The sequence below is a fragment of the Garra rufa genome, chromosome 6 (genome assembly GCF_049309525.1).
Source record: "Garra rufa chromosome 6, GarRuf1.0, whole genome shotgun sequence".
In the NCBI taxonomy this organism is placed as follows: Eukaryota; Metazoa; Chordata; class Actinopteri; order Cypriniformes; family Cyprinidae; genus Garra; species Garra rufa.
In genome coordinates, this window is record NC_133366.1 from 13,620,346 (window position 1) to 13,692,434 (window position 72,089).

The window sequence follows — 72,089 nt, forward strand, 5'->3', positions numbered from 1 at the left end:
ATTGCTCAAAAAGGGGGTGTGACAGAAAGTTTAATAACTTTGGAGGACAGATGATCAAAACAGGCAAGCCACTGATCATTAGATGCACAAATATTCTTCATAACATAGTTTTGAATCATTTTAGCAACATGTTTATGTTCATGTAAACGATAATGCGTAATACTAGCCTTTTCACAAATTATGATCATGTTATTATGCAATTACCTGCAGACATGTTCTTATTATGAATTAATTTGGCAAATTAAGTAAATACTATTGAATAGGCATATGCATGTTTATTATTTTCTGTACTTTATTTGTTGTGGTTGTTTATCTTAAACGGGCGTCTTTGCATGTCTGTTATTCACCGATAAGCATAAAGCAACTCTGACTCATCTCAGCTAATGATAAAGACCATACTTTTTATAGGACAACGCGGAATCGGTTCAAAACCTATTTGTGTTCACAACGCAGCAATGTTCTTTAGCATGATCCAGATGCGTCTTTCTGTATCTCAGCATCAGGTTCGAGAAGGACGCAAGGTGAATAGGTAGCCAACTCACGTAATGTTTGGATGGATTCCTCCTCTTCTCCACATCCACGACTTTTACATCCAAAACTGTCCGAAACTGCATTGTGAAAACCGAGGCTTCGGAAGCACGGCTAGTAGAAATAAATGGACAGTCACGAAGACGTTTGCACAAATAATCTCGATGTTCTTCTCCTCAATGAATGCAAACGCTGCCCCCCGGCCCGTCCGCTTAATCAGACCGTTTATTCTATTCCTCCTTGACGTAATGTAGAAATGAAGATCGAGTAATAAATGATGGCAAACTTATATCCGTCTGCAGGAAACGCACATTCCCGTATCCATTTCTCTCAGAACGCAGAGCGGATTCTCGAACCGCCGCGGTCCAGCTGAATTCGAATCGAGACACGTTCTACAGTGTCATTCTCGAATCCGGATCGACGCGTCATAAAGGAACGAGCGCGTCCTTTGTGTGGACTACAGTAGTGAAGCTGAAGTCTGGGGGTTCTCCTCAAACGTGAGCGGCGCGCGTCATAAAGGCCGGGGCGCATTCAACGCGAAGTCCATTCGGCAGGAAGCGCGCACACACACTGGGATATTTGGGCAATGGGGCTGGGCTTCTTGACAGGCTCTGTTGCAGTTTAAGAGCCTCTACAGGGGGAGAAACACGAGTGTTGTGTTGATATCATTGTCCTCCTTCACAAAATGAACAATAACTGGATTTTACAGACCAGGCTTTGTTTGTTTTGTTTTTGGCCAATTTTGAGAGAAATGAATGCAGTAGCGTATCTGGATTGTAATACAATCATGGCACACACCAGATATGAACTGTCATTTGCAAAACGTTCTATAAATATGAATGCAACATTTGCATAGTTTATATAGGCATACAGACGATTCTGTATTCTGTTCTATAGTCTATTGCGCATCTATTCCATAATCTAAGAATATCACAGACGTGATTTCCGTTACTCATATTGCCACCGATCATAAACCTGGACGCGCACAGATACAGATGTGCTCATGGACAGTGACGTATCTATTTGCTCACAGTGACCTCCTCAGGCCATTGGGTGTAACTACAGTTTTAAACAACCCATTTAGTTCACCCAATATTAAACTCCTGGACAGTTATCACATCCGTAGTGCTAGACAACGATTAATCGCATCCGAAATAAGTTTTGTGTACATATGTGTACTGTGTATAATTATTATGTATATATATAGTAGTTCACTTTAGTATAGTAGTTCACTTTCAGAACAAAAATTTACAGATAATGTACTCACCCCCTTGTCATTCAAGATGTTCATGTCTTTCTTTCTTCAGTCGTAATGAAATGGTGTTTTTTGAGGAAAACATTTCAGGATTTCTCTCCATATAATGGATTTCAATTGTGCCCCGAACTTCCAAAATGCAGTTTAAATAGAGCTTCAAAGGGCTCTAAATGATCTCAGCCGAGGAAGAAGGGTCTTATCTAGCGAAATGATCAGTTATTTTCTAAAAAAAAAAAAAAACATTTACTTATATACTTTTTAATCTCAAACGCTCGTCTTGCCGAGCTAGACAAGACGAGCATTTGAGGGTAAAAACTATATAAATTGCGTTTCTTTTTTTTTGTTTGTTTGTTTTTTAATAACCCATCGTTTTACTAGATAAGACCCTTTTTCCTTGGCTTGGATCGTTTAGAGCCCTTTGAAGCTGCATTTAAACTGCATTTTGGAAGTTCAAACTCGGGGGCACCATAGAAGTCCATTACATGGAGAGAAATCCAGAAATGTTTTACTCAAAAAACATAATTTCTTTAGAAAACATGAACATCTTGGATGACAAGAAGGTGAGTACAATATCTATAAATTTTTGTTCTGAAAGTGAACTACTCCTTTAAATATATTTAACATATTATAAACATATTTTTCTTAAATAAATACATGCATGTATGTATTTATATATACATAATAAATATACACAGTACACACACATATTATGTACATAAAAACGTTTATTTCGCATGTGATTAATCATGATTGTTTGCCCAGCACTAAATGGAAATGAAAAGGTATAACATTTGGGTTAAACCGTATAAATACTCAGTTCTCAAATGTTTATCTTTAGACATAATTCTGGCATTAAACAAGTTTAAAAAAATTTTTTTTTGATAATTTACTCACCCCCTTGTCATTTAAGATGTTCATGTCTTTCTTTCTTCAGTCGTAAAGAAATGGTGTTTTTTGAGGAAAACATTTCAGGATTTCTCTCCATATAATGGACTTCTATGGTGTCCGCGAGTTTGAACTCCTAAAATGCAGTTTAAATGCAGCTCTAAAGGGCTCTAAACGATCCCAGCTGAGGAAGAAGGGTCTTATCTAGTGAAACAATCAGTTATTTTCCCCCAAAAATATCATATATATATATATACTTTTTAACCTAAAATGCTTGTCTTGTCTAGCTCTGCGTGTGCTATGTGTATTCCGATTCAAAACAGTTAGGGTATGTCGAAAAACCCATCTCATTTTCTCCTCCAACTTCAAAATCAACCTACATTGCTGTTTTACCTTTTTAAGTAAACGTTTGATCTTGAAAGGCGTTTGATCTTCTTTGCATGTTTCCTTTGTAAACACTGGGTCGGTACTGGGTCTGCAGCGATGTAGGATGATTTTGAAGTTGGGGAAGAAAATGAGATGGGAGTTTTTCGACATACCCTAACTGTCTTAAACAGGAATACATGGAGTTATTTAGAAGTATAGAAGTCCACTATATGGACTATGAAATATGAAATGTTTTCCTCCAAAAACATAATTTCTTTACGACTTGGATGACAAGGGGGTGAGTAAATTATCTGTAAATATTTGTTCTAGAAGTGAACTTCTCCTTTAAGAATAAGGTTTAGGTAAATACTGTTTGCATGTATACTCTTCTTATGCTGGGAAGAGGGGAAAAATAACTAAATAAATAAAAACAATAAGTGTATGAAATTGATTTTAATGATTGTGCAACTTGTTAACATTATTTCTGCATGATTGTTTAAACACTTTGTTGATATTTTATAGAATTATTTTAAAAATGATGCTACAAAACAGTGTAGTGTGCTTCTGTTGTGCTTATTATATCACTATTGCATTCTAAGAATGTCAAGGCAACCTCCAGCACCTCTCGACTCAGATTTTGGCTGTAGCGCTGCCTCACGCTGGACAATATATGCAGGACATGGCATCCTTTCTCAGCATCTGCCAAAAAAACATCAGCAAATGAGGAAAGTCCTCTATTCAAATACCTGGGTAGGGGTATACAGTCAAAACAAAATTTATTCAGACACCTTCAACATTTTTCACATCACAGTTTAAAAAATGTTACTAAAATTTGACAAGAACACAGAGTTAAACTGTGTCAGAACAAATTCATCTTGACGATGTCAGATAACTTTGATAGAAAGGTATGTAATGCATTACAATCAACCAAAAAATATTCAGACAACTGTTAGCATGACAATATTTACACAATTATCAATACTTTGTTGATCAATTACCAAGCAATGCTTCATTTTGTTCAGTCTGTAGTGTAAAAAGGTCGCATTAGCAATTAAAGAAAAAGCACTTAAGCAAAACATGGTCAGGTCAAAGTGTCCCAAATTTTTAGTCGTAGTCCACTGTATGAATTTTTGGGTATAATATGTCACAGTTTACTTTATTTTGCTATCCTCACTTATATAAATGAACTAGTATTCTGCACCCACTAGTAAAAAAATATCAAAAATTATATCTGGTGTATGAATAATTGTTGTTTTGACTATATTATCTCACTAATTATGCTAATTATAAAATACAATAAAACAAAATGTACAAATTGAAACTATTATGTGAAATAAAAAACATCAATTATATAGTTTTTTTAGAGTGTAATAATAGTAATATCATTATGTGAAACTAGTATCCAAAAAAAAAAAAAAAACTCACATTTTTCCAGTTTGGTATCCTCTCGTAAAACATCCTTGATCGCTGTGTGAAGATCTTTGTCTTGCTCTGTTACCTAAAGCAGCCAAGGTAATGAAAATATAATTATATTTCAAACTAGTTTTAGACATTACATGTTATATAACATCTCTGTTGTGATTAAACCACATTAAATATAATTTTAAAATCCTAGTGGTACAATCCTGAAACGTGTAGGAAGCAAATATCAGACATTATTCCTTTAAGTTTGTTAAGAGTATCTTGAGGTAACATTAACAATTAGTACTTGCTGAAAGGGCTTGTGTAACATCACACATACATTGTAGACTTCATCCGCAGTCCGTATTTTACGAAATATTTGTCCTTCATCCTGGAGAACGATCAGAGTCTCTTTCAAAAGTTTTCGTATCTGTGTGGCAAATGACGTCCCGGGCTGATCTGACTCCTTCAGACAAAAAAAAAAATGCATTATGAAGTATGAGTCACGCATCATTCAAAATTGCCAATCGGCCTCCCAAAAAACTTCTAACAAATACAGAACATTCAAATAAAATGCATTCCATGTAAGTTCTCATCTGATCATTAAGGAAGATATCGTTAGGCTTCTCATTACTATACTTCTCATCACCATATGCTGCTGTCCTTGAATTTCCAGACTAGCAGCATCTCATAAAAGTGCTACAAACGATCACTCCCTGCTGCCATCAAACAGCACAACACATCCTCCCTGCCGTGCTCACCATAAGTTATTCCTGGCTCTTATATTCTGTTATACTCCAGCCAAGAGTAGTGACATTGACCAAGGACAGTTTTTAGAAGCGTTTCATCTATCATACGCATTCATCTATCTATCTATCTGAGTATAATGGAGGTCAAGGTCAGATCTAGTACCTGTTCTGTTGAAGAACTCTGGATCAGCGGATGTAAGAGGAACTCAACATCATAAGGACGAAACCTGGACACTTCTTTCTCTAAGAGAAACTCCTTAAGGGCAAGAACTGACCGAGACAGCAAATGGTGGAAATGTGAAGAACCTCCTGCTCTGTAAATAACATTTAGGAGCACAGAAAGCATGTTTTATTAAGATTTAAGTGTGTGTTAAATTTGAGGTCTACATCAATTCTACATAATTATTTTTTGTAATTATTATTATACATTTGTGATGCGATCTGGGAAAACCTGATGAATGTCAAATGTCAAATTTTTGTAAAAATTAGGTTTTCATTAAATTATCATTCGATAATATCTTGTCTATCATCTCTGAAAATATCAAAAATTCACTTGTTTAGTGCAGAAAAATAGTGATTTATTGCAGCAAGCAGAAATGACTGTTTTTCTCGTAAGAACGTGCTGCGGAGGTGCTTTCTTTGAACACCACAAAACCTAAGCTAACCTATCAAAATAAACCACGTAACATATTTTGGGGTCATCGGATGCAAAACTCACTTCTGCATGTAGTTTGAACATTAATGTGTGCTGACAGATTGTGTACACAACCACCCAAGAATGAGAAAAATCCACCCAGTGGTATTTTTTTATCTTTAAAAGTAATATCCCTTTTAAAATCAGGTCATTCTCAGCTTCTTGTTGGTGTAGACTGCTCCTACGATAGTTGATTGACATGAGCGCCTTACGTTACACCCGCCCTCACCGAGCTGAAACAGTCCAACTCTGATCGCCATTGTGTTGAAACAGGGGAAGCAGGGGAAGACAATAATGTCTCAAATTGAGCGATTGAGGTGTTCTGTTGTTGGATGTAATAATGAACATAGCAGTCGTCATTTACTTCCGACATCTGAGGCGCTGAAGACGCAAAGGATTAACATTACTTTCGTTTTTGAAAGGAAAGCGCCAATCCTGATCTACATATGTGTCTATGTTCATGCAAATCATTCGTGATGCAGCTTCACCCACAGCAAGTGAGTATAAGGTTTTTTTATGCATCTTTGGAAATGGCCTTTCTTAATAATGTGTTGGTTAGCAAGTTTCGCAGCTAAACACAGCTAAATGCAGCTAAACGCAGCTAAACGTGGCTAAAGTAAACATTACGGCTCATCATCCCACGGCAGCAAAGGGGCGGGGCGAGCAGAGCTCATTAGCATTTAAAGGAACATGCAACAGAATAGTTTGCTCTAAAAAGGGCTGATTTTGACAAGGTAAAAAGAGTGTTTTTTACACTACCATTGAGAAATTTTAACCAAAGTATGTTATAGATTTTTTATTAAAACCCTAAAGAATCATATCAACTTGTGGAAAATGGGCATCTGATGACCCCTTTAATAAAGGTGTATCAATGCACATTCCCCACCAGTCCAGTGTAATCTACAGCACTCAAAGTTTTATTTATTTATTTATTAATATTGTGAGATGGCAGAGAGCAACAACGCAGTCTGAAGTGCTGTCGCTGCTCACTGGATCTTACTCATTTCATTCTGCTCAAGCTTGGTTATGTCAGTGCTCTAAACGATGATATAATTGACGATTTCACATCCAGAGATGAAGGATCTAAATTTACTAAAAAGGAGAAGTCCGATGACAGTCTGTTACATGAAAAGGTGCTTGAACACTACACTTTTCTAAATGTATCCTACAAGGTACACTATTCGTGCTATCTAAACATACAAAAGGTGATCAAAGTTTAGAGACTATGCCAACAACGGAAAACAGACATTAGTCTGTTTGTGTAATGATGCAGTATAGCACTCCAGATTTGACACACAGCTCTCGTTAAACCTGTGAAGTGAAAGTAAAACCAGTCTCACTTTAAACCCGTTTTTCTCAAAATTCCATTCCTGAAAATCATATCAGCCAACTTCAGACAGCCATAACTTTTGTTACATTCAACAAAATAAAAACAGTTTTGGAAATTGCTTGAACCTAGCTTTCATATGGTATCAAAAAAGGTCAAATTTCACCATGTTTTGGGTTTTCCTAGATCGCATCACATTTATATCATTCATATATAATATATGCATGCATTTTCACTTCCTGTAACAGAACTAGGTTAATATAAACAATGCCCTGTGAAATAAAAAATATCTGAATCATTCTGTATGACTCACTCTGTGCCGCCCAGGTCATCTTTCGGCATCTGGAACGGCTGGTCATAGCACTTTCTATACAGCTGAGGCATTTCCAGCATACGTGAGATCTGCACTGCCATCACAGGGTCATTCACTTTGTCTACACACAAGAACAGTGATGATTACGGAAAAATACAGAGGTGGCCAAAATTATTAGAACACTAGTATTTTCACCAGCTAAAAATGGTTTGAAGTCAGTTATTTCTATATTTTGATGTAGTGTGTCAGTATCAAATATCAGTTTAATTTCCAAACATTCATTTTGCCATTAATTGTAATAATCCAGTGCTCCACACAAAGATCTGATCTCATCATTATCCAGTCTGTCTGGAATGACATGAAGAAACAGAACAAACTGAGACAGACTTAATCCAGAAAAACTGTGACCCCAAGATGCTACCTGCAAAGCTACCTGAAAAACTATGCGCAAGTGCACCTAGGGTAAAAGCTGCTTTAAACGCAAAGGGTTGTCACACCAAATGTTGATTTGTTTAGTTAATAGAAATCAAATTCTAAAGAGAAAATCTAATTCTGACATTTTTGACAGCATCCTCATTTTACAGCATTTTTACACAAGAGTCTAAAACTTGTAACAGTACTGTAGCTTTGCAGGTAGGTTTCTTAAAGCATCTTGAAGATGTTTCCACAGTTCTTCTAGATTTAGCCTGTCTCAGTTTGTTCTGTTTCTTCATGTCATTGTAGAAAGACTGGACGATGATGAGATCAGATCCCTGTGTGGAGCACGGGCTGTTGTCAGACTTCTTGTGCAAACAAAAATCTCTCTGGATGTTTACAGTTAATGGCAAAATTAATGTTTGTAAATGCAAACTGATATTTCCTACTGACACACTAAAGCAAAAGATAGAAATAACTGACTTAAAACCATTTTTTAACTTGTGAAAATACTATTGTTCTAATAATTTTGTCCACCACTGTAATTTTAAATGAATCCATGTGTTACGAACAAGCTCAGTCTAACTGATTAAACAAACTAATAATGTGTCATAATAGAATCTGAATCCCTGACTATTTCACTCACAGAAGCAGTTGGCCCTGATTTCCCTCGCATCCCTGGAGGTTTTGACAGTTCCTCGTACCCTCAGCAGGTCTCCGATCTCCAACACGGTGCTCTTCCGTTCAGCCTCCTTCAACCGTTTGAGTTCATCTTCAATGTTAAATCCTCTGGAGGATCCGCTAAGATCTCTGCCTACATTAACATTAGCACTGAATTAGTACTTTTAGTGGATTAATGTCCATTAAATTTTCCATCGAATCTTTCTATAGCATTTTTTATATTTACTTGGTGTTACTAATGTAGTGTCAGAGTTTTTATAACTTACATTTAGTTGATTCTCCTTCATCATTCCATTTCTCATTTTTCCAACAAAGACAGTTTATGACACCGGTACTATCATCCACTATGTGTTGAAGGAGAACAGACAAGAAATAATAAGACCAGGTGAAACAAGTGCCTATTTTAAAGATCACTTGGTTCCCAAAACAATACACAATCAAAAGCAAAATTATTAGTCAAGTTTATGGAAGAACCCAACAAAAATTTGCAACAGAACTTGACAGTGACCCCCATGCATTTTCGTTGTGTAGATTTTTTTGCTAAATTAAAATGTTTACACTTTTATGTTAAAATGTCGGTGACCCTGGACAACAAAGCCAGCCTTAAGTAGCAAGGGTATATTTGTAGTAATGGCCAAAAACACATTGTATAGGAAAAAATTATTTCCGCCAAATATCATTAAGATATTAAGATCATGTTCCATGAATATATGTTGTAAATTTCCTACAGTAAATATACCAAAACTTATTTTTTGATTAGAATGCATTACTAAGAACTTCATTAGGACAACTTTAAAAACGATTTTCTTTTTTTGCACCCTCAGATTCTAGATTTTCAAATAGTTGTATCTCGGCCAAATATTGTCCTATCACTAATTTATTCAGCTTTCAGATGATGTATAAATCTCAGTTAAATTTTTAAAAACTGACCCTTATGACAGGTTTTGTGGTCCAGGGTCACATATAAACAAAAAAAGTTTTTCCAGACCTCCATAGCAGTAGAAATCATCTCGCTCCCGCTTGTAAACAACTGTCCCCAGCACATCCACCTGGAAGAGTGGGTGAGTTTTGTAGAAATAAACTCCTACAAAACATCACATGCACATGTCAAATATGAGAGCTTTCTGGCAAAAGTACAAGAACAGTCTTCTTATCTATACTTTTTTTTTTAAACAGCAGCTGACAAACAAGTAGCTGACAAATATTGTGAACTTTTCCTCTTATGCAAAACAATGTTGCATGACTACTAGTGTTTAGAGAAGATTGTTTAGAAAAGTGCTGTAGTATTTTAATTCCCGTGTAGTTAAAGATAAAACCAGTAAACAAAATCAAAGGGGCCAAGGGTTAACGGTTTAATTTTACGTTACCAGGAACTTGTCTGGACTCTTTCATCTGTAGGATATCAGTGATGTATAGTTTGGAGTACGCGGAGAACACAGGGTCCAGACCCCACAGCATAGACGGCAGCTCATCAGCATCAGCATCTCCGAGATTCACTGCCATCGGACATCACTGACAATATAAAGTTAAGCACCGAACTATAAAATACCGAGAAGCATAAACACGAAAGCGAATCTCTACGCTTCTGATGTGATCTCGACTAAACCTAACTTGTTTTACTAAATTACGCAGCAAAAGGAAACAAATAATGCTGGTGCCTGACGAACCACGGAGTCATGTTTGTGTTTTTCCGCTCTCTGCGCAGTTGACTCACTGCGCACATAGGAAGAAGAAGCTACGCTGAGCTCATGAATATTAAGTAGGTTACGCAAAGGCCAGGGAAGTCAAAAGCAGAGCCGTAAAGAGTAGGGGGGGTGGCGCAAGATGGCAACCTGAACGGTAGTGTTGGTTCGAGCTCTGAGGCGTTTTGAGGAGTTTACATCTCTTGGGCGAATTTGTAACTTTTAAAAATAAGGCAGGGAGTGGAAACTCCTTATAAAGAGAAAATGCATTAAGTTTTTTTTTTTTTTTTTTTTTGCATTTTTCAGCCGAAATAGATTGATCTACTGATACCAAGCTTGTACAGACCAGTACACTTGTGAAGTTTGCAAAATGCCGAAGAATAAAAACCGAAAGTTACTCTCTTCATTTTTTGACGCGGCTTCTGGAGAATGTGTTCCACTGCCCGATACACCAACAAACAGCCCTCTCGCAAAAAAAACTTGTCAGGAAGAGGATCCTAAAGTTTCGAATGCCGATATACTTCGTGCTGTCAATGCCCTCAATGATCGCTTTACATCGATGGAACAACAACTCGCCCAAAATTCAGTTACTATTGTTAATCTTTCGAAGACGGTTGACTTCGTGGGCGAGGAGCTGAAATCACTGTCCATAAAGGTCAAGGCGAATGACAACAAGGTATCGCAAATTGAGCAGGTGATCCGGTTGGTTCGAGGCAAATGCGATCAAGCTGAGATCTACAGTAAAAGATGGAATTTGAGGCTCATCAACCTTAAGGAAACAGATGGAGAAGATATCAGAAACAGAGTCCTTGAGATCCTCAAAATTCTGACTCCGGACGAGGCAGATGACATCCGTTTTTATGTCGACGTGATTCACAGAGTGGGGCGTCTCGGAGCAGAGAAGAATCGCTCTAGGCCAGTCATTATTCAGTTCGCTCTCCGAGTTTACAGAGAGAAAGTTTGGAAAGCGGCACGGGATCATCCTGCTCTAAAGGAAAGAGGAATTCGTCTGACAGAGGACCTGACGTTTGCAGAACGACAACAGAGGAGGCTGTTATGGCCAAAGGTAAAAGTGGCAAGAGAAGAGGGAAAGAGAGCTTACTTTCGTGGAGCGGATGCTTTCATAGATGGAGAAAAACTGGCTGTCGAGTTTCAAGAAGAATACTGATTGAAAATAGTATATTGAATGATGGTTGGCCAGTCATTCAGAAACTGTATGCCCAGTCTTCAAATTCCAAAACATTCGTCCGGGTGATGTAACTCTTCTAAGCTAGGAATTGTTCAATACCGATTGCTTTGTGAATTTCTTTGTTTCAGGGTTCTTTACATAATATTGTTCTGACATCCAAATAAGATTTATGTCTGACTTTGTTTTTAGTTGTTTTAAAATTATTTCTCTTAACGTTAGGGGTTTACGTGACAGTATTAAAAGAAAATCTATGTTTATTTTTGTTAGACGTACTAATGCAAATATAATTTTTTTACAAGAGACGCATTCATGTGAAACTGATGTTAAATGGTGGCGTTCTCAGTGGGGAGACCAAATTTTTTGTTGTCATGCTTCTCATCACTCGGCAGGTGTCGCTATTCTTTTGAATAAGTTTAAAGGTAACGTTTTAGAATCGGTCAGTTCAACAGAAGGGAGATGGTTATTCATAGTCGTTAAACTGGATAATTCTGTTTTTGTTTTAGGTAATGTTTATGGTTATAATTCTTCAGTCCAAGCCAAGAATATGTCTACGGAGGTCACTGATTCTATATCTGTGTTGTTGAAAAAATATCAAGGTGCCCTTTTGATAATGGGTGGTGATTTTAATGATGCCCCAGATGATTTCTTAGATCGTTTCCCTCCACATACGTCATACTCCTCTAAATTTAAATTTACTACTTTTTTGACTTCTCATCTGTCTATTGTGGATATTTGGAGGTTCTTGAATTGTAGTGAAAAATGTTACTCTTGGAGTAATTCCTCTCGATCCTTACAATCAAGGATTGACCTATGGTTGGTCAATCCTGATTGTGTCCAATATGTAACAGAGGTTACGTATTCTTATGCACCCCTTTCAGATCATAAAATGGTTGTTTTGGTACTTTCTGGCTGTAAAGTTAAAAATAATAGTCTACGAGGATATTGGAAGCTGAACAATAATCTGCTTAGTAATGAGAAATTTATCAATCAGGTTCGAGAAATAGCACAACAAATTTTTGGAGGTAATCAAATGACATATACTAAGAAGTGGGAGTTCTTTAAGTTTAAAGTTAGGCAGTCAGCAATTTATTTTAGTAAACAAGTTAAAAATAATAGTTTGACTAAGGAACAGGCTCTTATGACAGAATTAGACATTTATTTAAAAAAAGATAATCTTACAGAAGATGAAAAAATTAAATTGGAGGCTATAAAAACTCAAATTGATCAGATATATACTGAAACAGCAAAAGGCGCATTCATTCGCTCAAGAGCTAAGTGGTTAGAAAAAGGAGAAAAAAATACAAGCTATTTTTTTTCACTAGAAAAACGAAATTATAAAAGACAAATGATTTCCTCTCTTGAAATTGATGATGTAATTACCTCAAACCCAGAAGTAATTTTAAATTATGTAGAATCTTTTTACTCTAAGTTGTATAAATCTGTATTTCAAATAGAAAAATGTTCTAATTTTTTTGAGTCAATTGAGTTATCTGTCCCTCCAATTACAACTCAATTTAGAGACCTTTGTGATGAAAATTTAGGAAAACATGAGATGACCACAGCAATTTGTTCAATGAAAAAAAATAAGTCACCAGGTACAGATGGGCTTTCAGTGGAGTTTTATCATTGCTTTTGGGATATAATTGAAAATCCTTTATTTGAAGTGTATAAGGAATGTATTGAATCGAAAGAACTATCCACTACTATGAAACAAGGATTAATAACTCTACTTCCTAAACCTGATAAAAATAACTTGATTTTAGAAAACTGGCGTCCAATAACATTGTTGAATGTAGATTATAAATTGTTATCTCTCATTTATGCAAATCGTTTAAAAAAAGGTCTAAATGAAATTATTAGTGAGTATCAAACGGGATTCATGGCTGGTCGACACATAAGTTGGAACATTAGACTAATTTTGGATTTGTTAGATTATTCTAATTTGGTGGAATCTGAAGCTTTAATGGTTTTTCTTGATTTCCATAAAGCTTTCGATACAATCGAGCATCAATTTATATTTAGGGCTTTAAAAACTTTTGGGTTTGGGGAGAGATTTATTTCTATTATTAAAATGTTTCATAGAGATATTAATAGCTCTATTAATTTATATCCAAATACTTCTAAAAGATTTCCTATTTATAGAGGAGTGCGCCAAGGTTGCCCTATATCCCCTTTTTTGTTTCTTCTAGTAGTAGAGTTTCTTTCCATAAAAATTTTGAACTCTCCAACTGTTCAAGGAATTACCATCTTTAGTAAAGAAATTAGATTATCTCAGCTGGCAGATGATACTGTTATCTTTTTGAGAGACAAAGAACAGTTGCCCGCTGCTTTGCAGTTAGTAAATGCATTTTCTGGTGCCTCTGGATTAATGTTAAATGTAACAAAATGTGAAATAATGTCTCTTTATGAGTCACAAGAAAAAGAGTTATGTAATATCCCAATTAAACAAAAGATAAAATATTTAGGAATAAGTATTACAAAGGATTTGACAGAAAGGCAAGAATTAAATTTTTCCCCTAAACTAAAAAAAGCTCAAAATATCTACAATAATTGGCTTCAAAGGGATTTAACCATTATTGGCAGAGTCCTATTGACTAAAGTTGAAGGGATGTCTAGATTTATTTATCCAGCATTATCTCTTTTTGTTCATGACTCTATTTGTAAAAAAATTAATGATTTGTGTATACAATTTGTTTGGAGGAATAAACATCATTATTTAAGAAAGGAAATTCTTCAAGGGCCAAGAAAGGAAGGTGGATTTGAACTTTTGGATTTTTTTGATTTAAATTATACATTTAAAGTAAAATGGCTCAGAAATTGTCTTCTTAAATCAGACTCGATATGGTTCTTTATACCATATAATATTTTCAAAAAGGTTGGAGGGTTGCGTTTTTTGTTATTATGTGACTACTCTGTTAAGAAATTACCTGTGGCGTTATCTAATTTCCACCAACAAGCTCTTAAGGCTTGGAAGTTGTGCTATGTACACAATTTTTCCCCACACAAAGTATTCCTGTGGAATAATGCGTATATTACAGTTAAGAGGAAATCTCTTTATTTACAAAGTTGGATGGATAAAGGTATTTACTTCTTATCTGATATTTTAGACCAGTCAGCCAATTTGCTTTCTTATGAATCTTTCATGAACAAATGGTCATTTCCAATTAAATATAGAGAATATTGTTATGTAATGAAAGCCATTCCCACAGGTATAATGATGTTGATGAGAAGTCATATGTTGTCATGCAATGTCCATAGAACTGAACCTACACTTTATTTAAATGGAGTAGATATTAATAGTAAAAAGTGTACAAACAAATTTATTAGATCATTATTTTATAAAAGTAGAGCTCTAAAACCTAGAGGGAAATCATTTTGGAATAGTTGTTTCACAGATATTGTGTGGAAAAAAGCTTGGTTGCTCCCGTTTAGATTCTGTATACCTAATAAACTTAAGGAATTACATCTGAAAATTCTACATAATATTTATGTGAGCAATTATACTCTGTCAAAATTTATGGATATTGATGAAAACTGTTCATTTTGTTTAGATCAACCAGAAAATTTGTTACATCTTTTTTATGAATGCTGTCATTCAAAAAAGTTTTGGGAAGAATTATCTTTGTACGTCCAAGAGAAAACTGGTTATACTTGTGATCTGACTTCAAAGGATGTTTTAATATATTTTGAATCTAAAAGTATATCCGTTAATTTTATGTTAAATCTGATTATTTTATTTGGAAAATTTCATATTCATAAAAGTAAAAGAAATAATTCTAAACCTTGTTTAAAGGTTTTTATGATTGATTTTCATTCATATCTAGATTCTCTTCAATGTATTGATAGTAAAAAATGTAAAGATACAATTGTATTTGCTGAAGAGTTAAAGTTGATCGAAGAGTGAATCTTATATATATTGTAGGTGTGTATGTACATGTGTGTATATGTATGTGTATATGGATGTATATTTTTTTGTCAAATTGTATCTTTGCATACTTGCAACTAAATTGTAAAATGTAAACCTCTTTATTTTTATTATTTTTTTATTTTTTACTTTTTACTTTATTTTGTTTGGATGTCTTGTTATATTTGTATATATCTTTGTTGTAGTTTGTTAATAAAAAAAAAAAAAAAAAAAAAAAAAAAAAAAAAAAAAAGCCGTAAAGAGTAGAGAGTCTACAGCTCTGGTCAAAAGTTTACATACACCTTGCAGAATCTGCAAAAATGTTAATTATTTAATTAAGAGGGATCATACAACATGTATGTTATTTTTTATTTAGTACTGACCTGAATAAGATATTTCACATTAAAACGACGTTTAGATATAGTCCACAAAAAAAAAAGTTATTACACATACACTTGATTCTTAATACTGTGTTGTTACCTGAATGATCCACAGCTTTTTTTTTTTTTTTTTTTTTTTTTTTTTTAGTGATGGTTGTTTATGAGTCCTTTGTTTGAACAGTTAAACTGCCTACTGTTCTTCAGAAATATATTTCAGCCCCCTTAAATTCTTAGTTTTTTCATCATTCCATCATCCATCTTTTCACACTAGGACAACTGAGGGACTCATATGCAACTATTTCAGAAGATTCGAACGTTCACTGATGCTTCAGAAGGAAACGATGCATTTAGAGCTGGGGGGTGAAAACTATTTGAAGTTAAAGATCAGGGTAAATTTAACTTACTTAGTCTTCTGGGACACATGTAAGTATCTTTTGTAGCTTCTGAAGGGCAGTACTAAATGAAAAAAAAAATTATATTTAGGCAAAATTGTAAAAATGTACACATCTTCATTCTGTTCAAAAGTTTTCATCCCCTGGCTCTTAATGCATATTTTTTTTTCTTCTGAAGCATCTGTAATAGTTGCATATCAAGAACATAGTCCCTCAGTTGTCCTTACTGTAAAAAAAATAGATCTCAAAATCAGTCATTGTTTGGAAAAACCAAAGAATTTGTGAGACCTGAAGGATTTTTCTAAATAACAGCGGGCAGTTTAACTGTTCAGGACAAACGAGGGACACATTAACAACTATCACTAAACAAAACAAACAAAAAACACAGCTGTGGATCATTCAGGTAACAACACAGTATTAAGAATCAAGTGTATGTAAACTTTTGAACAGGGTAATTTTTTATAAATTCAACTATTATTTTCTCTTATGGATTATAATGTCTTTTATGTGAAATATCTTATTCAGGTCACTACTAAATAACATACATTTTGTATGATCCCTGTGAAAACATTTTGCAGTTTCTGCAAGGTGTATGTAAACTTTTGACGTTAACTGTACTTATTTTGGCTAAATTTAGTGTATATACAAATATAAGTGAAATAAGTAGTTTTTTTATTTTAAAGTTCAACGATATTTAAAAATAGCAGCTGACAAACAAGTGGCTGAAAAATATTGTGAACTTTTGCATGACTACTAGTGTTTAGAGAAAATTGTTTAGAAAAGTGCTGTAGTATTTTAATTCCAGTGTAGTTAAAAATAAAACCAGTAAACAAAATCAAAGGGGTTAATAAGTGAACTAAAAAATAAGTTAAAAAAAAAAAAAAGCATTTTTTTTATTTTAAAGTTCAACGACATTTAAAAATAAATTAGAAAAAGGAGATCTGTAAAATGTATTATAGACAATAAAGCTGACTTTGACTTTGATTATGTGCAAACAGTATACGGGTGACCAGGCGAGGGCGCCATGCATCTAGTGAAAGCAAATGTTCTCGACGGAAGAGCTACAAAGTTTTGACAAGAATCACAATTAGCATTAAGGATCTTATACAGCACAGCGTTTACAAAAAGTTTTCAAAAGACGGCGAGATGTCGTTTCCAGGATGGGTGTCTTGTAAGGAAAAACGTATGTTCCCTGACCGGGAATCGAACCCGGGCCGCGGCGGTGAGAGCGCCGAATCCTAACCACTAGACCACCAGGGAGCGCTGAGGGCAAGGTTCGTCGTCTGCCATTTTAAGGTACTCAAGTCAGGCTGTCCAGAAAGTTTACAAAACATAGCTCTCCAAATTACACGCATTATAGTCTGGACTTTACAAAGCGTTACACTTGGGTTCCGTAAAACACTGTTAAGTAACATTACAGTTTCGTATTGTTTTGCTTTTTACATTCCACAAGAGTCTTGAAATATGGCCTAACGTTAGAGATCTTTCTTTCTTATAAGCTTGCTGGTGTAAACCCATGCCAGTGCCCTAAACACCTTTAAAACCAGCTAAGAGACCGAAGGGGTCAATTTTTCTTACAGTAAATAATTTTTTTCTTATTTCAGTTCTCTAAACCCGTTTATGTGTTTTGAAATGTCCTGAGTCAGACCTGTGAAGCTGAGCGAAGTGCTGACTCATCCTACCTTTGAGATTACTCCGTAAAACTGTCCTATTATTCCTGAGACATAACGACAGTTTTTCCTCCTCGTCTCAGAGCAGAGGTGTCGCAATCTGTGTCAGGTCACTGTAAGGTAATAAACAGTGATAAAAGACTGATATTTGCAATAAGAGTGATAGCTGCATATGATGGGAATAGAGTGCATAGAAATTGGCTATAAATGCAGCTGTCAGATATTGATGTGAACTCACTGACCCAAAAGTCACATTGTGCAATGCTGTTAAAATGATCATCCATCACTGTATGATCTAATAGATTGAATGCAATAACAACTAGTGCTCATAAGTAACACACACACGCACGCACACACACACACACACACACACACACACACACACACACACACACACACACACACACACATAACAGATAAGTTATCATTGAGGAGTATAATATCTCTGTTTTATTACTATTAAGACCACTATGAGCTCTTTAAGAAACAGTAAACCATTTAATACTGATCTGAAACCTATTCACTGTAGCCAAACTTCTGATAAAACTAATAGCTTTCCATACATTTTCAAACCATGTGAAGTAGCCATCACAGTCCATCACGTCTTTTGGACGGAAAAGTTAGGGCAGATTAACAGTCAATACAAAGAAGAGGTCAAAGAGTAACTGATCACATATTGATTACATTGATTGCATTTAGGATTTGCCTGTGTCAAGCTGACCTGTTCTAAATACTGTTCTTGGCAAGATGCTAAAGTTTTTCAGATGCTTTATGAGCAACATTAGTAGGAATAGTTCACAATTTTTATTATTTATTAACCCTCATGGAATTTCAGACCAGTTTAGTTTTATTCCCCAGAACAGAACACCATAAAGGAACTATAAAAGTAGTCTGTGTGACAATATACAATATAAAAAAAGTCTTCCAAAAAAGAGTGAGAAGAGGGTACGAAAATGATGACAGAATGTTCATTTTTTGAGTGAACTATCCCTTTAAGTTTGCTTTACAATTTACGCCTACCTGTATTAATCACAGCTAAACTAAATAGCCAGTGCTTTTTTTTGTTGAGTCACTAAAACATTTCTAAAACCCAACTCTTTTGGGTCAAAGTGTTTTATAGATTTACAAAATCATGAAATTAAGCATCAAATGGAAATCCTGTGACTGATAACTGTCTCTGTTGGAGGTTTGTCCTATCCCAGCAGTACCCGCTGGAGCCTGTCTGGTGGGACGCTGTTCTCGTCCTCTGATTCGGCGTCGCTCTGTGGGTTTGAGCTGCAGGGAGAGGAGCACTGCGGGGAACAGAGGTAATGCATGAGCGGCAGGCGGTACTTCCCACAGAAATCCACAAACTTGATGTGCCTCACACACGAGTCGAAGTAAACACCTAGAGGGCATGATGAGAGAGAGATATAGAGAATGTGAAGAAGTGGACAAATATTCAATACAGCAAAGACAATAGTTTTATCAACCTATGAAGTTTTCAGTTAAGAACTTTATGTCAGAATCAGTCAACAGTAATTGTGGCATAATGTTAAAGGAATAGTTCACCCAAATATTAAAGATCTGTGAATAATTACTCACCCTCATGTAATTCCAAACCTGTAACACCTTCGTTCATTTTTGGAATTCAAATTAAGATATTTTTGATGAAATCTGAGTGTTTTTTGACCCTGCATAGACAGCAACGGAACTGACACAGGGTCTTACGGGTTTGGAACAACATGAGGGTGAGTAATTAATGACAGAATTTTGATTTTATGGTGAACTATCCCTTTGTCTACCACAAAAATGACCTCATTTCTTTGAAAAAAATTGGGAGTGAATTGGGTAAATCTGTAAATGTTAAAATTCTCCTTTTTTTAAGTGGCAAACTTATTTGCTTTAACATGATTTTAGCATGAAAAATCACTTACTTTCCCCCTAAAGGGACCTTTGTAAAAACAATCCACTGACTTTTGCATGTGAACAAGAAAAGAAAAAAATTGCTAGCATGAAAAATGTATTGTGCGCACACAAAAGTTCATAATTGCACAGAAGCTTCTTTTTCTCATTTGTTTGCAAAAGTCTGACTTCTTTATTTTTGCAAAGTTCCCTTTTATAATCTTTTCTGTGTAAGCTATATCAACATCAATTGCACCATTATTTGCAATTTTCCAAGCACTTGTGCTACTTCCAAAAACAGGACTAATCGATTTGAAAATTGTGCTTTGAAGCTGTTACAGTGTCACATCAATGTTTGCTCTTTTTTTTTTTTGATGAATGAGGGACAAGACGAAGTAATCAACATTATACCACAAATTCTGTCAACTAAGCATAACTGGTTCTGAACCCAGAATATTATTTTAATAATGCATGATATAGTGTAATTTATGCATAATGCAATTATGATTCAATTTGAGTACTTTATTTTAAAAAAATCCTCGACTGCATTTCGGCAAAATACAGAAAGTGGCACACAGACGAAAATCCATCAAATGTATTATTAGACCTTCTTCTAAAGCTGCTTTTAAATCCCTTTTAAAAATTATAATAAAACACAATGCTGTTGTGAATTTACAAACACTAAAATTTAGTTAAATAAATTCAGGTTTAATATATGCGCTTTGATTATTTACATGCACGTAGGTTAAGTATGTGTGTGTCTGAGAGGCTCCGTAAATGCTGCTCCGCACAAACTGTGTTATCATTCACATGTGTTTCAAACTCCATTTCTGCATATTGTTGTAAGTTTGGGTTATTATAACTTTCATCTGAAAACAGCATGTGCCGTTTCATCAAATTTGTAAGGTAAATAATATATAAACCTAGGTAAACACAGGAGAATATCAAGTTTACATGTTTTGATGTCTACATATTTAAAAAATTACAGTGGCTGCAGCATTTCTGTCATGAAATGAAATGGCCAAATATTAAAGATTAAGTGGACATTTGAATTAAATGTTGTTTAGTCAATAATAAACAAGGATTAGATTGCGCTGCAAAGTGTAAAAACAATTGCAGTCATTTGTTATAAAGCATACATTCATTCAACTGTTTATAATACATTATGTATTTTAACAGTTTGTTCAATAAAACCCATATTATTACTTGCTTTTGATACTTTATTTGAACTAATTATTATTGCCTCATGCTATATCTATTTTAAGTCATTTTAAAAGCTATTGTTCGCTTGCATCTATTTTTATTACCACAAAAAATGTATTAAAAATATCGAATTACTTGATTAATCATCAGAATAATCGACTGATTACTCGATTACCAAAATAATTGTTAGCGAGAGCCCTAATCCTTGCTGGATACATTTGGACAGGTCTCCTAATTATGTCACTTTTTCACATATTATACAGCCTTATTGTCCTCCCCTACCTGCACACTTTGGGTTGGGACATTCGCTAGCCAGGTTTAAATAATGAATCAGATTGGACGGTAGGTCACACGAGCTGAACGGAAGGTTCTGGGACTTGACGGTGCGTCCTGCCAGCTCCATCAGGGATGGAGGGTCGTAGGTCATGTCCTTGATAAAGCGCACAACCAGAGGGTTTCCACGCAGACTGAGCTCTTGCAAATGGACAAGGCTGAGAATCTCACGAGGGAGGAAGGTCAACAGGTTGTTGTGGAGACTGAGAGAGAGCAGGGAGTGTAGTCTGCAAGGACAGAAATCAGATAAAAATCACCTAACTGCTTTGACTGTACAATAAAAACACAAGTAACAAAAGATCTCACTTGTTGAGCTGGGGCGGTATGCTTTGGATGCGATTGTCACACAGAACCAGGTATCTCAGACTGGTGAGGTTAGCAACCTCAGGTGGGATGGAGGAGATGAGGTTCCCTCCCAAATACAGCATCTCTAGACTGTAGCATCACATAACAGAGGTTAAAAGTTGAACCCCCATGATATTAAAATCGTGTTTTGTAGATGTTAGTTTGTGTGCTGAAAGATGACAAAACAAACTTTTAGAAGATATACTACCTGAAAAACTGGACAAAATATGTGCCTGTTTTTAAATGTGTGTATATTGATATGGAAAAAGCGGAATTACTATAATACAGAGGTGGTCAATTATACAATGAGGACAAACACACACCGACAGGGGGAAGTTCAAAGTTCATCTACTGTAAATACAGAATTTAGCAATCCTATGATGAAGCAGGAAGATCTAATTTTAACTGTCTAGGTTTAAATGACACAAGAGATCATTAACTTAAAAGCAGACAGACTACTGTTATGTCAGGTTTAAATATTTGTCTAAGAGTACTTAACCAGATCTCTCATTCTATTGGTCAGTCTTTTACCCAAAAGCCCCACCAACCAACCCCATGTCATGGAATGCATTGAACTACTGTCTAGTTTTGTAACACTGATCCAGGCCAGATGCGAATCTGTACAAAGCTCCGCCCTCAAGAGATACAGTAAATGTTCTAAAGCAGCATATGTATATATTAGGGTTATTATAGTTACTATAATACTACTTGTAGTATTACACCTATAACAAGTATAATATTTTAAACTTGAAAGAGACAGTTAACAATTAAAATAAAATATGAAAAAAAAATACATTTTAACTAAATACTACATTTAAGCATACATTTACTATTTTCCTTAAATTATTGTGTACTAAAAGTACTTTTAATAATAATATTTGCTTTTATAGAGGAACCCCTAAGATAAACTGTTCTTATTTTGAATTATTACTGTCATTAGATAATGAGTAAGAAATGAGTTAATAGTTAGAAATTATTTTATGTGTTTTATCTACATATAACTGCTATTTTAAGAGGCATGATTGAAGAGCAACCTTCTTCTCAAATCTGGACAAAAACAAACTCATACCTTGTCAGGTTCTCTATTTCTGCAGGGATATTCTTCAATCTGTTTCCTCCAAGTGACAAAGACTGTAGTGTGGTCATTTTGAGAAACTGCATGGGAATATCCCCAAACCTGTTCCCACTCAGATTCAGATTTTCTACCGGCATGCGTTCAAACTCCTTAGGGAACGAGGACTCATTCAGAAAATTGTTCTTTGCTACAAACGTCTTTAGGTTTGTTAGACGCATGATGTCATCTGGTATGACTGTGAGCGTATTATTGCTGATATCCAGATATTCCAGGTTGAACAGAAAACAAACGGAAGGTGGAATAAACGATAAACGATTGTTAGTGAGATGCAGCTGCTGGATTTGTCGTCTTTTATTGTCCGTCAGATGCTCCAAATTCAGGTCGTCCAACTGCAGACGCGACAAATGTAATACAGCACAGTCGTCCATGCTTGGGAAACGAGCCATATGGACTATTTAGAAAAGTAAAATAATAATAATAATATCGGAATACAAAAAAATAAAATTATCACACTTTTAGTGGTGTTGTAATCTAACGAGTTATCGCCTTTGAGCTCTTGTTTTGAGTTATAATCCAAACACATATATTATACTGTATATAAAAGTGATCCCCTTTGACTACAGTGACTAAACTGCAGCTGTGCAAAGTGCACGCGCTCGACCCAAGATTTCAGTGGTTTTATCTGTACTGAGTGCGCGCACGTCACGCCTCCTGCAGTCAGTGGTTGGTCATTCAGGGGCCAAACATGATGCAAGTGTGCGTTCCTTCTCACAAGCCTCCTATGCGACCCTGCACGTCTAGCCTGAGTGCCTGGTATACATGAAAACCTGGTGACATTCAACAGGTCTACTTGTTGCATGAAAGATGAAAGTGATACATAAAGCATTAATCTAATAATACATTAATATTTTTATCGGCATAAGCATGGGCTTATACCTAAACTTATTTAATATCCATTTTATTTTTCGGTAAGAGTGGGTGCGCCATTTGTAAATTTTATGGGTCTACCTTCCGGTCTTATCTGCGTCCTGCTAACAGCTTGATATTGCAAATTGGTGACTTACCATATTATTTTGGTGTATTATCTTAAAGGGATAGTTCACCCAAAAATGAAAATCCGCCATTTGCGTATGCTACGCCAGAGCGCGTACACGTGTAACGAGCCGGATGAAAAGCTCGTGCTCAGGACAGATGGACGTGGCTGTGCATCAAAGGTAAAAAATGATATAATTACTGTTCAGTTTCTCATAAAAAATGATCGTTTTGTGTCTTATGACATCAGTGTATCGTCACGAGCCGCAGGGTGTAATTTGGATTTGTCTGTGCATGTTTTTTGTTACTTTCAAAGGTTTGGTGCCCATCCACTGCCATTAAATCACTAACAGACTGCACCGGTTTTCGTTAAAAATCTTTGTTTGTGTTCTGCTGAGGAAACAAAGTCACCTACATCTTGGATGCCCTGGGGATAAGCAGATAAACATCAAATTTTCATTTTTGGGTGAACTATCCCTTTAATGATGAGCACACTAGATTGTAGTGCAAACAGGTTTGCCATTTACTACATATCGTTATTCTACTCATTATTTTACTATAGAGTATTTTAAACGACCGGCCATGCCTCTGAATTGACTTATAACTCGCAAAGTTTGCTTATTATTGCTGCTTAAAATTATCATGTTTTGGGCTGTACTAAATGGTTGGATGGGGAAAAACATTTGAAGTAGTCTACTATAGACTGCCAAAAGTTATAACAAGTCAAGGAGAAGAGTGCAAAAAACTGAGGAACAAAAGGTCTTTGTGGTTGGCCAAACTGAACTAGAATTTCTAGTGCGAGAGTCTTGACAACATTTGATTTCATGATTCCCTGTCAGGTAGGTGAAATATTAGGCTAATATCTTAATTAATACTGCTCGTACATTTCTTTACCGCCTTTTAACGTAAATTTGTTGAAATATTGCTAAATATTTGTCCATTTCTATATGATTAAGCAGCTTCAACACATTAATTCAAGGGTTTAGACAGCATGAATTGGCAGAACAATGTATTCAGTAGTAAATCAACCATGCAATCAATGCTGTTGTTTACATCTGAGTATCTCCAATACAAACAATGCAAACCCTCTATACTGACTAATGAAACAGAAGTCTCACCCATAGTGCTAAAATATAAGGTGTCTAAGTTTGTGTAGTTATAAAAAAAACAGTATTTTGGACAGTATCCTGACATAAATACATTAGTATTAGTATACGTGCTTTGGAAATATCACCGAAGAATAAGCATTAATCATTTTGTTTACACAATAATGGCAACGTACCATAGACTGCCATTCGGCAGCTTTGATGCCTGATTATCCGATTAAACTAATCTGGCCCATGCTTTATAGTTGTATTTATTGATTGCCAATTAGGGTTAATACACAACAGATATGATTTATAAATAGCTTTCCCTGCTGAAAACAAACACTCTGTTTAAAGCTTTGCCAGTTTAATATATCTCCCAGTCTGACCAGTTGCAAAATGGCCAAAACAGATCAACCTGACAAGTTCAGTTTTGAATTTATTCTGATTTTATTAATGCAAAGTCATCACAAAATAATACAGATTCATCTTGATCCTGTCCAAAACCTACCTTTTGAAAGGTGATGTATAATTCTACACTGTATATGAGATATGTCACATTACAATAATCAAAATGGGAAAAGCAGGCTTAATTGTGATCAAATGAAATCTTTTTTATGCTAATGGTCTTTATACAAAATATAATTCCATATTTTCTGCTAACTTCAAGGTGAAATATGAACACCCTGCCTTATAGAAACATTAAAATTACACTGAATGTATAAAAATACATAAGTTTGCATTTACACTACAGATACAAATCATGTTTTACTCTTTTATTGCCCCAAACAAATAAAAAAGACTATAACAAATAACAGAAGAGAACACACCTTTGAAAAAGTCAATAATTAATATAATAAACTAAATAAATCAAACTTTGTCTCTCTTTCCATTCAAACACAGGTTGATTGAAGCTGAAATCTGGACAAAAGTTCATCCCTCCTCCTGAATTACTCCTCAAACCTCTTTAGCGGCCACTTTCATCTTTTCCACAGTTTCCTATGGGGGAAAAACAGATCAAAAGTCATTTTTATTTGTTTTAGGTCCATGAAGACCCAGCCGAACAAAACAGACAATGACATCAAGAAGGAAAAATGTGTCACAATATGTTGGGAAAAATGCACATCGCATCACACACTTAATCAGAACATGATGTTATTTGTCAATATTCGATGGCCCAGGTCTAAAACATTAGACTCAGTCCCAACCTGATGTTTATTGAGTTCGGCCACTCGCCGACTCCACTCCTCTTCTGTCATCTCCTGATCACTTCCCTCCATTTCTTCAAGCGCAGGTAGCTTATTTGAACCTGTAGACAGAGAGAAGATAAAGTCAGACCACATTCCACAGACAAAAACTCATCTCATTCAGCTTTGCTCTTCAAATCCCATCCTCAACCCCAGCTACAAAAAAACAACAACAGCAATATCCCAGGTTTTAGCTCACCATCGCACACAACAGCAGTGCAGACCCAGTTCCCGCAGGCACAAACACAGCGGTTACATTCCATCTGAGTCTCAGCACCATCCTCGTACGTCTCGTCCTCTAAAGCACACTCTAAAAACATGCAACAGCACTCAATACACACATATTTTGCAGGCTGCATGTTCATGCATAGTTCTGTTGAGATTCTATTCTCTATATGCCATGAAAAGTGAAGTGGTTGTAGATCTTACTCCTCTCTGGTGGGTTGAATCCAGGCCTGAGGCAGTTGAGGAACTCATCAAAGCTCAGTTTCCAGTCAGCATTCTCATCAGACAGCTCAATAAGCGCATCCACACATAGACTCCTGCAGAACACAGTCACCAATGTTTTTATTATTTGATTGCATTTTTCAAAGCAATATTTTTCTTATAACATTCTGTAAACAACAAAATTGTTTTCATTGATACAAGACTGCCACATTAATTCTATTATGACAACTATCTGAAGATTTTGGTAGATTTTGGTATGGTAATGGATATGACAGTGTTAATGTATTTAATCTTGGCGGAATAGATCTGCTATGCTGCTGTTGGGTATTTCTGTTGTTGTAGATTATTGGTGCTGCTGCTGCTGTAAAGCAAGTACAGGAACTTGCTACTTCCAATACTTAATCCAATATGACACTGTGAGTACATACTGCTGCTACACAAATATCAAATATAATAACCCATAGCAGATCTATACAGGTGGAGCTGGGGAGGTAGAGGGTTTCAGAGGAGCTGTGAAATGCTCAAGTGAATGCTAACCAGCCATTTAAATGTAAAGCAGCAAGATCATTGGTTATGTATGCAACATGAACCAATCAGCTTGTGCGAAGTAGTTTAATGCTGTGAATATCATCAGTTTGCAATAACAACCAATCAGTCTGTGCCATCTAAGTGGCGCAACAGAACTTGGCATTTTTTCATAATGAATCTCTGTCTCCCTTTCTGTGGTTTTCTATTTTTACAAGATCCTTTAGAAATCATTCTAATATGCTGATTTACTGCTCAAGAAACATTTCTATTATTTCTGTTAACATTGAAATCAGTTGTAGTGCTTTATATTATGCAGAAACTGCCATACTTGGATTCTTAGATGAATGCAAAGCTCAAAATAGCAGCATTTATTTGAAATGAAAATCTTTTCTAACATTATAAGTGTATTTTCTGTCATTTTTGATCAATTTAATGCATTTTTGCTGATTAAAAGTATACATTTTCTTTAAAAAATGTATGAAGATTATCAGTTTGCAATAAGAATAAGCTCCAATTCTAATTGCAAAGTTAAAAGAACTTCCATGTTAACATATTTTACAGCTTGGACAGTAATGAACTATGTACTGAAATATTGTGTAAAACACCCAAGCACTTCTGAATTTGTATTACAGTCTGCAAACTGTATTACGTATACACTGGTCATTGAACACCCTCATCTGTAGATATCAGTATCAGCAATGACCTTCTAACGAACTCATATCGGTCAGACGACCACTGAAACCGCAGTGAATCTTTAACAGGTTTGATAAATTATATATTTTGTGCCCACTTTTATTCACCGAAAATAAAATGCAATTTAATTGCACAAAGTAAAAACAAGGTGTATATGATACTGATATCTTGTTTTGTCTTGTTTTATTGCAAGAGTAAATTGTGAGCATACTTAGAGATTTGCTCTGCAAATCTTGGTCAGAGGACAGTGAGGACATAATCATTATGTTTTATAGACTAGCCCAGAAAGATTTTCTGAATCGCTCGATAGAAATAATCAGAAGTGGCTGTAAAGAAAAACTGATAAGAGTATTGACACAGATAGCGTTCAGTATAAAGACAGCGTTCAGGTTAATAAACCCCACAACTGAAAACTGTCTTCAAACTGTCTCTATCTGCAAATAACACCCTTTCATCAGTTCATCTCATTTGTGCAGGTCAAATGATAAAAAACATGACTGTGTGTCATACTAAAATGGAGATGAACCAGCAAGGGCAAGAGGACAATAAAAACATGATTGAGTATGCAAATACAACACCTCTGTGAACTGTATGTTACATCTGAATGCAGAAAGCCAAATACTACACTTAAGTTTGGATCCCAAAATCAAAGCAGCATATTAGCATGACTTCTAAAGCATCATGTGACACTGAAGACAGCTTTGCATTAAAAGAATAAATTATATTTAAAAAAAAAAAACATTTTTAAAAAACAGCAGTGTATATTATCACTTTATTTAAACAGACTTTGTATGGGTGTGTGTTTGCGTGTGTGACCTGAGTAGGCGGTTGTTCTCCTCCTCAGCATAAGGAGATGTGACATTTATTGCAGTCTCATTATGCTGAATGAACTTCAGGAATTCTGCTGAATCCAGCTGAGCGTCTCCATTATCATAGCTCTGTTGAAACCCAAACAGCATAACAAAAAAGTGTGAGACACACAGGCATATCTGAATGAATACTCATTTTGTTCAATTAATCAGTATGTTGAAACACACACACACACACACACACACACACACACACACACACACACACACACACACACACACACACACACACACACACACACACACTCAAACAAACCTGGAAGTATTTGAGGAGGATATCTGAGAAGTTGGATCCTTTAGAAAACCAGCCATCCGGCTCCACTTCAGACTGCAACCATTCAATCACACGACTCCTCAACTCATTGCGGTCCGTAAGGTAACAAACAACTAAATAATCGAAGAAAAAGAACAAATAGGCAAAACGTGGTACAAATAAAACACTGTATGTCTGAAAACTATATGCCCTTTCAAAACATATGTGACCCTGGACCACAAAACCAGTCTTAAGTCGCTGGGGTATATTTGTAGCAATAGCCAAAAATACATAGTATGGGTCAAAATTATTGATTTTTATTTTATGCCAAAAATCATTAGGAAATTAAGTAAAGATCATGTTCCATGAAGATTTTTTGTAAAATTCCTACTGTAAACATATCAAAATGTAAATTTTGATTAGTAATATGCATTGTTAAGAACTTAATTTGGACAACTTTAAAGGTGATTTTCTCAGTATTTTGATTTTTTTGCACCCTCAGATTCCAGATTTTCAAATAGATGTATCTCGGCCAAATATTGTCCTATCCTAACAAACCATACATCAATAGGAAGCTTATTTATTGAGCTTTCATATGATGCATACATCTCAGTTTTGTAAAATTTAACCTTATGACTGGTTTTGTGGTCCAGGGTCACATATTTACCAGCATCCTCGGCCCTGTCTGACCCCATTTGAATCAGTTTGATCCTATTTCATATATTTTTATTTCTTCCTAACCACCTGTTTAGCAATAGCCTGGCAAGCCAGACCCACATAAATGTAGGGTCTGGGCACTCTCCATAGACAGGGCTCAACCGGAGGGGTGGGATAAACGGTTGTCTTTCAAACTCCTCTCCACGCAATAGGATAGCGCTACAACCAATCAGAGACTTAGTCTGTCAGGTGACGTAGTCAGAGCGACGGAGATTTTTAACGAAAATCAGTGCACTGTGCAGTGTGTCAGCTAAATAATAGACATAGATAGGCACTAAACCTTTAAAAGTAAACAAAAACATGCACAGACAAATCCAAATTACACCCTGCGGCTCGTGACGATACATTGATGTCCTAAGACACGAAACGATCGGTTTTTGCAAGAAAATGAACAGTATTTATATAATTTTCTTTTTACCTTTGATACACACCCACGTCCATCTGTCATGAACACGAGTTTAGCATATCTATGATTCGACTCGTCACATGTGAACGCGCTTTGATGTAGTATACGCAAACACCGAAAGGGGAAATATGTAAAAAAAAAAGTCCAGGATGAGTTTGCGCAAGCAAACGTAATCTTTTTCAGCTTTAAATGGGTTTGAACAACCAGGACAAGCGCAAGTAATTACCATTTTGAATAGGCGCTATATCCACAATCTCTTGTGCTGTGTAAACAATGAGTGTCGTATTATACACGCCACAGATTGCTTCCGGTGTTTGCGTATTCTACACCACAGCGCGTTCAGATGTAACGAGCTCCTGCTCAGTAGGCTTGCCACGAAAGACGGTGTTGACGGTGTTACCGGTTTTAAGACGCAACACCGGTGACATCACTTTTCCACCGTGACACCGTCTCCACTTTTTTTTTTTTTTTTTAAGTATTCGTTTTTTTTTTTATTAAATATTTATTTGAATTGAATGGAAAATATTATTCTAAATAATTTACTTAAGATGAGTGCAAGCAATATAATTAAAAACTGAACATAGCTACAATGCGTCATATTTCATTTATCACGTGAGGAGTTCGCGCTTACATATAATAAACAGCGTAAAAGTTAAGCATTGGGAAAACTGCTGCCTGGTGGAGAGGCTGGATTCCGAACACGGGACAGGAAGTGTTCCAACTGAGCCGTTGACAGAGATCCGGTGGAGGCAGAACAGTTGAGGCGTTCCACGGAAACAACGTTGGTTGCAGGAATCAAGTAATCCTGGAAAATATAAAAGGACAGTTCTTGGACTGAAGTAGGTGAACATAATGGATGATTCTTCGGATGAAGATAATCTTGACATGGAGTTTCATGAAGTACGATATAATAAAAGGAAAAAAGGAAATAACGTGGGTGATGAGTCTGAATGTGAGCAAATTAATTCAAATAAAAATATGAAGACTGGGCAAAGGGTGATAACAAATAGTGAGGAAAAGGTTATAAAAGTCATGGTCACTTTTGTTAAGCAAGCAGAGCAATACATGCACCCTGTTAAATTATCAAAAGCGATAGAGAAAGAAATCGGAATAGTGGACGGGGCGACATGTCTGAGCAATGGAAGAGTTTTAATTAAGTGTAAAGATGAAAGTCAAAGAGCAAAGATCCTACATCTTAAATCACTGGCTGGTGGCAGAGTTAACTGTACTGAAGTAGGTATGAAGAAGCGTGGGGTGATTTCAGGAGTACCCTTAAATGTAAGTATGGAGGAAATAAAACGAAACTTGGTTGGAGGCAAAGCCGCGTCGGCCAAAAGACTAACGACGTGGAAAGATAATACAAAGTGTGAAAGTCTTTCTGTGTTGATACACTTTGAGGATATCAACTTACCAGTAAGGGTGAAGTTAGGTTTCATCAGTTATGCTGTACGGGAATATGTTCCCCCTCCTTTACGTTGTTATAATTGTCAGCGTATAGGGCACACTGCTACTGTTTGCAAAGGGAAAATACGGTGTGCAAAATGTGGGGAAGAACATGAATATGGGAAATGTCAAGAAGGGACCAAGTTGAAATGTTGCAATTGCGGGGGAGAACACAGCGCTGCATATGCAGGATGTCCAGTGCAGCAGCAGGCTCGTGAAATCCAGAAGGTAAAATCCATCCAGAACTTAACATATGCAGAAGCAGCTCGCAAAGTGAAACAGGTAACAGAAACAAGAAGGAAAAGTGAACAGGCGCAAGCTTCTCAAACGAGTGAATCAATTAAACAGCCGGACTTAGGAAAAAGTAACTCAGACAGTATTATCATGAACAAAATTGATTTTGTGGCGTTTATCTGTGCAGTGGTGAATGGGACTGCACAGGTGGAAAGAAGATCTGACAAAATCAAAATTGTGGTAGAATGTGCAAACAGATTCCTGAACTGCATCGGTATATCAGCAGAACAAATTCATAAGATTCTAAAACCTAAAGAAGGAAAAACGGAAGGGAATCTAACAAGTTATGATGCATCTCAGTGTAGTGATATATAGCATTGTCATGTCCTTTCTGTTGCTTCATTGGAATGCCAGGAGCCTGATCTCTAATGGGCAGGAGTTTAAAAAATATATAGTAGATATGAATAAATCTCCTGATATAATCTGCATACAAGAAACGTGGCTATGCAGATCATTGGATTTTAGGTTGAAAGGATATGAAGTAATAAGGAAGGACAGGTGCAATGGTAGAGGTGGAGGATGTGCGACATTCATAAAAGAAAATGTGATATACAGACACGTAAATATTGAAAGTATTTCAGAGAGCATATGTATAGAAGTAGTGGGTATACAAGGGGTAATCCGACTGCTAAATTTTTATAATCCTTGTTTAGAAATATCAACAGATATTCTGGAAAATGCCATGGGAGAAATATCAAACAAAATGATTATATGTGGTGACTTTAATGCTCATAATAGCATTTGGGGTAGTAAGAACACAGATAAAAATGGAAAAGTAATAGAAGAATTCATGGAAGAGAATTCTTTGGTGTGTTTAAATGATGGCAGTCCAACAAGAATAGACATAGTAAGAGGAGGAATGTCATGTTTAGATGTCACAATAGTTTCAGCGTCGTTAGCTGGTAAATGTATATGGTCAGTATCTGAAGATAATATGGGGAGTGATCATTTTCCAGTGATGTGTGAAATTCAGTATAAGATTCAAATGCAAAATTTAAATTTTGGCATGAGATGGGTTTTTAAAAAAGCAGATTGGGAAAAATTTAACATGTTGTGTAGGGAACAATTTGAAAATGTGTCAATAGAAGGCAGTGTCGATGATAGATATGGCAAAGTAGTGAATGGTATTTATTTTGCAGCCTCAGAATCTATCCCATTATCAAATGGTGTACACAAAAGGAAGAATGTACCCTGGTGGTCAGAGGAATGTTCGAAAACAATCAGAGAAAGGAATAAAGCATTTAAAATTTTAAAAAGAGCGCTCACCCCAGAAGCAGTATTAGACTATCAAAGGAAAAGGGCTTATGCTAAAAAGGTTATCAAAAATGCAAAGAAGATGGCATGGCAAAACTTTTGCAGTACTATAGGGAGAGAAACCGGAATAAGTGCAGTCTGGCGTATGATAAAGAAGATGAATGGAATTGATAGCTCTAAAAGGATACCTATAATGGAGGAAAAAGGTAAGTTAGCCATTACAAATAAAGATAAAGCTACAATGCTGGCTCAAACATTTGCTAGAGCACACAGCATTGGAAATTTAGATGATGCATTCTTAATAAGGCGGCAACAAATTATAAATATATATGGAAATTCTTGCAGGAAAAAACATGACTTCAATAGTATTTTGGATGATGAGTTTAACTATTTTGAGTTAAAAATAGCTATTAATAGTTCAAAGAATACAACACCAGGTAAAGATATGATAAGTTATAAGATTTTAAAGAAACTACCACGTGAAGTATTAGGAATACTATTGGAACTATATAACTATATTTGGAATGAGGGTGTCCTTCCTAAACAATGGAAGACTGCAATTGTACTCCCTTTAGTTAAGCCAGGGAAAGATATAACAAATCCTAATAGTTATAGACCTATCGCTCTTACCTCTACGTTATGTAAAGTAATGGAAAAATGATAGTAAGGCGACTGAACTACATCTTGGAGAAAAGGGAAATGTTATCAACATTTCAGTGTGGTTTTAGGAAAGGAAGATCTACAGCAGATGCTTTGATACTATTTGAAAATGAAATTAAAAAAGCTTATATAATGAAAGAATACATGGTTGCAGTATTTTTTGATATAGAAAAGGCTTATGACACTTTGTGGAGGGAAGGTCTGTTAATCAAATTGAATAAAATTGGTATAGGTGGGAAATTCTATAATTGGGTTTTAGATTTTCTATTTGAACGTACTTTTCAGGTTAAAATTGGAGAAGAAATATCAGAATCTTATAGCATTTTAAATGGAACTCCGCAGGGTAGTGCAATTAGCCCGATATTGTTTAATTTAATGATTAATGATGTCTTTGATAAAGTTCAAAAAATAGGGACAGGATTAGCACTGTACGCAGATGATGGAGCGTTATGGAAGAGGGGACGTAATATTAAAAATGTAGCTAAAGGCATACAGGAGTCGATTAAGAAAGTGGAGGAGTGGTCCCTGGATTGGGGTCTGAAATTTTCAGTTTCCAAAACAAAGTATATGTTATTCACAAAGAACAGGAAGATTGAACATATGGATCTGAAGTTATACGACCAAGCATTGGAAAGAGTGTCTGTTTTTAAGTATCTTGGTCTATGGTTTGATGGAAAGCTAACATGGAAAGTGCATATAAGTCAAATTGAATCAAAATGTAGAAGGATCATAAATTGCATGCGTACAGTTGCTAGCTATAATTGGGGGGCTAGTCGCAGTGCATTGTTATGCATGTATCAAGCTTTGATTCGTTCTTGCTGTGATTATGGGTGCACTATCTATGGGTCAGCAGCCAAATCTCTGCTGAAAAAATTAGATGTTATACAGTCTAGAGCATTAAGAATTTGTTGTGGAGCAGTTAAAACATCTCCTGTAAATGCAATTAGAGTGGAAATGGGAGAAATGCCTCTAGAGCTACGTAGGATAAAACTGGCAATGACATATTGGGTGAATCTTCAACAATCAGCAAAGAGTCATCTTACTCGTAAAGTAATGGAGGAATGTTGGGAATATTCATATGATGGAGGATATAGTTTTGGGTGGAAAAGTAGACTATGGGCTAAGGAGTATGGTATGGATAATAAGATCTTCTGTCCTAATATACCACTCGCTGATGCCCCGCCATGGAGAGTCCCTGAACCATTTGTAGATCTGAGTTTATTAGACAAGCCCAAGGATGAGTATATTGGAAAGGAGGTTAATGCTTTTTTAAATAATACATTCTATTCAACTTTACAAATATTTACAGATGGATCTAAGGAACCTGTTAGTCAAAAGGTTGGTATTGGTGTATACATTCCTACATTTAAAATACGGATAAGTTTGAAATTACCTGATGAGTTGTCTGTCTATACGTCTGAACTAACAGCTATAATAGTAGGATTACAGTGGGTTGAAGAAGTTAGGCCAAATAAAGTCGTAATATGTTCAGATTCTTCCTCTGCTTTAATTAGCTTGATGCATGCTAGGTCAGACAGAGAAGACTTATTAATGGAAATATATCTATCGTTGTACAGATTAAAAGAGGCTGGAATAATTGTATATTTCTGTTGGGTGCCAGCGCATGTTGGGGTATCTGGTAATGAAGTCGCTGATAAACTAGCAAAAAAAGCCCTAGATAAGGGGGAGGTGGATGTTCAAGTACCTATGGGGAAAAAAGAGGCAAAGTCGATCTTAAAGAAAAAGTTAATGAATGAATGGCAAATTAGATGGGATAATAGCAGCACAGGGAGATGGTGTTATAGTATTACACAGACAGTAGGGAGAATAAATTGTCAGGGAAGAAATAGGAAGGAAGAGGTGTGGCTGTCTAGGTTAAGACTGGGACATACAGGGATGAATTCAACTTTGGCACTTATGGGTTTGCATGGAAATGGTTTGTGTGATGTGTGTGGTGTATCAGAAAGTGTATTTCATGTGCTTTTTAGGTGTGATAAATATAATATATATCGTGATCTATTATTTAGTCACTTAGGGGAGGAGGGAATGAGGCACGAATATATCTTAGGAAAAGGTCTAATGGATAGTCAAATTTACACAGCCCTAATTAGATACATATATGACTCAGGTTTAGGGTCTAGGATATAATTTGGATGGGAATACTCTACCTGATCTGGAGCACGTAGAGCTAATTGTAAGTGGTAGAGGAGCTGAACACGCAGCGCTATCATGAGCATATACTCTGAGTGCTCCATAAATTAAAGGGAGTATGAAACATCAAGGTTTATTTTTTTTTTTTTTATTTATTTTTTTTTTTTTTGCAAAATTCAGACTCATCACCTATGTAAGTGTAATTTAACACCCAGTACAGTAGGTGGCGATAATGCTCCTAAGGAGTTGGTCGCCATTAAACGAGAAGAAGAAGAAGAAGAAGAAGAAGTTAAGCATGTTTGGCCGAGCACGGGGCACTCCCCCTGCCCAGGGAGAGGGATGCTGAAAACAAGAGATGATGAAGGTAAGACTGCTTGGCTATTTAAAGGGATTCTCTTGTAGTGCTCGGATACGGAGTGTGATTGCTGATGGTGAATTGGCCGTGTTAATTATCTGTGCGAGGAGTCGAATTTACAGAAAGAGAATGGCGGACGATTTAGTGTCCAAAAGCACCTGTTTGGCAATACTTTGGGTTCAAAGTTTTTTTTTTTTTTGTAGTTTCGTTGTCGTCCATTAAAACAATTGCCGCCGAATTGCCGATTCCCGCAAAACTGAAAGTGAAAGTATAATACGCACGCATTTATAAGCTATTTAAAAGCAGAAAAAAGGGCAAACCCCCACCCCCACGGTGATACCGGTATTACCGGTGTTGTCACGTGCCGATTAACCGGTGGGGAAATTTCCTCATCGTCACAACCCTACTGCTCAGGACACATGGACGTGGATGTGTATCAAAAGTAAAAAAATATATAAATACTGTTCAGTTTTCCACGCTTAATTCACGGAACCAGGAATTCATGTCTGACTGAACTTATGGTCGCAGGTCAGTCGTCATCATGTTAAGCCCGCCCACCGACTCGTGATTGGCCCGGTACATCTTGGATTTTTCGGAAATTTAAGTGAATTGAGAGTAACTAGACTGACCTTAGAAGCAAATGTAATTTGCTGCCGCTAGGGGCGCGTCTAGATTCTAGGCTAGTTTAGCAAGTAAATTTAAGTACTCAATGTTGTATGGTAGTTTCTAACAATATAAAGTCATAATTCCACATTTGCAATACAGTGTTAAATGATAAACAGTTCTGAATCAAACTGATGCGTTTACTCACTTGGGCTGTTGGCGACTTTTTCCATTTTTTTCTCTAAACAAGAAGAGACAGAAACCAGGTCAGTGAGTTTTATCAGCAACTGCAAACCGGAGCTGTTTTTTCTGCCAAGCTCTTAAAACATCTTGCATATTGATGTGTTCAAATGTGGCAAACTGTGGTGACATTTCTGAGAGAAAATGGCTGCAATTATTTAAATTACCAGTGCACAATGACATTTCCTATTAACATCTATGATGGCGGATTGTGGTGAAGCATCTCATTCCATGTATTCCATGAATGTAACTATATCATGCTATTTAGACATTAGCCATTAAAGAAAACACTATAAACCTGTTAAATGGAGCACATACACACCTACACAATGTCCATCATGGGCGACCTGCACTTTGAGTCCAGTGAGACAGGCATCACGATGCAGCTCACAGTGATTACGGTATGTCTTCCCATTACTGCCACAAACTGGACGTTTATGGGGTTTACATTGCTGAGGAAGACACATACACATTGAAATAAGTGTGCATTCACGATATCCATGTCATTTATTTCAGTGGTTCTTAACTAGAGAATGTTTAATCAAAAAATGGGTCATGGATCTGTTACATGATATAAAAGGCTGTGTCCCCAATTCAATTCACCTGTTAGTTTATTATTAACTAAAACGCAAAAATATCTGATCAAGTGTTTGTTGCAGGATGGTAAACTACAATTCTGTTTTTATTAATATATTTAAGTGTGTGTGTTTCTGTCATTGATTTTCCTTATTGTTAGGTAGTTGCAGTTCAAGGCCTTTTTTTAAATGGACATTTTTGTTTACTTTTGTTAGTATGATAAAATATTTTTGTAGGCTACAATGCCTTGCAAAATTATTCATACTCCTTTTTTTCACATTTTGTTATGCTGCTGACTTATAATGAACAGTTTTAAATTAAATTTAAACACAATTGTCACAACTTCATTCATGTACTAAAATAAAAAAACTGAAATAAGTACATTGAATAAGTATTCATACCCTTAAGATAAGTACTGATGCTGCGTTCCAGGCAGGTTTTTGAGTCCCTTAGTCACGACATCAAACTACGACTCACAACTTTGTAGTGTTTCAGGCAGGTCACGCCCATGGTCACGCCAAACTGCATAAACACTGCATCTGTATGGGCTACCATTGTTGTTTCGTGGGCTATGTGGCATCAGAGCACGGAATTGGGAGCAATTCAACAATTTGACTGCTGTTCAAGTGCACTTTGACGGGTAGAAGATAGGAAAACCACGGATAATGTGTTGCCAGGCTATGGTTGGGCCACTCAAGGGCACAAAGTTGTCTATAAGCCACTCTTGCTGTGTGCTTACGTTCATTGACCTGTTGGAAGGTGAACCTTCTGCACAGTCTGATTTTCTGAGTGCTCTAAACTGGGTTTTCATTAAGGCTATCTCAATATTTTGATGCATTGAGCTTTTCTTCTACTCTGATGAGTCTCTTAAAAACAGCCCCACAGCATGAGGCTACTACCAGCACACTTTACTTTTGAGATGGTACTCCGCAGGTGATGAGCAGTGCCTGGTTTCCTTCAAACATGATGCTTGGAACTGAGATTCATCAGACCACAGAATCTTGTTTCTCACAGTCTGAGGGTCCTTTAGGTGCTTTTTTTTGCAAATTCCAAGTGTGTTTTCACGTCTTCACTGAGGAGAGGATTGATGCCCAGATCGGTTGGAGTGTTGCAGTGAGTGTTTGTCCTCATGTAAGTTTCACCCATCTGCATTTATGATCTTGGAGCTCTACTAGAGTGACCATCAGGTTCTTGATCACCACTCTAGCCAAAGCCCTTCTCCATCAATTACTCACCCTGCTGAAAAAAACAGCATATGCTGGTTAGGTAGGTTTTGGTGCTGGGATGCTGGTTTATGCTGGTCCTTTGCTGGTTAATGCTTGTTTATGCTGGTCCTTTGCTGGTTAATGCTTGTTTATGCTGGTCCTTAGCTGGTTAATGCTGGTCTTTTGCTGGTTTTTGCTGGTCCTTTGCTGGTTTATGCTGGTCCTTGACCAGCAACATGACCAGCATAAACCAGCAAAGGACCAGCATAAACCAGCAAAGGACCAGCATAAACCAGCTAAAACCAGCATCCCAGCACCAAAACCTACCTAACCAGCATATGCTGTTTTTTTCAGCAGGGCAGTTTGGCAAGGAGACCAGCTCTAGGAAGATTTGTGGTTGTTTCAAAATTCTTCCATTAAGGGTAACAGGGACTACATGCTTCTGTGAACCTTCAATACAGCAGAATTTTTTTTCTGAACTCTTACCCAGATGTGTGGCTTAATGCAATCCTGTCTTTGAGCTCTGCTAAATGTGTCACAGGTTAACTTCACTTAATGGTTATTAACATCTACAATCAATATGAATACTCCTGAGCTAAATTTCAACTGTCCCAGATAAGAGTATGAATACTTATGCAACAGAATAATTTAAGTTTTTTTTTTTTTAACATGGCACTGTACTTGTTGTTTCACCACTTGAGTAAAAATGAAAACCTAGTTTACTATTTACTACTATACATTTATATTCAAGTTGAAACTGTATGTAATGGAAATGGGTGTCTGTAAAATTTATATTTTAGGTATAGGAGTGGAATATTTAGAGTTTTGGAAGACGGTTTATTTGAGCATCTAGATTAGATACTAGTTTTGTTAGCAGACCAGGCAACCCTGCTGGTAAAAGTAGCATGTGTATGAGTGGGTATTTACAGGGTCAAGGTGAATGTGTGGTTGACTACATGACTAACCTCAATACACAGACAAGTTGGTTCTCCTTTCTCTGTCACGGCACATTCTCTCCCAGCTCCACAGAACACATTCGCACAAACTTTACTTTTACTCCACATCTCCTGCTCAAAACACACACAGAAACAAAGAAATGTGAGTAGGCCTTTTAGACGTGACAGTGACATTTAGTGTTGTACTTTGCCTCCAACTAGTGGTAAAGGAGAGGAAACGTTTCAGAAATGACAACGGTGATGTAAGTTTATGCTGAAGGACCTATAGTTTTAGTACTTTTGTAGTACTTAGTTTTAAAAATAATACTTCATGTAGGCCTAGTCTAAATACCAAAATAACCGAATTTTAATCGGTTAAGCCAAACATCCATGCTTTAGACGTAACCACAAGATGGCACTCTATACTTAATATCTTAGTGCAGTCGTTCACATCTAACAAAACCTGAAGCAGAATTGTTTATCTGTTAATAAATGACAATCACTTAGCCTTTTCTCTTTATTTGGTAACATCCAAATAACAAATGATGCAATTACACAGACCCACAGCTGTACAGAAATGGTCTTTATGTACTCTTGTCCACCATGTTTACACCTAAGTAAACAGAACTTGCTCATTCACTCCCTTCAGACATGTGCTGCCCTTTTGTTGTGCCGTCTGATTGGTGCAGACTGAAGTGAAAGCCCCCCTGACACAGCTCCAGATGGGAGCCAGACCTGTTGACCTTTGCCATCTAATAAAGAGGGTGAGTAACAAAGAGTCTGACCATGACAATACACCAGCACATGCTGTCAGTCACTGCAGAACAGACGCATATAAAAGCAGCACCACACGACTGCAAGACAGATGGCACACACTCCCACACAGACACACATAGCCACATACAAACCATCTGCAACATCTGTGTATCCTAATTTGCCCTGATCTTTCTACAGGAAAAGCATTTGTACTAGTATATTAACAAAATAACACTGTTCGATTCATTTTTAAGCAGCAGACCTTTTTGAGCTACCTATTTGCAGTCTTTCTTTTTTTCTTTTCTTTTTTTTTTTAAGTTAAAGTGCAACCAACATGCAACACTGATAATATAATATAATAATGTAATATAATAAGAATGAAATTTACTTTAATTAATGGGCAAAAAAATAAATAAATAAAAATAAACAGAAAATGGAACACAAGTAATATCCTTGATGATATACAGTAATATAATATAATATAATATAATATAATATAATAGTACTAAATAAAAAAACAATGAAACATTTTAAAAAAGAAAAGAATTAAGAATTTAAAAAAATAATTGCAGGAGATATTATTCTTCAATTATATATAATAGCCTAGCATAGCACATTCTACATCACATGTGCACTGTATTATAAGTAATAATGTCTGGCCAATTATAATTATTTTTTATCTAATTAAATTGTACTTTAGTTATTAGACAAAATAATAATATAATATAATAATTAAAACGGGTATTATTTTTCTATTATATATTATAGTCTAGTAATTTTAAAGTCTGGCAAATTGAAGTTTATTATTATTATTTATTTATTTTTTAATCAAATTTAATTTAATTTTAGTTAATGGGCAAAAAAATACTAGTAATATCCTTGATAATATAATATAATATAATATAATATAATATAATAAAAAATAATATTAATAACTAAATTAAATATAGCATTTCATATAGTACAATTTTAATTTTATTATAAACTATATAATACAATTTAATTTTTCCAGATATTATTTTTCTATAGTCATATATGTAAAATATAATATAATATAATATAATATAATATAATATAATAGTAAAAACATATATAATAAAAAATCAGGAGATATTCTTTTTCTATTATATATTATATACAATACAATATAATATAATTAAAAATATTAAATAAACAAATAAATATAGCATATAAAGTGTCGTTTTAATTTTACAATTAATATATAGCATTATATAAAGTACAATTTACATTTTATTATAAACTATAGGCTGTAAAAATATTTTTCCAGATATTATATTTCTATAATGTAATATAATATAATATAATAGTAAAAAAAAAAAAAACTACAATTAAAAATTATTCCAGGAGATACTGTTTTTCTATTATATAATAAAAATATTAATAACTTTTAAATTAAATATATCATTTTTAATTTTACTATTAAAATTGTAAAATTTAAATTTTATTAAAAACTATATAATAAAAATATAATATTTTTCCAGATATTCTTTTTCTGTTGTTATATATTCTAGCCTAGCATAGCACATTGCACATGACAAACATACTCCATTTTTTGTGAAAAAGTGGCATATGGAGCATTACCTTTTCAAACTCCCCAGAGGAAGTATTCACCAATGCAAGTGGATACTTGCTGGCTCAAGACAGACTGCATCTGTGCACAGAATGTTCAGGAAGATGACATGCATGTATAGTGAAATACATGTTGACATACAGCCTGGGGACATTTGACCATCTCTACATGCCCTGTGACCCCTCAACTCTGACCTATAACCTCTCACTGGGAAGATTGGGAGACACAATAGAATGGTATCTTAAGGAATTGAGAAAAAGGGATTAGTTTTTTTAGGAAATCATGTAGGGTGATGCAGATGCTTCTCTCTCTTCAGCACACACATGGGAATGGGCACATGCAATGAATATTTCACATAAAATGTGCATTAGATGCCAACAATATGACCTCACTTAGGGAATGCGTCACAGTTATCCTGTGGTTAGTGTGTGTGAGTAAATGTGTTTACCAGTGATGACTCACAGTGCCAGAAAATATGTTCACAAAAAAAAATGAAAAGCAAGCAGGCCTGTCCACTTGCTTGATCTGTTAAACACAAAAATCATCTCCTTTTCATTTGAAATTGTATTTATGTTTCTTAACAGGGACTGATTTTAGATATTTCTTAACAGGGTCTGATTTAAGGCATGACTTAACACAAAATATTAAGCAGCACAGCTGTTTTCAACATTGATATTGAAGGAGAAGTTTACTTCCAGTTGTAAAGAAATTACGTTTTATGAGGAAAATATTTCAGGATTTTTCTCCATATAGTGGACTTCTATGGTGCCCCAAATTTGAACAAAATGCAGTTTAAATGCAGCTTCAAATGATCCCAAATGTGGTTGTAAATGATCCCAGATGATGAACAAGGGTCTTATCTAGAGAAACGATCGGTTATTTTGTTTTGAAATTATAATTGATATTTTTAATCTCAAACGCTGGTCTTGTCTTGCTCTGACCTGAACTCTGCCTGTTTTTTTCCGGATTTCTCTCAATCTATGGTGCCCCACGAGTTTGAACTTCCAAAATGCAGCTTTAAAGGGCTCTAAATGATCACAGGAACTGAGGAAAGAAGGGTCTAATCTAGCAAAACTATGGGTTATTTTCTAAAAAAAAAATAATTACAATTTATATACTTTTTTCCCTCAAATGCTCTTCTTGTCTAGCTCAGCAAGATGAGCATTTAAGATTAAAAAGTAAATGTTTTTAGAAATTAACCGTTTGTTTTGCTAGATCCTCGGCTGGGATCATTTAGAGCCCTTTGAAGCTGCATTTAAACTGCATTTTGGAAGTTCAAACTCGGGGGCACCATAGAAGTTCATTATATGGAGAGAAAACCTTTCTTTACGACTGAAGAAAGAAAGACATGAACATCTTGGATGACAAAGGGGGTGAGTACATTATCTGTACATTTTTGTTCTGAAAGTGAACTACTCCTTTAAGGGTGTTTGATCTTTGCATGTTCACTTTGCAAACACTGGGTTGGTACTTTATGAGTACATTGTATGAGTACATTATATCTTTAATAAGAAACGTGCGGGGGGGGGGGGGGGGTTTATCATATTATTAGGAAGGAGGAAGGAAAGGAGGTGAAGGTGAAGTGAGGCCAAGTATGGTGACCCATACTATGAATTTGTGCTCTGCATTTAACCCATCCAAGTGCACACACACAGTAGTGAACACACACACCGTGAACACACACCCGGAGCAGTGGGCAGCCATTGCTGCGGCGCCTGGGGAGCAATTGGGGGTACGGTGCCTTGCTCAAGGGACTCACCTCAGTCGTGGTATTGAGGGTGGAGAGAGCGCTGGTTATTCACCTTCCCCACCGACAATCCCTGCCGGACAAGAGACTCGAACCCGCAACCTTTGGGTCCGATTCTCTAACCATTAGGCCACGGCTGCCCCCACAATCAAAACAGTATCTTAAAGAGAGAGACAAAGCTGGTTTGCAGAGAACTGAGAGACAGATGAATTCACACTTCACACACCAGAAGAGTCCACCACAAATTTAACAGAATACTAACACTAATACACTGAGATGAGTGGAAATCCCTTTCACACATATCACTCTTAACAGGCTGTATAACACACACCTACATACAAAACAACCATTGACCTAAAACCAGAGGGCAGACGGCACATTCCTCAGATTCCAGAGTGTGTCAACTGAGATCGTTTGATGGAGATCAGAGCAGACAGACTCTGTAAGACGACACCACATCATTAGTGAACAGAAGTCACTTTAAACTCACTATACTTTAGATAAAAAAAAAATTAAAACCCTGATATGACTAACCACATTGCCTGTTCTCATTCTGGTTTCTGTATTGACGCAGTCTTGTATAAACCATCCCTTCCCTCATGTGGATGAGTTTAACTGTGAACACACGTTTCGCCTTCATTTAACACCCATAAGGGAACCACAGATGAAACACTGCTCTAAAAACCGAAAATGTGCTCATCCACATTTTAACCACTTTGGTTTTAACATCCCATGCTTGAAACGCTACAAGTATACGCAACAATGACAATGTTTCCAAGAATTTTTTTTCTGACATATTTTCTGGTCTATACAATTCTGGTTTTCCTGCTGTGCCTCTGATTTGCAAAACCTCAGTTCTTCGGTAAGTGCTGAAACAGTTTGTCTGCAGTATTTGTCAGAAACATGCTCAAATGTGCAACACAGCCAGTACTGAAAACAATAAAAGGCCTTTGTTTTTAAAAGTAATTTACTTCATCCCCAGTGCCAAAACACATTTTTGAAAACTTGATTTATCTACCCTTTTTTCCCCCTAAAATGGCTTGGCCATTTGTCAATTTTATGGTTCTGGCTTACGGTCTCATTCGAGTCCAGCTATTTTTAGCTGTACAAAACAGCTAATTTTGCTTCTTGATATGGCAAAATGGTGTGTCTTGCCATATTATTTTAATGTATTATTTTAATTATGAACACACTGGTTTGTAGTGCAACAGTTTTACTGTTTACTGCACATTGCTGTTCTTCTTATTGCTTCCTTAAAATGGCTAATGAACCGGAAGTCTCATCCATAGGCTTACTTCCGTGATAAAGAATAAGGTGGATACTACTACACCATTCGGGCTCAATATCAGGGCTTCAATATCAATACATCCATATTTCTATCCTCTCTGAATTTCATAATTATTGATAAATACTATAAGTAGATTTACCTTATTCTCTAGTTAAGCTGAGCACTGAACATAAATACAGTCTAGGGTAAACAATCTGGGATGATTTATTACCCCATTTACTAACATCGCATTTTGCAAAGTTTTGTTTTTAAATGTTCTGTATATTTATAATAATTTGGCATTAATTTACAGAAAACTACACTGTAAACAATTATTTTACAGTCTAGTTGTTTCAGTGATTTTTTCACTTAAAGTTTTCACTGTCTCAACTAGTTTCTAAGTTTACTGAACTAGGGTTAAAGCAACACAAAGTAACTTTTCCCTCAATGCTCCCACTACAGGTTAGAAGCGGAATTGTCCATTACCGCTGTCGTAAATAATTTAGCCTCCCATCGTGTCACATGCACGTTATTTGTTTGAAAGGCTATCCAGGACCGGCTTTGGAAATAACGATGTCCAGTGACAAGGTAGAGTATGTTGTATGACTTTATAAAAGTATGAAAACCTTTTGTGAAGCCTGCCGTGAAGCAAGTCGCATTTGTAGTATCATTTGAACTACAAAACCGCGACCTGACGACCCAAACTTACATAGTGCTGTTATGGCTGATAAAGGGTCGCAAAGCGAATACGAAAGTCCCGTTTCACCCTGTTATGAGTTGATGAACCACTGACATGAGTTCGGAAACATTATTTTTAGGTAAAAAAAGTTACTTATGGCGCTTTTCCACTACACAGTACCAGCTCGGCTCGGCTCGACTCGACTCGGCTCTGTTTGGTTTTCCACTGTGTAAAAGTTGTACCTGTACCTCTACAATAGTACCTGGTTTGTCATAGCGACGCTGCAGGAAACTGCCGTGACGTAATCTTCTACGCGACACACACCCGCTGTCTGCACCTCCTCGTTTGACCACGGCGTATTCTTCCGAGTTGCCATAATATGTAATGGATTGGATATGTCACGCAATCTCTGGCCAAACTTTGTAAAAATGGTGGGGTTATTCTGGATACTATTGCTGGCGCGTGCAATGACGACGCAGTGAATAGTGACGATTCTCTTTGACCAATCAGCAGTCTGCTGTGTTTTCACGTCACATTTAGTATCGCCTCAGCTCGCCTTAGCTCGCTTGGAACCTCGCTGGAGGTGGTACGAAAAAAAGTACCTGGAAGCCGGTACAGGTACAACTTTTACACAGTGGAAAACCAAACAGAGCCGAGTCGAGTCGAGCCGAGGCGAGCTGAGGCGAGCTGGTACTGTGTAGTGGAAAAGCGCCATTAGTGTTGATTTAAGGCTAGAAAGGAGACAGCTGTGGCTACTGGGTATGTGCACATCAATCTAGCGTTATTTTTGTCACATTGTACAACAATAATATCGTTTTTGTATTATAGTAAAAGCTTTAGGGTTGTGGTAGGTGTAGACATTAATAAAACATGATTTATTTTTATTGTTTGTTTCTGGTCAGAGCTGTATCTCTTTTAGCCACAACCCTAAACTAGAGTATTTGCCCAGTTAACGTAAAAAAATGTGTTGAATCAAGTAATAATACTATCACGTTGTCAACATCACTTATCGCGAGAACTCGTGAAGACCGTTGCAGACAGAAGATAGTCAGGCGTTGGTGAGCTTCTCCACAAAGTTTGGAAATTTTCTCAATCTACAAAGTGAGTAAATATTTCAATTTATTGGTTTAATATGTGTACAATTATATAAGCTGTTTAAAAAGAGTACAAGTATGGTTTAAAGTGTCGTGTTTTCTAGTTATATGTATGCCAGTATTAGTTTCGCGGCACTCAAAGTGTTAAAATACACGCGTTTCCACAATATTTTCCACATAAATATTATAATAAATATTAATATAGATATTATAATAAGCATTCACCCATGCGGTACTGGGTGAAACTTATCTATAGAACAATAAAAATACAGTTTGGTGTGTATTATTTGAGCCCAGGACAGTGCTGCGTTAGAGACTGTTTAAATGGAGTGCAACGAACAACTGTATGGACTGGCGGGAATTTAAAAAAAATGAACATATAGGTCTAATCGTTTTATATTACGCGTCTTTTAATCCCTAAAAGACGTCAGTCCCACACATTACAGACATAAATTCAAAACTATAGGTTTTTGAATAAGAGTAATAATAGCTTATAAACAGCCCTGTGATAAGGATAGGCACAAAATGTTATGTATATTTATAATACTTTATATTTTAGTTATTTTATTTTATTATATTTTATTATTTTACAAAAAAAAGTTTGAAAACATCTTGAAGGGTTGATGACAAATTTGAAATCTTTCTCCCTTCTGACCAATCGCCATAATGTAATAATTTTCTCAGTATCTTTTTTCCTCTTTTGTGAAGTCATAAAAACCCAATTGTGGATTTTTTTATTCTGCTATTGGAGCAAATGGAAATGCAGAAATGATATTTGTTTTTGGCAACTTGCACTTTCACTTCTGAGAACCTCAAAGAATTGTAAAAACATGTCAATAGGTGGGCCTCTAGAGACCAGAATGTCTTGGCACAAAACAACTCACAAAACCCACTTGGCAACCGCATATCAACACCTTGGCAATCGGCCACAACATCCTTTTGCACAGACACCACTGGTAAAATTCTCTACCGAAAAATATATGGCGTTTTATTTATAACCACGGGCCACTAACCAGAAACCATTAGTTTAGTAACATGCAGTAGCAGAATGCAAGTGTTCTTGTAGCATGTGATATCTATAGTTGCTGTATTTTTGAGCAAAGCATTTAAATTCCATCTCTACCTCAGGCAACCTAGTTCTCATAGTTAGTCTCATCAATCTAGAAGAGTGCACAAATAAAGGATGCAAGATGTGTTTTAATGTTGGAGGAATTGGCAAATGAAGTATAGGCTACTAAACATCAGTTCATTTTTAAAGAAATTCCTAAATAAATCAAATTAGTGCATTCCTTAACCTTCTCATCATCATGCAGATGCTACATGTGAAGTCGTCCCTAAAAATACACCTCTCTTACTGAGCACTGGAGCTTCATTGTGTGAGCCCTGTTGTTTGGTTCTTAATGAAAAGGCATGCGGTGCTTCGTCCTGATGATGTGCAGATGTAACAGGACTCCGGGCGCACACATGAAAAGACCAGCACATCTGCTGTGTCTAACTATGTGTCAGCACCTGAACACTGCACAAGACCAGCAGACTGATCACATGCCAGAGTTATGCAAACACACACAAGACAGAACGGCTGTGCTTGTGCATCTGTGTGAAGTGCACAGTGTTAGTGTTAAAAGCCCTTATCCCACCCGTGTGGTAACGTCTGCTGCTGTTTGGCTTTCCATTACTCCACGTACCAATTACTTTGTTTTTACAGGTTTTTACCTGCCAAGACAAACAGCAACTGCTCATTCATCTGGTAAGCCCAGACAACCAGCCCACATCTGACACCTACAATGCTGGGTTTACACTCCTAAAAAAGTGCTTTAGAGCTTCTGAAGTTACGTTAAAGGATTAGTTCACTTCCAGAATAAACATTTCCTGATAATTTACTCACCCTCATGTCATGTTCATGTCTTTCTTTTTTCAGACGAAAAGAAATTAAGGTTAAGAAAAACATTCCAGGACTTTTCTCTATATAGTGGACTTCAATGGGGATCAGCGGGTTATGGTCCAAATTGCAGTTTCAATGCAGCTTCAAAGGGCTTTACACAATCCTAGCCGAGGAATAAGGGTCTTACCTAGCCAAACAATTGGTCATTTTCTAGAAAAAAAAATAAATAAAATTTATACGCGTAATCACGTTGGAAATGCACAGTTCAGAAAGGTAGGGTAGAGTGAAAAGCTCCATCTCATTTTGTCCTCCATCTTCAAAATCATCTGACATTGTTTTACATTTTTTTGTAAAGTGCGTTTGACTTTCTTTGCACATTCGCTTTGTAAACACTGGGTCGGTACTTTCGCCTACGTCACATGTGACCTTTCCAACATGGCCACGTAATGCGTGAGGTGGACCCAGTGCAAGACAAGCGTTTCTGGCTAAAAAGTATAAACATCTTAATTTATGTTTTAGAAATTGACCAATGTTTTCGCTAAATTAGACGCTCGTTCCTTGGCTGGGATTGTGTAGAGCCCTTTGAAGCTGCATTGAAACTGGAATTTGGACCTTCAACTTGTTTGCCACCCTTGAAGTCCATTATAAAAAAAAAAATTTCGACTAAAGACAGAGAGACATGAAATTCTAGGATGACATGGAGGTGAGTAAATTATCAGGACATTTTCTGGAAGTGAACTAATCCTTAAATTGAAACTATCACACAATCTATATATATATAAAAAAAAAAAAAAACAGAAAAGTAATTTTCAGTCAGAACATTATCCATTAGGTTTATTGCCAGTTCCTTTAGCAATAAAACACAGTGCAATGCATAACTCAAAATATGGGTAAAACAGCTGTGAAAAATCAATATGGACATTTCCTTCATATTAACAGTACACTTTACCAGTAGTTTTGCACATAAAACACCCTTAATTGTCTCAAATAGAACAAAGTAGGAAACCCTCTAGTTAAACATAAATAAATAAGAAAAACTACAGTTTATTAACAAAAAAGCATTAAAATTATCTTGAAATTAATATAGTAAATGTATTATTAATAAGAAGTTATAGTTTCATACATGCCAAATAAATGAAATTCTCTGATTCCTGGAATCATGACTGTAATTATTTGCAGTTATTTAAAATGACAATACACAAAATAGAAAATATATAGTGTTCTGTTAATCTCCCCAAGACACTTTGTCTTCTATCCAAAGAATTCAGAAAGCTTTCTGTCTTACCTCTGCATAACAGCAGACAACGGAGAGGACAATGAATGGAGAAAGTGTTCTAATAATCTGCAAAAAGATATAAGTACGAAAGAAAATATATAAATATATAGATCTAAATACAAGTACAACGATATCAGATGAATTAGTGTGCATGTAAAGTCTCGTAAAGCATGATGACTTACCATTATCAGGAGATGAAAGGAGAGATGAGAGGAGCTGTTGCACAGAGAGAGTGAGAACTGAAGGACAACATTACAGAGTTCTGGAGAGATCCAGTGATTCACCCTCCCCCACACCCCCACCCCCAAACACACATACACCCGTTTACTTAGCTGTCTAAATGGGGACATTCCATAGACTACTATTGGTTTTATACTATTGGTTTTACAACTAGTTATAAATAATGTAATCTAAGCCTAACCTACACGCACCCTAAACCTAACGGAAAAAATCTCAATATTCACACTGCAAATAAATAAATAAAAAATGTACTGTTTCTGCAAATGAGGAAGTCCTCAAAAAGAGGTTTGTGTATATGGTTAAGTTGGTACACAGAGACACAGACACATTCGTACTCAATAAAACTTTTTTGGAATTATTTATATGGATTACAGTTACCCATTTGTGTTCTTATAAAACAGGTGAATTACAAAAGTACAATGAACTTTGTCTTTGATTAAAAATCATAAACAAACATCATAATACTATACACTTGAATCCGTCCATTATTCATAGGAATAGATCTCCCAAAAATGTGAAAATTATGTTATCATTTACTTATTCCAAACCCATATGACACATGCACACATACAAAAAGATATTTTTTAAAATGTTGGTAATGGTTACCGACTTCTATGGACATAAAACACTAAGCACAAAGAAGAAAATACATAATACAGATAAAAGATGTCCTACATGTTAGGAATGACACAAAAATGTTGAGACTTTAGTTTTTGACTATTTTTAAACAAATAATATTTGTTATTAATGAATCTCCTTCATTAGTGATTTAGTGCAGCAGCGCCCTCTTATGGATTTCCGTGACCAATGAAAACGAAAGGTGTTTGCACTTATAATACGTTATTACTGAAACAAGAACAAAGTTCAATATTTATTTATTTATGCATTCATTTATTCAACAGTACTCCATTTATTTGTACTGTACTGTGCAATCTGAATCGCTGGGTTTCCTCTGTGGTTACTGATCCATAAACCACTCATAGTACACTGAGTTTACCCGCTCTTTGTAACTTTTATTTTGTTCACGTTTCTTCGTCTTTTCAGAGACCTAAAATAAAGATAAAGCTAAAATGACCTTTGGCATAAATGCATACTAAATAGAGGTTTGTGGTTTGACAGAAAAACTGGTAAGTGGGAGTTGGCAAAATTCATACCTCATTTAAAGAGACTTCTGCATCTGTGACCTTTCAGAAAGAAACAATAACCAGTGAATAATAAATCTTCAGTCTGTCTGCTTGTCTGTCTACATCAGTGCACTGAATATGAAAATATTTCACCTCATCTCTTTGAGAATTCGGTTGTGATTTTTGCCTGCGAAATTGAAGCAGGAAACATTTTTAATTTTGTAATATAAAAATTTGTGGTATTGAAATGTTAGTTGATTAAACTACATTTGAATGAAGATTGCGTAGGAAGATGTGACTTACTTTTTGTTCTGCTGAAGTTTCAGTAAAAACATGCAGATACCAAATACCAGAAGAAATACTAAACACCAAACGATGGACAACAGGACCAGTACTGAAAAGCTGGCTAAATCCAATGTTCCTGAAATTTGAGAACTACCTATTTAAAAAAAAAAAAATCTTGTTTAGACAAATGTCTTACTTTTCCACCTGTAGGTTTTTAACCTGTTTTTATGCTATGCCATTTATATTTTTGAGTTCAGTCTCAGAAGTTTGTCTTCTGTTTGAGAATGATAACATATCACAGAGTCTCAGCACACCGTCACTTTCAGATTGATTGGAACCCATTGTTATCCATTCATCTGCAGAATCCAAAATGACATCCTACAAAGTAGGATGAAATTAGTGAAAATACTTGTGCACCAGTGTTTTCCTCTTATGAAAACTAGGCTAAAATATTTCTGTAGTAAATCAATGAAGACAAGACGATGATAAAACTCACCCTCTGATATCTGCTGCTTAATAAAGCCGTTCAGTGGTTGTTAACACTGTGTGATCGACGTCTGCACGTCATGTTGCACTGTGGTTGGCTATTCTCACATTTCCTATGAGCTGCCTCACACAGGAAATGCTCGTCAAAATTTCACACCCCTTTAAAATTTGCAACAGAAAATCATTTTAATAAACAGAAAAAACTAGAAGAAAAAATCCATAATGCTAAAACAAACAAACAAACAAAAATAATATGCATGTTTTTTAATAATTGCATTGAGCATCTTATCTTTATTAATTAATCAGTTAGCATCAGTATAGTTTTCACTTGTCCATAATGACATCTTTACCCATTCAAATAGTATTTGCAGATATTTCTGTCTTGTTCTCAAACAGCTTTGTATGCGTTTTATAACGCAAATGTTTTAGTAGAAAGAAAATAATTCACCAATGACCACAAGAGAGCAGCAAAGTGTTCTGAGTCTCAGTTTAACCTTGCAAAATACCATGTTTTAAATTTTTTTTTTAGTTTTAAAGATGTAAAGCAATCTATTAAAAAATTTGACTTAAAAAGTATACATACTTAAAAACTAATAAATGTTAAATCTATAATAATCATATATAATCTATATGTTTTTAATTTTAATATACTTTTATTAATAGATTGCATATGCATGATGCATACTCCACAAATTAAAAATTAAAAATGGGGAATAGTATGTCTTTTTAGAATTTGATGTGTGTGTTTGAGGGAGATATGTTTATGTGTTGGAAAGAATGATTTTTCACACTGTGCTATTAATAAACACTGTCAGACAGCTTTGTTGACCACACATGACCTTTTATTGGCTATATCCACAGGTTTCAACTGACAATCATTTCTGTATAGGCGCGGTAAAGGATTACAAGTTAGTAAAAAAAAAAAACAAGTGTTTTTTGTTTGTTTGTTTAAGAATTATAAATGATGTGGGGGGGGGGGGGTCCATTCTACGTCTGCAGCAAAATGTAGAGCTAGTCCCTTGCTGCAAACTCTGTGGTAATAGATGCATTTCAAGCAAGCTTCTGAAATAATTTCATGCTCTTATCTTATCATTAACAGCCCTCAGGGTTACGTTGTTGTTTCCACTAACCAGTTCTCAGAAAAGACACAGTGAAGAACTGTTTATCAGTGACACAAAACAGAGGAGATAAACCCTTTAATAACTTCTGCCATTTTTTATTTGACCTCATTTGATCTGAGTTTAATATTGCATCACCTTATGAAGTCTGCCAAAGCATCATGTGTGTTTTTGCCATTAAATAATATCATTCACATACAACATGTAGACATTTTGTATTTCAATGCTTTAGGTTCTGGAAAAGTTTACTTCATGGCAGCAACATGAAATAAAACAATTTAACATTCAATCCAAAATAATATGAAGCCGTTGGCAGGGTGGAAGAGAAAAGTAAATGCAGGAAGTTTTAATTTTTTGACGTACCAGTTATCATAAACACTTATTTGACGTGAAATTAACCATTTTTATACATTTCAGTTATTTGTGACCCTGGACCACAAAACCAGTCATTAGGGGTCCGTTTTTTAACAACTGAAATTTATACATCATCTGAAAGTTTAATAAATAAAGTTTCCATTGATTTATGATTTATAGACAATATTTTGCTGGGATACAACTATTTGAAAATCTGGAATCTGAGGGTGCAAAAAAAATCGCTTTAAAATTGTACAAATGAAATTCTTAGAAATGCATAAAGTTTTGATGCATAAATATTTACGGTAGGAGATTTACTAAATATCTTCATGGAACATGATCTTTACTTAATATTCTAATGATTTTTGGCATAAAAGAAAAATCGATCATTTTGCCCCATACAGTGCATTTTTGGCCATTGTTACAAATATACCCATGGTACTTACGGCTAGTTTTGAGGTCCAGGGTCATAATTGTGTATTATGACTTTGGTAGAACTGTGAAAGTGTTACAAACAAAGGGACAATTTAATTGGTCAGAAGTAATTAATCAAATAAATAATAAAATAAACAATTGAAAGCTAAAACTCATACATGACCAATTCTTTTTTTCATTCGATTCTTCATTTTCATACTAAATTTTAAGGCATAGTTTAAAATACAAGACATGTGATACGTCAATAATGGGGTGAAACCCTTCTGCCCTTTAAAATATTGTGAATTAGCCTTTTTTTTTAGCCTTTAGGTATAAAAATGTTGTTTCCAACAACATCAAGGATGTCAGAGCGTCTGCGTTGACATGTCATGTAATGTTGTTTTATTGTCTCTTGCCGAACAATACTTTGTGCTGATTGGGCGTGATCTTTATCATCATCATCATGGCTGTATGCGCAGAGAGACTAGAAAGAATGTGGCCTACAATCTTTTCTATGGCTAATGTAGTTATTACAGTTATCGCTAGATACACTCTAACCTACAGTTTATTCAATCAAGAGACTAAGTCAGTGAGACCAGAAACAAGATATTATGCTTTACGTATATCAGCGGTGGTCATTTCTTTGTAGATACTTTATATTTTGCTACTATGCCATGATGAACGACTGTGCAACTATCAGCATTTGTTTCACCTCACACATACACATATCCATTACAGTACCATTCACATACAAATCAATAAGATTGATTAGTATTTATCATCATGTATGGTTGAACTTGTTGAGGTGAAAAGGATGATGCCCTGACAGTTTTCTTATCAGAATAATAACAAAATATCACATAATACAACATTCAGCTAATGGCTAATCCAAAAAAAATGTAAACATCAGAATCCTACCTCCCAGTAAAATTCTGGATAGAAAATGTTATAAAAAAAAAAAAACACCACATATTTTGATAAATCTCTAACTCCTCCCTATGCAGATCTAGCTTCTGCAGATCACTTTGGTTTGTTAACTGTTTGATAAAAACAGTACAAAAAATACTGCTGTATATAAAAAAGAAATGAATCAAGCTCTCAAGTTTCCGCATGAAAATTGCACAGCATTATTTTTTTTTTTAAATCGCTTTCTTCCTCAAAATAAAGAGCTGGTATTATAAGTGTTGGCGCAGTTGCTCTTTCTCTCTCGTTTTTGCTTTCCAAAACTACATTTTATACTGCTGCACTTCTTAATCCAGTTCTATATTATTTATACCGTCAAGTCATCTGACCTTGCCCGACTGCTGGCCTTGCTCAGGCTGCTGAGTGGTCGCGTGTCTTCTATCGTCTCGCTGGCTTCCACGTCTGCTTCGATAGCCAACTCATCCTCATCTTCATCCCTGCGTACAACTCCTGCCGGTGCACTTGGTCCTATCACGGTCGTGTGGGCATAGGAAGGCAGCGTTTCGTCATACATCTTAGACACGTCTTTCCTAGGTGCGGTCGCCTCGTCCGATTTCTCCTCGAATGGCTCGTACGGAGCCGGCAGACGGCCAGTCTCCATTCCCCCTACCTCAGTCAGTGGGAAGAAGTGCGACGTGGCTTTGTCCTCCTCTAGCAACTTATAGCCTTTGGCTTTTTGGATCGAGGAGGATGCTATAGAAGGCAAAGCCTTTTCGGCCGCCCCTGGTCCCTCAACTTGCGGCCGCACCGGTTTACGAAATACAAAGTGGATCTTTTTCAGCCCCAAATGGCTGATCTCCACAAAGTTGAGGAAGAGTGACACGCAGGCCACAGCTAACATGAAAATGATGAACACGGTTTTCTCGGTAGGTCTTGAGACGAAGCAGTCAACCGTGTTTGGGCACGGCCAACGGCTGCACTTGTAGAGCGGCAGGATTCGGAAGCCGTACAAGTAGTACTGGCCCACCACAAAGCCGACCTCAAAGAGGGTCTTGAAGATAATGTGGCAGATATAGGTCCTCAAGAGAGTGCCCTCTAGACGAAACTTCTTGCTGCCCTTTGTGCTCGTCTCCTTGGCCGTACGGACGCTTCCCTGATCGGGCGCGATCGGCAGCCTCTCCTCGTTCATCTCTTGCTGCCTGTTGAGCTCAGCCTCCTCCCGTTCCTTGCGCTTCTCCTCCATGTGTACATGGTGGACTGCATGGCCTACGTATACCAAAGACGGTGTGGAAACAAAGATGATCTGGAGAACCCACAGGCGAATGTGCGAGATGGGGAAGGCCTCATCGTAGCAAACGTTCTCGCAACCCGGCTGCTGCGTGTTGCACACATAATCCGATTGCTCGTCACCCCACACGAACTCTGCCGCCGTGCCCAAGATAAGGATTCGGAAGATGAAGAGGATCGTGAGCCACACCCTACCGATTACTGTTGAATGCTCGTTTACTTCCTCGAGGATGTTGCCCAAAAAACTCCAGTCACCCATGGTTGACTGTCAGCACTGCGGAGCAAACAAAAGAGATGCTTGAAAGTGAGGCTAAATGTTTGTTGTATTAAAAATGTAGGAATTAACTTGATGTAGATTGTCCCAAGCAATATACTGTTGGAAATCACATTTAGCACATTTGCAGTTCTATCAGATAACCGTTTAGAATTGGAAAGATAATCAAACCAAGTTATTACATTTCATAAGTCTCAAAACTCTCAAATCTGATTCTTATAAAAGACCCCAAATTCTCTATAACCAAATCAAATGCATAGCTTCACATCAAAGGCCCATTATACAGACCAAACAGCAATACAGGTAAATAGTAAAAAATGGGCAACTTGCCACAGTAAGCGCTCCAGAGTATTTGTGTTCCCCTTCTCTTGGCACACTGTGGTGTGAAGTGAACTTTTTGCTCTCTGGTTCCCACCTATGGCCTCCAATCCTTGTCGCCCGAGTGAGCAGAAGTGAATGAATCCAGTCTGATGGTTGGTTTTTAGTTTGCTGCAATATTTAAGCTGGGAGCCAGACAGCCTTTATTCAGAGGGCGACGCATGGTGACGCGTAGTACAATAGGATTCACAAACACAAATGGGAACGTATGTGACACCGGCATTGGGAAAGGGGCAATTTTAAAAATGTAAACTTGACATGGTGCACGATTCTGTGCATGCTAAATTCACTACACTGTCACTTGAGATTAAACTAGCAGTGTTATCAATCAGCTATTATAAACTCTGGTTACGATTCTCAGAAACATTGGTTCTTTGAGGCACAGGAAGTGGTAAGGTGGGCTTTAAACAAATTAGTTCACATGTCCATTTTTATGGACATAAGACTTATGCTATGATCAGAGAAAGTGGTCACATCATAGTGATAGAGTTATTCTATTCTAGATCTATTCTAAAATTAGTAACAAACTAATATGTTTTTTTGAACTTTACTTTTACAAAAATAAATCCCAATTATGCACTGTGCAATTATGCATAAATTTAAACATGCTTATTTTTAAGTTCTGATAAATGGATAATAACACTGTGTAATCAAACTCAGTGATGGTAAGAGTTTTTTTTTTTTTTAGCATTTAATGTTACAATAATGGAAAAGGGCATGGCTATAAAACACCATTTTATCATGAAATCAATGATGGTTTGTATGGTAAACTGGATCTAGTTTTATTTTTCTTATACATTGCAATACTAGTCGTGAATAGGAAAATAAAACTGGATGTAAATGCTTAATATTTAAACACAGTAGGTCAAGTTTTACACATGCTTTTATAGCAACATAAAACCAAAAGAGTCAAGTCTAAATAGTCAGAACCACAACCAATAATCCCTCTCTGGACAATGCTTTAGCCTGTGTGGACCACTTTTTATCCAACTGGAATGTGCTTTAGAAATGACATCATGGGCTGAGTGTTGCCATTGGTTGATACTGAAGAATGATGATCACTGGTGGCTATGTGAGTGTTTGGTGGGTGGAGGCAGTGCATTTGCATATATTCTTTATATTAAACACTAGCACCTCGGAAATGTACCACAAGTAGGTGTTAAAAGATTTTATCGCTACTAAGAATAACTAACTAAAAAAAACCCTGATAACCCTAATGACTCTTGTTTGTGTATATAAGCCGGGGTGTCCAAACTTGTTTCCAAACTTGCATTCAGCTTTGTTTTTGCTGGTTTTACAGGGTTTTGAGCACTCATCAGCCTGGGAGTCTAGCTTGGCCGACCAGTTGAACACAAATACCAAGTTCAAGGCCTAGAAAAGTAGTAAGGACATCGTTAAAATAGTCCATGTGACATCAGTGTTTCAACCTTAATTTTATGAAGCAACAACAGTACTTCTTTTTGCACAAAGATTCCACAATTTTAACTCTCTCTGCGTTCTGACATAGAATGTCCATCTCTCTTTGTTTGTCTATGTATTCCAGTTCAAATATGTAAGACTAAGTGAAAAATTGCAAGTCATCCTATCTGTCGAAATCTTCAGACATGTTTATGAAAATGCAGTGCATCAAGGTTCTACATTAGAGCGCTGGCTCCTGCATCAACATGCATCATGCTACTATTGTGGACAGTTGTTGGGGGTAAAGCATTACAAGTAACTCAAGCTACGTAATCAGATTACTTTTTTCAAGTAACTAGTAAAGTAATGCATTACTTTTTCATTTACAAGAAAAATAGTTTTGAGTTACTGGCATTACTTTTTGTTTACTTTATGCATTTAATCTCATTGTATTAACCAATGTCTTTGCTGCTGACCTTTGTTGGTCCAATTCAAACATACTATTAAGCAAAACTTTCTTTAGATTAACATTTGTGCTTAATTTTTTTTATTGCTGAAGAGTGTTGGACTTCCTTCTCCTATAGTTCTACTGTACAGACACAGATGTACTTATTTTCAGCCTTAGGCTTATTCATTTCACTTTTTGGTGCGAAAGGGCTTTTACATTTGCTAAAAATCCAACTTTTATAATAAAAACAAACAAGCAAGCCTTGCCCAGATATAAAAAGTAATGCAAAAGTAACACAAAAGTAATGTAACGCATTACTTTCCATAAAAAGTAACTAAGTAAAGTAATTAGTTACTTTTTTAGGGAGTAACACAATATTGTAATGCATTACATTTCAAAGTAACTTTCCCCAACACTGATCATGAATGTGTGTCAAAGACTGTCATGGAAGAGAATAAATTGTTGAATAAAGTTGTTATTTTATTTATTTTTTTTGCGCACAAAAAGTATTCTTGTAGCTTCATAAAATTACAGTTGAACCAATGATGTCACATGGACTATTTTAATAATGTCCTTATTACTTTTCTGAGCCTTGAACATGGTATTTCTGTATAAGTGCTTGGCCAAGCTAGTCTTAGACTACTTCAACGTTGGCCAAGCTAGTCATGGACTACTTTAATAATACCTTAACTACCTTTCTGGTCCTTGAACATGTCAGTTGCATTGCTGTCTCTCTTGGAGCTAATATTCTGCTCCTAGAGGGCCAGCAGAAAGAGTTTAGCTCCAACCCCTATTGTACACATCTGAATGAGCTAATCAAGGTCATCAGTCTAACTAAAAAACTTCCATACAAATGTGTTGGAGCTGGTTGGAGCTAAAATCTTCAGGACAATGACCCTTCTGGAGCAGGATTGGACACCCCTGTTGAAGACCATCTTAAGTCGTAGCTGGTTTAGGCTAGTCTTCCTGTCTGATAAGTGTCCCAAAAACCCCTCTAAAATCAGCAAACAAGGCTGAGAGAAAAGAAAAGGCCAGCAGGCCAGCTTCAGCTCTTTGTTTTAGGCATCTATTGAACTTTTTGGCCACCAATGTAGCCTGACAATAAATATAACCTTTATAACTTTGTAAGACTCACCTAGTACTCTTATATTGATTTTAAAGACATGTATTTCAAAACCATCTTCATAGAGTATGCTAAAAGTTGAACCAAACAGTTCTCATTTTAGCTTGACCCAGAAGCCTTCATTTAAAGGTGCTACTTGTTGATATTGCCGGCGCTGGCAGCCTAAGCCAGCAGCAGAGTGGTGAATGGGTGTTGGGATTTCAGACAAAGGCATGATGTCATGATGAAGTCCGCTGTGTCCATTAAACGTGCGCACTGAGGCATGATCCCAGATTGTGCGAATGAAGCAGGCCCCAGGCAATGGCTAAGCATAGCACCATCCCTCAAACAAAGTTATCTTACGCCAATCTGCCTACATGCTGTTGCACCATGTTTCCTGCTCCTGAGAGACGATTTAGCTGACAGCCAAAAACTACTTAGGATACAGTGAAAGGCTAGCATTAGCATATAGGTAGCATTAACCATTAGCAGTGACACATCCCATGTGCTCTCACTTTCAGTGCACAAAAGTTGTTAGACAACTAAGGCAAGTTTAGTTAGACAGTGTAGCTTTACTTTGAATGACTGTGACTTAAACTACTAAATAAACGGTAGCTTTTGATAATATCAAAGAACCTTGCTGAAACTCTGGCCTATGTTGGTTTTATACTTGCTAGTGTTGTCTAGTGTAGCCGGTGAACTTATGTAGCCAAATAGTTTACATCAGAGGTCTTTAACCCTGTTCCTTGGGAACCACTATCCTGAAGAGTTTAACGACAAACCTACACTTAAGGTGCTTCATGATGCCATAGAAAACCATTTTTGTCTAAATGGTTCCATAAAGAACCTTTAACATCTGAAGAACCTTTTTGTTTCACAAAAGGTTCTTTCTGGCAAATACGGTTCTTCAGATTATAAAAATTAACTCCTTAAAGAACCTTTGACTGAATGATTATTTGTGTTTATTTATTCTATGGCATCGCTTGAAGAACCTTTTAAAGCACCTTTATTTTTAAGAGTGTAATCAAACACACCTGAAGCAGCAAATCTAGCTCCTCAAGACTAAAGCAGGTTGGAAATAAACCCCAAGAGCAGGATTGAAGACCTCTGGTTTACATGACATTTCCACTGGTTTACGATGAGAGTTTGTGCTGGTTAATTTAGTTTAGAATCCTGCTGGTAATTCTCCAATTCTGGATTCTCTCATCCAGAACTGAAAAATGAATGGTTTTTCCAGAAGACTCTTTGTGAACAATACTAACAGAATGTCCCACATGCTCTCCTAAATCTGTAAAAAGTAGATTTACTTTCTAAATACTTTCCCCTGCATGGTTTGACAGTGGTGCCCATCCTCTTGTTCTTCCGTGGTAATCCTCATTAATCTCTATTCTAGCGCCAGCCATTTGATGGATCCAGTGTGGGTCTGTCTCTTCTCTGTTCTTTGTGCATGCCAGAGATACCAGCTACAATAAGGAGGATTTACCTGATTCAATCCACTTCCATTCCACGTGGGAGACTAAAGAGTGAATGAAGCCTCACTGCAGACTTGCAGTGTATAGTTACAGTGAATGAGATTATGAAACTATCTTTAACATATCTTTGTACGCAAACTGCTTGGAATACAATGGAGAACACTCTTGGCTAAGATCGTAACTAATGAATTTGGCTGACCCTTTGTTGTAGATAACAAACTTCCAGCTTTCACTGGAACTCTAATCTTACGCCTTTGATGGGACACTGTCCAGTATTTCTTGGTTTCTGGATTTAGTCCTACAACTATCCAATTAGTGTGTCGGAATGACCCGAAAAACAAAATGTCCACATACATAGCATTAGGGTTTAAAATAGTTAATTTCCTGGAAGCATGGTTACAAACAACTATCTAGCCACACCCTGACCAAGAGTCCCAGCTTTCCATGGCCTTTAATGCATCACCTACAATACTGAATTGGCAGGAGAAAGGGTGGAGAAAAGGTGATCAATTGTTCCAAACTCAAAGGAAATGGATATGAGACTTCCTGTGTATGTACATGTTGGTTAGGGTACAGCAAGAGGAAAGAAAGGCCTGTGGCAATACAATAGAAAGACGGAAGGCAGAGTGGCCACAAGTCAAAAAGAGACGCTAAGACTGTGGCGTCTCAGTTGTCCTCAGTGGCCCTGATAAGTGAAGGGGGTTAAAACGGAGGAAAATCATCTTGACAATCAATCATGCTCATCAGCTCAAACCAGAGTTCACTGAGTTCAGAGTGCCTTGTTTTTTATACGTCGCTTAAAGTTGGCAAGAAATAGAAATTCACTATTTTCTTAAACTGAGTGGGTTCCCCTTGGTTAAAATCACATTCTGGGGTGGGAGTGGGGGGGGGGGGGGGGGTTAGGGTTAGGTTTAGGGTTAGGGTTAGAAATCAAATCTAGGGCAATAATCCAGGATTGTGTTGAGAATTAAATCATGGCATGATGCAATCTGTGACGAAGCAGACGAGAGCCAATGAGCGTTTCATATCACTACCATAAAACCTGTCGCAAAGCTTTTTGTCAATTTTGGCATTTTTTGTAAAAAGCATGTGTTGACGCTTATTGTCACTGTTGAATATAGAGATGATTGATGATTGATAGAGGATTGAATAAAGCCTTGAATTTAGGTCTGTTCCTCGTAACTGTATGGATTCTAAAGATTTGGCCAATTTGGCATCTTAGTTTTGAGATACAGTTGAAGTCGAAAGTTTACATACACCTTGCAGAATCTGCAAAATGTTAATTATTTTACCAAAATAAGAAGGATCATACAAAATGCATGTTTATTTTTTATTTAGTACTGACCTGAGTAAGATATTTCACATAAAAGATGTTTACATATAGAGAGAGAGAAAATAATAGTTCATAAAAAATGACCCTGTTCAAAAGTTTACATACACTTAAATATTAATACTGTGTTGTTATCTGAATGATCCACAGCAATCTTTTTTGTTTAGCGATAGTTGTTCATGAGTCCCTTGTTTGTCCTGAACAGTTAAACTGCCCACATGCTTTCTTTGGTTTTTCAAAATCATAGTCATTGTTGAAAAGGGGTAAACAACACAACAACAACAACAACAAAAAGAGAATTTGTTGGACCTGAAGGATTTTTTTCTGAAGAACATCATACAGTTTAACTGTTCAGGACAAACAAGAGACTCATGAAAATCTATCACTAAAGAAAAAACACAGCTGTGGATCAGAATCAAGTGTATGTGAACTTTTGAACAGGGTTGTTTTTATAAATTCAACTATTATTTATTTTGTGAACTATATGTAAACGTTTTTTATGCATACTCTCATTGACTTGTATAAACGTCTGGTTGTCTAGCTCTTTCTCAGCCAGGATTCTGTCAGGGTCAAGCCAGACCGCTCTTTAACACCAGGTCGTAGCAGCACCCACTCTCTCTCAGGTGATAACCCTGATGCAAAGGGTGTCTCTATCACTTGCTAGCATTATGCAGCTTCACGGCCTTCTGTATAAATAGATAGAGGCGATTTCAGCATTGTGATTAGTTTCACACTCCCACGTGTCATATGGGCAAAAGCAACACTCCAGTCATTTAAAAAAATGTTCATAAAATTGTTCCCGTCAATTGTGCATTAACAACAGAAAAAGTTTATTTTACATTTTAGATTCTATAAAAGAAGAATGAGTATATCACTGAAAAATATCACAAAATTTGTGTGAACTTAAAGGAAACTATTCATACATCCATTAAAAATAGCACAGTTCTTATAAAGGCTCTATCATCATTTTTACGCCGAAGCCACAAGGCTTGTCTTTTTTAAATATGGCTATAGTGCTTAAATACTTCTTGTGGTCACTGTGAATAACTATTATATAACTGACTGGCAGTTTGTTCAAGTTTAACTGCTCATTTCAACTTCTCAGCAAAAAAAAGTCAGATCTGAAAGGGTCTAAGGTATCAGCACAACCATTGTGATGAATTAGAATTTCTCTAAAGATTTTTGCTGAGTGTGAAAAGCTGCCGTCTTTTCTCCATTGTTTCCAAAAGGTGAATGCGAAAATAAACTTTGACACCAGAACACAAGAGGAGATGGAGACAGACACCAAGAGGCTGTTCTGTGTTTTTGTCGATATCACTTTGAACACTGCCTATGTTTTGTTTGGCGTTTGCAGAGGCCTTTTACGTAATAATCCGCTCGGCTGTTAGGACCACAATAAAGGTCAAAATGAGGGACAGAAGCATGAAAGCAACAAGTAAAAAGGAAAAGTTTGTCTTTTCATCTACGATCATCAGGTGGATTAACACTGTCTAGGTGTCTAAAATACGAGGGGTCAGGGCAGGTCACTATCCTTACAACAGTGGCAAATAAAGCAGCATTATCTTCTTAAACTTAATGAATACGTTAGGTGTGAGCAGAACTGAGAAGAATGTCTTTTGACCTTTAGCTGTTTGAGCAATATATAGTGATGATCTACATTATCATTAACACCCCTCACTGACCTTGTTTCAGGCTTATATCTGGTGTGGTTTGGGCACACGAAGTGTACTCTTTACACGGTCCTGTGGCAGAGCTAAATGAAGAGAAAGGCATTTTATCTCTGTCCATGTGACCAAGGCTGATGAGAGAGTGCTGTTAGTCGCAGTGGTGTTGATGACAACTTCAAGTACCACAGTCACACTTTACCTTTAGTGCTTCCAGCACCCAGAGCAGCTCTGGAAACCTGTTAAAGGAACAGAAGCAACATTGATTTGTATTATTAGTTGTGTTTGTTGAAGGGAACCCTGGGTATTAGGACTTGTATGGCTAAATATAACATAAATTAGGTGTCTTACTGAAATATGTTGTCAAAAATATTTAAAAAATCCATATTGTTTTATACATATTTTGGACTATGGGGGGCACCATTATTTTTGATGACTTGAAATGGTTGCACTCTGTGAGGTACTGGTGCTTCCTGTTGCTATTTTTATCATTACACAACTCGGAAAATAAAATACTGATACGATGACCACAGTTAGTGAAAAAGCTTACAGGTGGTGATAGATATAAACGTAGGCTTAGACCAAATGCTGTACCATCGATTTTCCCCACAAGGAGTCTAAACGCCCCAGTTATCGAATGAAATCCAAATTGAGAAACTCCTTCGGTGGCTGTGGTGTCATGACAAGCGTCGCATGTTTACATCCTGCCAGGATGGCACTGAATGTTTCTTGTTTCTGCCGTTTGTCTACTAAAAGCATCAAAGGCATCAGGGCTAAAGTGGAGAGAACAAAGACGCAGGTCTTTAGAAAGTTTTATAGACAAGCATCTTCCCATCCTTTTCTCCTCTTTTTATAGCTAGGAAAGCAGTGAAGACTTACACTTCTCTTGTTGCCCTTCAACTGGAAATTACAACCAAAAGCCGCACAATGTGGCATTGTATCAGTATGTTATTTTCCGAGTTGTTTTGTAAAAAATAGCAACAGGTAGCACCAGTAGCTTAGCAAGTGTAACCATTTCACATCATCGAAATAATGGCGCCCCCCATCGTCCAAAATATGTATAAACAATGTGGATTTTTTAAATAACTTAAATCTTTTATTGATTTTCTACTGCACATTTCAGTAAAATACATAATTTATGATATTAAGCCATACAAGACTGAAGGCTGGCGCTGTGTAATGGCGACAGGCAGTAGCAGTGGAGTAATACGTAGTGTTTGTACGTCCTAACTTTTGTCTTGCATCGTTAACTAGCATTTTTGTTTGTTTTGATCTGATCTATATACGGTAGCAAACAATGAGTCACCGGGGTATGGCAGTTTTGCTGCTTGTTATACTTTTTTGGTGCTTTTTGAGTGGACTTGGTGAGTGCAGTGGGCCTCTCCTGTATGGACGGGAGTTCCTCCTGCTTCTGCGGAGCAGTACTGCGGGCGTTGTGGATCACTCGGCCTCCTTCCCCGCTGAGATCATTCGTCCTGGGCTTCCCGCAGGAGATCATCGCGGAGCATACGGGCCGCCGGGGGTAAGGAAGAGAGGGAGACGGGGCGGCGTGCACCAAAGGCTTAAGAGACGAGGCCTCCGTCGGATACCCCTACCCACGGTCATCCTAGCCAACGTCCAGTCACTCCGTAACAAAATCAACGAGCTCCAGGCAAATATCAAGTTCGTGGCGGAGTACAAAAATGCATGCATTCTTGCTTTAACGGAGACATGGCTCAAAGAGCAAGATCTTCAGTCCGATCTGGAATTAGATGGCTTCGGGCAGCCTCTTCGTCTGGATAGAGACCCCTATGTGACAGGCAAATCACTTGGGGGTGGCGTATGTTTATATGTCAACAGTAACTGGTGTAATATACAGTGACTGTAAGGGAGACACTGTGCACCCCTGATATCGAACTATTAGCTGTGTCTCTTCGACCCTTTTATTTACCCCGGGAATTTCCAGTTATTTGTAATACTTGTTTATATTCACCCAAGGGCTAATGCCGTGGCAGCTACCCAGGATCTAGCCAAGTTGGTGCGGCAGCTGCAGGGGAGGTCCCCTGATGCCCCGATCCTAGTTAAGGGTGATTTTAATCACTGTCATCCACGGAAGTCATTATGTAACTTTTCACAATATGTGACCTGCCCGACCCGTAATGGCAAACGTCTGGACCTCTGTTTTGGCTCAGTAAAGGACGGATATAAGTCGGTCTGTCGAGCTCCACTTGGCTCGTCGGATCACAACACCGTGTACCTTTTTCCTTCCTATAAGCCGGTCCTGAAGAAATAGAAGCCGTTGCGATGTTTGGTTCCGGTTTGGTCAGAGGAGGCAATTCACTATCTGAAGGACTGTTTCAGTTGCACGGATTGGGATTTATTCAAGGACATTTGTAGCGACCTAGATGATCTCACAGAGTCAGTCTCAGGGTACATCTCTTTCTGTGAGGACTCGGTTATTCCCCGGAAACTTATCTCCATCTACCCCAATAACAAACCTTGGGTGTCTAAATTGCTTAAAAACATGATTAACTAGCGCAATATCTGTTATAACCAAGGCAATATTACTAGGTATAGAGAGCTACAGAAACAAGTTAAGAAGGAACTTAAGCTTGCTAAATGTAGTTACAAAGAGAAAGTACAGACAATGCTTTGTTTTAACAACTCCCATTCAGCATGGGATGGGGTAAAAACAATAATGGGAATTCAGTCCAGGAGGGCTCCAATCTCCCTTGGCAACAAGTCTGACTATGAATTTTCCAATTAATTAAACAGTTTTTATAACCGTTTTAACATCCATGATTTTAGTAAAGAACAGGCCTCTTTTAAGGTTGTGACACCGGAGCAGAGCCCTATACATATAAATAAGATCGTGGTTCAGAGGTTGTTCAGGGCCACAAAGGGTAGGAAAAGCCCAGGCCCTGATGGCATTGGTGGCCGCATCCTTAAGAAATGTGCCAATCAGCTGGCAGAGATTTTTTCTTTTATTTTTAATTGTTCACCTCTTTTATTTGTTCTATACACAAATTTGTGCCAAAGTCAACATCCAACATGACATGTTGTTAAGTTTGCTGACGACTCTGTCATTGTGTCTCTTTTAAATTCAGATGATCAGGATTACGGCCCTGTGATGTCAGATTTTATCAGCTGGTGCAATTCATCTTTTTTAGATATCAATGTTAGTAAGACCAAAGAGATGATTATTGATTTTAGGAAGGGACAGGATGTCATTTCCCCTGTTTTTATAAATGGTCAGGCTGTGGAGACTGTTCAGAATTACAAATATCTTGGGACTGTGATTGACAACAAACTTACATTTGAGCATCAGGTCGACAATGTGTGTAAGAAAGCTCACCAACGTATGCACTTTTTCCACAAACTTAGACATTTTAATGTGGACAGCACTTTTATGAAGATGTTTTATAGTTGTTTTATTGAATCTGTTGTTACCTTTTCTTTTATTTGCTGGTATGGGTCTTTATCTCTGAAGAACAAAAACCGTCTCCAACGCATAGTAAATGAATGTAGCAAGATTGCTGGGGCTACTCTAGCTAACATTCCTTTTCTGCACAAGAATAGAGCACTTAGAAAAGCACGGTCGGTTTTGGATGATTCCAGTCATCCCTTGTGTTCAGAGTTTGCATTGCTTCCGTTTGGCGTAGATTTGTGTTCAAGAGATGTAAGACAAATAGATACAAGAACTCTTTTATACCCATTGTGACCAGTTTTTTAAACACTCTCTCTTGATTGTTTGATATGCATCCATATTATGGTTTTATGTTTATGTCCATTGTTGTTGGTGTGCTTTTACGTTGTTGTTCTGTCTATGTATTTTGTCTACTTATATTACTCTCTCTGCTGGCTGCATAAAAAATTGCCCCTCGGGGATAATAAAGAACACCTTGAACCTTGAGACTTAATACCCAAGAAAGCCTCAATATTATTGCTGCTCACATTGTGATTAAAGACCAAAATACATGGAAATATTAGATCAGAGATTACAATCTTGAGAGTGGTGTCATAAACGGAAACAAAGAAAGCAAACTCCAGACTGATGTAACTGAATAGTGGCCCAAAGCTAGTCACATGGTGGGACTTTTGAAAGTCCCATTTACAATACCATGTCTGAGAACGCATCATGTGCCTGCATCACTCATATAAAAGTGAAGGATTATAAAAGAGATATTTGTTGTCGAGTTGTGTGAAAAGTGTGGCATCTTACTCTTGAAGGTTGTGAGGAAGGCAATGAGAAAGATTGTAATCAAGGGGGTTTTGAAGGCACTTTTAATAGCTTGGCGAACAATGAAGTATCGTGTTGATATTTAACAGCTTTCTTAATCTTGATTATACTGATGATAAACAAATTTCAGTTTGATAATATAAGTCAAATGATCCCAATGCAAAATGCTGATTTGCTTCCAGTAGTGAAACTATTTCTTTTTTAAATAAGACAAATAATACATTTTCTATTTATAAAAGATTCCTAAAACAAATGTATCATGATTTTCACAAATATATTAAGCAGCTCAACAGTTTTCAACATTAATAATAATAAGAATAAATGCATTTCTTAGAAGCATATTAGAATCATTTCTGAAGTATCACTTAAGACTGGAGTATGATGCTGAAAATTCAGCTTTGCATCACAGGAATAAATTTAATTTTAAAATATATTCAGATTGGGCTGTCACAGTATACCTGTATCAACGATAATCGTGATATTTAAATAATAAAATATTTCACTGAAATATATGACACTGAACCGAAACAGAACTTGATAATTTTGCTGGTTATTGTTGCTTAAAATGGTCAATCATTGTCATGTTTTGTGCTGTACTAATCGGATGGACCAGGAAAAACATTTGGAGTACTACAGACTGCCAAAAGTTATAACAAATCAAAGAAAAGAGTGCAAAAAATTGACTCAGGAACAAAAGGTGTTTGTGGTTGGCCAAACTGAACCAGGAAAATCTTGACAACATTCATGTTTGTTCTTATCATTTCCAGTCAGGTAGGTGAAATATTAGGCTAATATCTTAATACTAATTAATGCTGTTGTTTACATTAGAGTATCTCCAATATGGCCGCACATCCTGATACCTGACCAAACCAAAGTGCAAACCCTCTATATGGTTTATCTGTGTTCTTCAAGCCAACTCGGGTATTTTCATATGGAAAATGTATATTTATATTACAATGCTAATGGACTAAAAAATGTGTTACTATAAGATATTACTGTATAATGGACTAGTTTATGAAAAAACATATGTGGGTTAAATTTTTTAAATTGAGATTTCAAATTAACAAGCTTTCCATTAATGTATTGTTTGTTAAGATAGGACAATATTTGGCAGAGATACAACTATTTGAAAATCTAGAATTTAATATATAGAATCTAAATATTGAGAAAATTAACTTTTAAAGTTCTTAGCAATGAATATTACTAATCAAAAATTAAGTTTCGATATATTTACCGTAGGAAATTTACTAAATATATCTTCATAGTACATGATCTTTACTTAATATCCTAATGCTTTTTGGCATGAAAGAAAAATAGATAATTTTGACCCATATAATGTATTGTTGGCTATTGCTTCAAATATACCCGTGCTACTTAAAACTGGTTTTGTGGTCCAGGGTCACATATTTTTTAAATAAAACTGAAAGCGTAATAAGTTAACTTCTAAGTTGAGTTGCATGAACCTTCTAAAGCTCAAAATAATAATCAGAAGACCACAAGCCTGAGTCGATTCCCTATTGTTTCTCCATACAATCTCACTTTCCTTCCTGATGAGGAGATATTGCTCCAACTAAAATAGAGTGGCATTCAGGCATTGTAAGAGGAGAGGGGAAAGAGGAGGAGAAGGAGAAGTAGAAGGAGGTGGCGTAGGAAAGGGAGGGAAAGGAGGTGGTACAGCTCTGATGGTATTTCTTAACATGTGCTTTGAGTATGAAGGCACTTCCAGATCGTCCATAATGGTGGTCGGCCTGCTAGCAGCTGTTTCTGATTATCAGCAAGTGTGTAATCTGTGATCCCCTGGAAGTGACACTGAGAGGACAAGGACTCATCTAAAGAGAAGACTGAACTGATCAGTTTATTTCACACTAGACATATCAGAAGATTCATTCTTGGGTGGAAACATCAGAGGCGAGCATCTATGAAGACATTCATCTTTCCGTTCTCAAACCCAGAGACTGCGGACAACTAGAAACAACCACAGCGAGTCATTTATCAATTTGAGCTTTATCTTTGAAGGAGACAGCTTACGTTTTGTCAACCGGAGTAATAAAGAGTCCATTTTCACCATCGGTCTGTGGAATATATTGATGACAAGTGAACAAGAGGTGATTTTTCTGCAAACAGCCTTGCGTCCACAACTCGACCCTGTCAGGAAGATACAAGAGGAAAAAGAACTGTGTTATTCCTGCTGAGGTGTCATACCTCCTTCAGCTCTTCAACATCCCTAGGAATAAGAAAGCATCAACAGTCTGACTTATTCAGACAGGATCGTTGATCCCAGACACTCAACCTTAGGCGCTAATCACAGAACATCTGAACAGAACCGTATATCAAAGTGAAGCTTCTGCTGAAGTTTGAAGGCCTCTGAGGCTTGGTGACTGTCAAGCTGTTCTGGCAACTAATCACACATCCTAAAAGCAGAAGAGACAGGAGGTGTTCTCAGGTAAAGAGGTAGAGTGAACAAGGATCTGTCAGGCATCATCACTAAACAACCAATTCATTAGTTGACAGAGAGACAAACACACACCTGTCGGATCTTCAACAGACACCTGTTGGTCCTCAACTATTAAAGGTATGGAAACATTATATACACACATTTTGTTTACTAAAATAACTATTATAAAATAAATTGAAATGGCTTTAGTCTTCTAAAGTGAATTATGCTTATTTAATGATATTTTATATAACCATTCATCCAGTCCCCAAACTAGATGTCCTCTGTTGGATCACAGGTCATATATATTATATATATTTAAAAGAAAAATCAATTATATGACATATTATTAAATATATATTACATGGTGTTATATTAAAATTACTTATATTAATAAAATAGCTACTTACACTACCAGTCAAAAGTTTTTGAACAGTAAGATTTATAATGTTTTTTAAAGAATTCTCTACTGCTCACCAAGACTGCATTTATTTGATCCAAAATACCGCAAAAGCAGTAATATTGTGAAATATTTTTACTATTTATAATAACTGCTTTCTAATTGCATATATTTTAAAATGTAATTTATTTCTGTGATCAAAGCTAACTTTTCAGCATCATTACTCCAGTCTTCAGTGTCACATGATCCTTCAGAAATCATTGTAATATGCTGATTTGCTGTTCAATAAACATACTTTTATTATTATCAATATTTAAAACAGTTAAGTACATTTGTTTTCAGGATTTTTTGATAAACAGAAAGATCCAAAGATCAGCATTGATCTAAAATAAAAAGCTTTTGTAACATTACACACTATACCATTCAAATGCTTTGAACAGCAAATCAGAATATTAGAATGAAGAATCGTGTGACTAAAAATCAGCTTTGAAATCACAGGAATAAATTACATTTTAAAATATATTCAAATAGAAATTTTAAATAGTAAAATATTTCAAAATTGTACTGTTCTTGTTGTGCTTTGAATCAAATAAATGCAGGCTTGATGAGCAGAAGAAACTTCTTTAAAAAAACATTAAAAACCTTCAAAAACTTTTGACTGGTAGTGTATATTACTTGCTTTGTAATATTTTGGGGAAAAATAATATTATATTAAAGCTATATTATTTCATAATATAATTAAAATGTGAAAATAGAGTCTAACATGTTTGTACCAGTATATGTTCTTTGTTGCTGCATAAACTC

The 72,089-nt window shown here is 36.3% G+C and overlaps 5 protein-coding genes and 1 non-coding gene across 6 annotated transcripts in view; 1 reads left to right on the forward strand and 5 right to left on the reverse strand.

The window, feature by feature from the left end:
• Window positions 1-3,472: 3,472 nt before the first annotated feature.
• On the reverse strand, window positions 3,473-10,298 carry stn1 (STN1 subunit of CST complex). Its single transcript, XM_073842938.1, has 9 exons — window positions 9,981-10,298; window positions 9,602-9,697; window positions 8,880-8,957; window positions 8,579-8,746; window positions 7,519-7,639; window positions 5,348-5,498; window positions 4,776-4,901; window positions 4,460-4,532; window positions 3,473-3,733 (listed from the first exon to the last, which is right to left on the reverse strand). Exons 1-9 carry the CDS (start codon window positions 10,114-10,116, stop codon window positions 3,576-3,578), a joined length of 1,107 nt encoding a protein of 368 aa, XP_073699039.1. The 5' UTR covers window positions 10,117-10,298; the 3' UTR covers window positions 3,473-3,575.
• A 7,050-nt stretch (window positions 10,299-17,348) lies between these two features.
• On the reverse strand, window positions 17,349-17,420 carry trnae-cuc (transfer RNA glutamic acid (anticodon CUC)). The gene has a single exon. It is a non-coding gene; the product is annotated as a tRNA-Glu (tRNA).
• An 837-nt stretch (window positions 17,421-18,257) lies between these two features.
• lrrc58a (leucine rich repeat containing 58a) lies at window positions 18,258-23,302 on the reverse strand. The gene is made up of 4 exons (XM_073842848.1): window positions 22,665-23,302; window positions 21,557-21,685; window positions 21,200-21,477; window positions 18,258-19,217 (listed from the first exon to the last, which is right to left on the reverse strand). The coding sequence occupies exons 1-4, from the start codon at window positions 23,114-23,116 to the stop codon at window positions 19,024-19,026; spliced, it is 1,053 nt and encodes a 350-aa protein (XP_073698949.1). The 5' UTR covers window positions 23,117-23,302; the 3' UTR covers window positions 18,258-19,023.
• Window positions 23,303-25,218: 1,916 nt separating this feature from the next.
• fstl1a (follistatin-like 1a) lies at window positions 25,219-50,182 on the reverse strand. Its single transcript, XM_073843024.1, has 11 exons — window positions 50,138-50,182; window positions 49,965-50,021; window positions 39,694-39,795; window positions 37,270-37,399; window positions 36,916-36,948; window positions 28,828-28,958; window positions 28,519-28,640; window positions 26,464-26,576; window positions 26,234-26,344; window positions 25,996-26,096; window positions 25,219-25,786 (listed from the first exon to the last, which is right to left on the reverse strand). The coding sequence occupies exons 1-11, from the start codon at window positions 50,138-50,140 to the stop codon at window positions 25,745-25,747; spliced, it is 945 nt and encodes a 314-aa protein (XP_073699125.1). The 5' UTR covers window positions 50,141-50,182; the 3' UTR covers window positions 25,219-25,744.
• A 2,743-nt stretch (window positions 50,183-52,925) lies between these two features.
• gja8b (gap junction protein alpha 8 paralog b) lies at window positions 52,926-56,881 on the reverse strand. Its single transcript, XM_073842137.1, has 2 exons — window positions 56,771-56,881; window positions 52,926-56,440 (listed from the first exon to the last, which is right to left on the reverse strand). Exon 2 carries the CDS (start codon window positions 56,423-56,425, stop codon window positions 55,247-55,249), a length of 1,179 nt encoding a protein of 392 aa, XP_073698238.1. The 5' UTR covers window positions 56,426-56,440; window positions 56,771-56,881; the 3' UTR covers window positions 52,926-55,246.
• Window positions 56,882-70,194: 13,313 nt separating this feature from the next.
• The window catches only part of gja5b (gap junction protein, alpha 5b), a 16,683-nt gene continuing 14,788 nt past the window's right edge, over window positions 70,195-72,089 (forward strand). The window contains exon 1 of the mRNA XM_073842072.1: window positions 70,195-71,023. The gene's annotated coding sequence lies outside the window, so the exon portion shown is untranslated. The remainder of the gene's footprint in view (window positions 71,024-72,089) is intronic.

What these genes read in the sequence shown, in the direction of transcription:
- stn1 (XM_073842938.1), bottom strand. Translation starts at nt 10,116, where the DNA reads ATGGCAGTGAATCTCGGAGATGCTGATGCTGATGAGCTGCCGTCTATG. An exon ending in TGATTTCTACTGCTATGGAG is followed by an intron (nt 8,958 to 9,601) that starts GTCTGGAAAAAC and finishes TTCAACACATAG; the next exon opens with TGGATGATAGTACCGGTGTC. An exon ending in AATCAGGGCCAACTGCTTCT is followed by an intron (nt 7,640 to 8,578) that starts GTGAGTGAAATA and finishes TCTTGTGTGTAG; the next exon opens with ACAAAGTGAATGACCCTGTG.
- lrrc58a (XM_073842848.1), bottom strand. Translation starts at nt 23,116, where the DNA reads ATGGCTCGTTTCCCAAGCATGGACGACTGTGCTGTATTACATTTGTCG. An exon ending in GAAATAGAGAACCTGACAAG is followed by an intron (nt 21,686 to 22,664) that starts GTATGAGTTTGT and finishes GTGATGCTACAG; the next exon opens with TCTAGAGATGCTGTATTTGG. An exon ending in TCCCAACCCAAAGTGTGCAG is followed by an intron (nt 19,218 to 21,199) that starts GTAGGGGAGGAC and finishes CATGCCCTCTAG; the next exon opens with GTGTTTACTTCGACTCGTGT.
- fstl1a (XM_073843024.1), bottom strand. An exon ending in TTGTCTGCTGTTATGCAGAG is followed by an intron (nt 39,796 to 49,964) that starts GTAAGACAGAAA and finishes TGTTTTGAGCAG; the next exon opens with GAGATGTGGAGTAAAAGTAA. An exon ending in CCGAACTCAATAAACATCAG is followed by an intron (nt 25,787 to 25,995) that starts GTTGGGACTGAG and finishes TTTCCCCCATAG; the next exon opens with GAAACTGTGGAAAAGATGAA.
- gja8b (XM_073842137.1), bottom strand. Translation starts at nt 56,425, where the DNA reads ATGGGTGACTGGAGTTTTTTGGGCAACATCCTCGAGGAAGTAAACGAG.